General features: G+C 46.3%; 1 protein-coding gene across 1 annotated transcript; it reads right to left on the bottom strand.

The window, feature by feature from the left end:
• Positions 1 to 594: 594 nt before the first annotated feature.
• TSG101 (tumor susceptibility 101) lies at positions 595 to 54,189 on the bottom strand. Its single transcript, XM_077453532.1, has 10 exons — positions 54,049 to 54,189; positions 36,615 to 36,699; positions 31,293 to 31,358; positions 29,120 to 29,283; positions 26,542 to 26,665; positions 22,152 to 22,212; positions 20,449 to 20,552; positions 8,157 to 8,359; positions 4,603 to 4,842; positions 595 to 2,949 (listed from the first exon to the last, which is right to left on the bottom strand). Exons 1-10 carry the CDS (start codon positions 54,088 to 54,090, stop codon positions 2,860 to 2,862), a joined length of 1,179 nt encoding a protein of 392 aa, XP_077309658.1. The 5' UTR covers positions 54,091 to 54,189; the 3' UTR covers positions 595 to 2,859.
• Between the last annotated feature and the right edge of the window lie 4,567 nt (positions 54,190 to 58,756).

The following is a 58,756-nucleotide window of genomic DNA, read 5'->3' as shown; positions in this document are numbered from 1 at the left end:
TTTTTTTATAAAAAAAAAAACAAAACCCTAAGAGCCGGTTCACACAGCGGGCGATGCGAGGCGACACGACTCGCCTCGCTCTCGCAAGTCGCCCCCGTTCTGTACAATGGAACCGTTCTGAGAGGAGCGACTCGAGTCGCTCCGACTCAGAAAAAAGGTTCCTGTACTACTTTTGGGCGACCTCGGGGCGACTTGCATTGACTTCTATACAGAAGTCATTTGCAAGTCGCCGCTGAGGCCGTGGCGAGGCAAGTCGGAGTCGCCTCGCCTGCTGTGTGAACCGGCCCTTACAATCACTTTAAGTGGTTAAAGTGTCACCAATAGAAAATATAGGGCACTAAAATTTGTTGCCATTTCACTGGCGTATGCAAATTTAAGGTTTGATATGTTGGGTATCTATTTATTTGGCGCAACCTCTTTTATATTTTACCAAAAAGTTATGTAATTTATTGTGTTTGTGTGCCCTAAAACGAACTTGAGTGTTTCTGTTTTTTTCCCTGAAATTTTGCGTTTCCTAGACCATTGCGGTAATATGTGACATGAATTATTGGAAACTACCACAATCGAGTCTTCATAATAAAAAAAAACAAGACGTGAGAAAGAATTAGTATTTATTTAATAATACATATTATTCAAATTATTCACATACAGGTGGATGTTATGCTGTGGCAGTTCAGCAAGTCGCTTCTGGTCACACTGTACAGCCGTCTCACATACAAATATAGACATGGGGAGGAAAACGCTTAAATTACAAGCAGGTACATCTCAGTACAGCCTTTCCTGCTAAAGCCCGCAAGGAAAAAACAAAACAAAAAGAAAAAAATATATTATTTTTACAAAAATGGACCAAAATTTTACCAGGTCCTCTATGCAATGATCTATAATAGTGATGGCGAACCTCGGCACCCCAGATGTTTTGGAACTACATTTCCCATGATGCTCATGCACTCTGCAGTGTAGTGGAGCATCATGGGAAATGTGGTTCCAAAACATCCGGGGTGCCAAGGTTCGCCATCACTGATCTATAATGTTACCAAAAAAAAAAAGCTAGTGATCTACATAGTAGTAGTAGTAGCAGGCACTATTGTAGCACAGCGTGCAAGCCCCTCCCCCTTTGTACAAGCGATCGCCCCAAGCGGAACCTTTCCAAGCAGACAGCAGCAAAACACATTTAGCAAATGGGGGCAATAGAAACTACATCAGCCAATCAGATCTCAACTTTCATCCTTAAATTGTACTGTTGTAGTGAAAAAATGGACTCTGGTTGGATTTGTTGTGTTTTTTTTTTTTTTTTATCAATTTTACTGCATATTATTATTATTATTTTTTTTTTAAGCAGAATGATGACCTGCACATTTTACCACGAAACTGTTGCAATTTAAATCCTTGCCATTTAATATTCAAACGGCAGTATGCCGCCGTTTTGATCCCTAGTTGTGGTTTTCTCAATGCTGTAGTAATCAGAAAGCTGGTATTTGTTCTCTTTTTATATTTTCAATCACAAATAAAAAAAAAAAAAAAAAAAAAAAAAAAAAAAGGTATTATAAAAATTGAGGGAATTTATAGGCGGGAACAAAACAGATAATAGCATTAAAAGAGAATTAAAGGTGAATAAAAAACTAAAGTAAAAGAATGAGAACTTTTTGTCAATTTTTCTTGTGACAACAGAAACGCCCAATAAGGGTAATAATCCCTTCAGGCGAAGTTTACATCTTTGCTGCCTTTTCATTCACTTTTTTTAATGGAAAGCAGTGCCTGCGTTTTTTTTTATGCAGGAAAAAGGTTCCTGCACCTTTCTCAAAATTGCAGTCGGGGGGGGGGGGGGGGGGGGATCCATGCAATTTACCACAATTGAAAACACGCTACGTTTTCAGTTGCGTGTTCATTAATGGGCCCCATTCACACTAGGACCCGCACAACACTGTGCGATTCACATGCAGGTCCTAGTGTGAACCAGGCATTTAAAGCGATGTTCCAGCCGCAATTTTTTATTATTTTTTTTTTTTTAAGTCAGCAGCTACACAAACTGTAGCTGCTGACTTTTAATAAGAGCACTTACCTGTCCAGTGAGCCCGCTATGTCGGCCCACCCCGCAGGCCGATTCGTCCATCGGATCAGGTGCCGGCACCGCCAACTCAACGAAGGGAAAACAGGCCTTCCGGCTTCACTGGCTGTTTCCTACTGCGCACGTTGCGCGGCGCTTTGTGAATGGCCCTGTTGATTTCTGGGAGACACACATGTCCCAGAAGACAACGGGGCAGCTCACCGAATAGGAGGAAGTGAAAGAACAGCACCGCGGAATAGGAAAAGGCAGATTTGGAAGACTGCCTAGCAACAGGCGTTTCTGGTAAGTAAAAAAAAAAAAAAAGTTTTTTATCACATTTTTTTTTATATATATATTTTTTGAGAATATTAATGCCATTTTTTATTTTAGGGTGGACCTCCGCTTTAAGTGCTGCATACTGGAGTTTGCCTCTGACACTAGGGGGAGCTGTTTACATTGCCAGGGACAGCAGATTTGCTGGCTGTGCTGTATATAGAGAAGGAAAGCAGCGGGACCGATGACGTAACAATAGGGTCACATCGCCAGGGCCTATCACACTACAGACAATCAATACTGCCTGCTACCATTCACCCCTCTCCAAGGGCTCAATCTAAACCAAAGACAAAAGTGCATCGATCCGAGATAGCGCCTTATACCAAGAAAACAAAACTTTGATTTTTTTTTTATATTTTTTTTTTTACAGTAAGAATAATTTAACCAAAATCTCTAAATTTGAAAAAAACGGAGAAAACAAAAATATGATATGAAAAAAAAAAAAAAAAAAAAAATGAGTGGGGGAGGGATGATGATGAATGTTAATAAAGGTCACTAAGCCCCGCCGTCTTCCTGGCTTTCTGCATCAATGCTCGGAGCTGGAACTGCTTGCGGGACAACAGTCGGACGTGCTGGAATGACAAACAAAAAAACATTCACTTACAAGGTTCATATGCAAAACCACGTACAGCCACCGGCCACTTTATTAGGTACACCTTGCTAGTCCCGGGTTGGACCCCCTTTACCTTCATTCTTGGTGGCATAGATACAACAAGGTGTTGGAAACGTTCCTCAGAGATTTTGCTCCATAGTGACATGATAACATCACACAGTTGCTGCAGATTTGTCAGCTGCACATCCATGATGCCAATCTTCCGTTCCACCACATCCCAGAGGTGCTCTATTGGATGAGATCTGGTGAGTGTGGAGGACATTGGATGAGATGTGGTGAGTGTGGAGACCATTGGAGTACAGTGACCTCATTGTCCAGTGGTGAGATGATTGGAGCTTTGTGACATGGGGCATTATCCTGCTGGAAGAAGCCATCAGAAGATGGGGACACTGTAGTCATAAAGGGATGGACATGGTCAGCACCAATACTCAGGTAGGTCGTGGTGTTTAAACCATGCTCAATTGGTACTAAGGGGCCCAAAGTGTGCCAAGAAAATCTCCCCCCACCACCTGCCTGAACCGGTGATACAAGGCAGGATGGATCCATGCGCCAAATTCTGACCCCACCATCCATGTTGCGGCTGAAATCCAGACTCATCAGACCAGGCAACGTTTTTCCAATCTTGGTGATCCTGTGCCAGGATTGTAGCCTGAGATTTATGTTCTTGGCTGACAGGAGTGGCACCCGGTGTGGACTTCTGCTGCTGTAGCCCATCTGCTTCAAGGATTCGTGTGTTGTGCATTCAGAGATGGTATTCTGCATACTTTGGATATAACGAATGATAATTTGAGTTACTGTTGCCTTTCTATCATCTGGAACCAGTCTGCCCATTCTCCTCTGACCTCAACAAGGCATTTTCCTCCACACAACTGCCGCTCACTGGATATTTTCTCTTTTTCCCACCATTCTCTGTAAACCTGAGAGATGTCTGTGTGTGCAAATCCCAGTAGATCAGCAGTTTTTGAAATACTCAGACCAGCCCGTCTTACACCAACAATCACGCCACGTTCAAAGTCACTTAAATCCCCTTTCTTCCCCATTCCGATACTTGCTTTGAACTTCAGCAAGTGATCTTCACCACATCTAGAAGCCTAAATACATTAAGTTGCTGCCATGTGATTGGCCGATTAGAAATTTGTGTTGGTAAGAAATTGAACAGGTGTACCTAATAAGGTGGCCGGTGAGGGTATATTGATTCAAATGCCAAAACATGAACACTTAATAGGAAATCTTTTTGCTCCTCCCATTTTCCAATGAAGCCGTGTGCACTAGAAGGGCTCAGCCCTGAGCACTTCTGGTTCAGGAGCGGTCACAAGCCCCCTTGTGATAGCAATATAGTTAAAAAAAAAAATAAAAAAAAAAAAAAGGAAAAAAATAAAATTAAATACAATAAAATCTTTTAAAAATTAAAACCAACTCCGCTCTTTATACTGTGCACACCGGCAAATGTAGCATCAAATCCTGTTAGCAGTGCTTGCTTTGGGTATAGGGATATAAAAAGTCCAGACACTCCACACCCACTGCAACGACTGGTTAAAAAGCTGGATGGGTGCTACAAGTGCCCGTGTACAAGGCTTGGGTGAACCTCATTCAACCACACCATGTGACCCACCTTCAGGAACACATCCAAATCAATGACGCCTCTTCGGAGAGCCTCCCCCAGGTAGAAGATGGTGTCCTCTATGGCGTTCTCCTCCGCATACAGGTTCAGGATCTGCTTGTAGAGGGGGGCGGTTGGCACAATGACCTCGTCAATGTCTCTGTATTCTGATTGGCTCTCCATTTTCTCCACCACGGCGCCCAGTTCCTCGTCTTTCTTCCTCAGGGTCTCAATGTTTTTGTCTACTTCCGTCTGGTGGGCATTGCAAGAAAAAGAAAAGTAATGAAATGTCACTTACGGTTAAGATTTATTATACAAGTATGCGTTTTACAGCGTGCCCAATCGATCTGCACACCTCCATATTGAAAATCGTTCACATCTTATGTGCTGCAGTCATGCAGAGGAACAATACACTGAACAGCAGAGCTATAGGAAGCAAATGCAACCTCCGAATTATTTTACATTTTTGGTTGTCCTTTTTTTTACCGTATTTATCGGCGTATAACAATTTTAAGAGAGGTTTCAGGAAAAAAACAAAAACGTAAATTTAGGAATAAAGAATTTTAAAACAAAATAAGGGTCAATGCCCATCAATACAGCCTTATCAGTGCCCATCTGCAGCCTTGCCATTGCCCATTAATGAAGCCTGACCAGTGTCCAACTGCAGCCTCGCCATTGCCCATTAATGAAGCCTTATCAGTGCCCATCTGCAGCTTCACCACTGCTCATCATTGCAGCCTGATCAGTACCCATCTGCAGCCTCACCACTGCTCATCATTGCAGCCTGATCAGTGTCCATCTGCAGCCTCGCCATTGCCCATTAATGAAGCTTTATCAGTGCCCATCTGCAGCCACGCCATTGCTATTAATGAAGCCTGATCAGTGTCCATTTGCAGCCTCGCCATTGCCCATTAATGAAACCTTATCAGTGCCCATCTTCAGCCTCGCCATTGCCCATTAATTAAGCCTGACCAGTGCCCATCTGCAGCCTCGCCATTGCCCATTAATGAAGCCTGACCAGTGTCCATCTGCAGCCTCGTCATTGCCCATTAATGAAGCCTGACCAGTGTCCAACTGCAGCCTCGCCATTGCCCATTAATGAAGCCTGACCAGTGTCCAACTGCAGCCTCGCCATTGCCCATTAATGAAGCCTGACCAGTGTCCAACTGCAGCCTCGCCATTGCCCATTAATGAAGCCTTATCAGTGCCCATCTGCAGCCTCACCACTGCTCATCATTGCAGCCTGATCAGTACCAATCTGCAGCCTTGCCCATCATTGCCTATCTGCAGCCTTTCTCCTCACTGCAGCCTGATCACTCTCCATCTGCAGCCTTGCCATTGCTGAAATAGGCAGAGCCGGATCTCCTGTGTACTCAGCTCTGTGTCAGGCCCAGTCCCGCCCCTTGGCCCAGATCATATGATGGACATAACGCCGGTCCAATGCTGGGACATCAATGCTAGGAGCCATCCAGGGGGTGGGACTGGGCGTGCCTGTGAGTCGACGCAAGCCGAGCCAAGTACACAGGAGATCCGCCTCTATTTTGGTGGCGCTTGTCCCCTCGGTGGCAGACTAGATCGGCGTATAACACTCGCACATGATTTCCCCCCTCTATTAAGGCAAATGCATGCGGACTAAACCCCTGTTTTTAACGTACTGTTAGACAGGTGCGTGTTATACGATTATAAATACGGTATTTATTTTTTCCACTTTTTTGGTGGATGCTGGAGAGTTAATCCCCGGCAGTCTCTTCTATAGGTGAAATCTATAGCTGGCCATAGATGGTTCGAAAGGTGCTATTGACATGACATGTTCCTCACATGTCAGTAACAACCCATACAATCCATACATACAAAGACACCAAAAGTTCAGAAATGAAGCTCTGTGTAATAAAATGGAAGGTCACAGGGAAAAAAAGTATTGGAACCCGCTAACTGAAATGTATTTAATACTTGGTACAAAATCCTTTGTTGGTAATGACGGCTTCAAGACGCCTCCTGTATGGAGAAACGAGTCGCCTGTGTTGCTCAGGTGTGATTTTGGCCCGTTCTTCCACACAAAGTCTTCAAATCTTGAAGGTTCTGTGAGCCTCTTCTATGAACTCTGATCTTTAGTTCTTTCCATAGATTTTCTATTGAATTCAAGTCAGGTGATTGGCTGATTTGTGTCATCATTCATCCTTCCTTCAATGATATGAAGTTTGCCAGTACCGTATCCTGAAAAACAGCCCCGCCCCCACCATGATGTTCCCACCTCCAAACCTCACTGTTGGTATGGGGGGTATTTTGGGGTGATGCGCCATTTGACCTCCAAACATGGTGTGTATTATTGCATCCAAACAGTTCCAATTTTGGTCCCATCTGACCAGATTATATTCTCCCCGTATTTCACAGGCTTTTCTTAATGTTGCTTTTTCTTCAGCGATGGAGTCTTGCGTGGTGAGCGTACATACAGGCCATGGCTGGTGAGTGCATTACTTATTGTTTTCTTGGAACTACCTGCTAATTCCAGGTCTTTCTGAAGCTCTCCACATGTGGTCCTTGGCTCTTGGATAATTCTTCTGATAATTCTTTTCACTTTTCTTGGGAGGAGCACCTGGTCATGGCCAGTTTATGGTTAAATTAAGTTCTTTCCACTTCCGGATTATGGCCCCAACAGTGCTCACTGGAACATTCAGAAGTTTAGAAATCCTTTTGTAACCAATGCCAGCAGTATGTTTTACAAACAATAAGGTTGCAAAGGTTTTGAGAGAGCTCTTTGCTTTTACACATCATGAGATGTTTCTAGTGGGGCACCTCGGTAATGAGACACCTTTTCATAGGCCATCAGCTGAGATTGAATCGGCTGATATTAATTTGCAGGATTGCTTTCTAATTACTGAGAGATTTCAGCTGGTGTCTTGGCTTTCCATGCCTTTTTGCACCTCCTTTTCTCCATGTGTTTAATACTGATTCCCTGTGTCATTCCATTTTTATTACACAGAACTTCATTTCTGAACTTATTTGTTTTGGTGTCTTTGTATGTATGGATGGCACGGGTGGTTACGGACATGGTGAACATTTCATGTGAATAGCACCTTTACAAATACATTTACCTAAAAAGATGGCGACGTGTTCAATACCTATTTTACCCGCTGGATTTGCAAATACACCCGTGTGCATGAGGCCTTAAGGCCCATACACATGATCGGACTTTTTGACAATAAACATGCAAATTAGCTGTTTTAAGGCAACATCCGACCGTGTGTACGCTCCATCAGACAAACTTTTTCGGTTTTCATCGGACAAACTTTCCGGCAACAAAAGTCTGATCGTGTGTACAGAAAACCATAGGACTTTTGTACAAAGTAAAAACACGCATGCTCAGAACCAATGAAAAAGATCAGACAACAATACAGAAGTTGACCAAAGGTGGCGGTAAAGAGCAGAAAAACCATGATACAAGTTCACGGCCAACACCCTTTGTACAAAAATGGACGGGAAATTTTGTACAAAGTCCGATAGTGTGTATGAGCCCTTACACACCAGTTTCATGTTTATTTCAATAGTGCCATGAAAAGCTGCCTCACCACTTCCTGGTCTAGCCGAGTGACCATCTCCTCCAACTTCTGGTGTCCTTTCTTCAGATCTTCTTCTGTGCGTTTCAATGCGTTAAGCTCCGCCTGTGCGCGATCCATCTCCTCCTTCATCCGCCATCTTAACTTGTCACTAACGGCTGAAATGAGGGAGGCTCTAATGGTGTCCTCGCCAATGGTGCCATCCCTGGCTGGACCTGCAGGAAAGTAGAAAGAAGGCTTACAGGGGAACTAAATGCTCTCAGCCAACTGTTTTTAATCCTTAGTAAATAGATAGGAACTTTTATTACAATTACTGGCTTTTAAAGTTGTTATTTTTTTTTTTTTTTTACATTTTTTCAGTGTCTTCCTGGTTTCCGGCCTAGGCCAAAACGTCGTCATACATCCCAGGAGTCTTCATGGGAGGAGAGGTTTTCTCAGCTAAGCACACCCTCCTGCCTGCATGCCTGAGCTAAGGTCAGGTGGATTCCAGGAAGTAAATTCTAGATGAATCATCTGCCCTTACTCAAGATGGCCACGACCAGAAATGCTAGGGGGGCATTTTTCAAAGTGATTTCTCAGCAAAATAAAGCATGGAGACATGGATGGATGGGGAGGACGACATTGAATATTAGGAATGGATAAAGTAGCATTTTCAGTTTGTGGAGCTCGGATACAGGTTAGTTTTTCTATAACCACTTGCCGACCGCCGCGCGCTGATATACGTCGGCACAATGGCAGCAGTGGGCAAATGGGCGTACCTGCACGTCCCCTTTAAGAAGTGGGGCTAGCAGGCGTGTGCCCGTCGTGTACAGCCTGACTCCCGGCGATCGTATCACGGAGCCGCAGAACGGGTTGTAAACAAGGCATTTCCCCGTTCTGCCTTGTGTTACAACAGAGATCACTGCTCCCTGTCATTGGAAGCAGTAATCGCTGTCATGTGACTGGAAGCCCCCCGTCCCAGTTAGAATCACTCCCTAGGACACACTTAACCCCTTTATCGGCCCCTAGTGGTTAACCCCTTTCTTGCCAGTGTCAGCTGAACTCCCACGATTTCATTCCCGCATGTCAGTCCCGACTTTCGGGGGGAGATTTCAGAGACATCTGCGTGGGTTACTGCTCAGATAGAAATCGCCAAAAGTAGTACAGAAATGACTTTTGGGAATCCGTGCGGTACAACAAATGTGGCGCTGCGTCGATTTGGATGGCGTGAATGGCGCCATGTCAAATCGCATGCCAAATTGCTCCAAGGTGAACCAGGGCTAAATAGAATCTCACAGAGAGAAATGGAAAGACTAATGTTACACAATCTTTCTAATCTCTGATAGAAGAGAGGTGTTTTATGACCGGGTGTAAATAATAATTACACCAGCCACAGAAGCCGTTGCCTATCATGTAAATCATTCTGTCTGAATATTACGAAATGTAATCAATAATTGTGTCTACACAAAGGTCTCCGGAGCCACGTGAAGATAGTACAGCTACATGCATGCAGCATGCGGAGGGTGGATGGCAGGAGGGTTAGATCGCATTATATGATGTCAGTAAAGCAGGTGATACAGTTCATTCCAAAAGTATTCACAGCGCTTCAATTTTTCCACATTTTGTTATAATTCACACCATAGAAACGCAGTTGGGATGAGTTCCAGATGCTTTTTTGCATGCGTGTTTTTGACGCATTTTTGATGCATTCCAGTGCATTCCCCCCCCCCCCTTTTTTTTCTTAAAGCGGGCGCAAACCCACTGACTTTATTTTTACACCTGTAAGGGAAAAGGCATAATGAGCTAGTATGCACCGCATACTAGCTCATTATGAAATACTTACCTTAGAATGAGGCGCCAGCATCTCACACGGTCCACACCGAGGGAGCTGACATGTTCCCTCTGCGTGTCTTCTGGGTATCGCGGCTCTGGCGCTGTGAGTGGCTGGAGCCGCGATGACATCACTCCTGCGCATGCGTGCGGGAGTTTTCTTCCCTGCAGGGTCCGATGTCTGCTGGACTTTCAGAGAAGAATCCCTGGTGCGCATGCGCCGCTGAAGTCAGCGGCTCATTGCGAGGGGAATATCTCCTAAACCGTACAGGTTTAGGGGATATTCTTTTTACCTACAGGTAAGCCTTATTATAGGCCTTATTATAGGCTTACCTGTAGGTCAAAGTTAAAAATGTAACTATACAACCGCTTTAACCTTAAATAAGGACATCTGTCGCAGTGTGTTTTTGGTGCGTTTTACAGCGTTCCAGTACAGTCCGGTGCAGGAGAAATGCAGCAGGTTCTACTTTTTTTTTCTGGAACACACTGACTGCAAACACTGGTATGAACTATGCCATTGAAAACCATATAACCTACTATCCATGCGCTTTGATGCAGAAACTGGCCCTAAATTCATTATTTTCCTCAAAATTCTACATACAATACCCCATAATGACAACGTGAAAGAAGTTTGTTTGAAATATTTGCAAATTTATTAAAAATAAAAAATCCCATGTACAGAAGTATTAACAGCTTTGCCATGACACTCAGAATTGATCTCAGGTGCCTCCTGGTTCCAGTGATCATCCTGGAGATGTTTCTACAACTTGATTGGAGTCACCTGTGGTCATTTCAGTTGATTGGACATGATTTGGAAAGGAACACACCTGTCTATAGAAGGTCCCACAGGTAACAGTGCATGTCGGAGCACAAACCAAGCCATGAAGTCCAAGGAATTGTCTGTGGACCTCCGAGACCAGGATTGTATGGAGGTACAGATCGGGGGAAGGGTGCAGAAATATTTCCGCAGCATTGAAGGTCCCAGTGAGCACAGTGGCCTCCATCATCTGTAAATGGAAGAAGTTTGGAACCACCGGGACTCTTCCTAGAGCGGGCTGCCCGACCAAACAGTGATCGGGGAGAAGGGCCTTAGTCTTAGGGAGGTGACCAAGAACCCGATGGCCACTATGACAGAGCTCCAGTGTTTCTCTGTGGAGAGAGGAGAACCTTCCAGAAGAACAACCATCTCTGCATCTCTCCACCAATCAGACCTGTATGGTAGAGTGGCTAGACAGAAGCCACTCCTCAGTAAAAGGCACATGACAGCCCGCCTGGAGTTTGCACCTAAAGGACTCTCAGACAATGAGAAGCACAATTCTCTGGTCTGACGAAACAAGGATTAAACTCTTTGGCCTTGTTGGGAAGCGTCATGTCAGGAGGAAACCAGACACCACTCATCACCTGGCCAATACCATCCCTACAGTGAAGCATGGTGGTGGCAGCATCATGCTGTGGGGATGTTTTTCAGCGGCAGGAACTGGGAGACTAGTCAGGATCGAGGGAAAGATGAATGCAGCAATGTACAGAGACCTTGATGAAAACCTGCTCAAGAGTGCTCTGGACCTCAGACTGGGGCGAAGGTTCATCTTTCAACAGAACAACGACCCTAAGCACACAGCCAAGATAACAAAGGAGCGGCTATGGGATAGCTCTGAATGTCCTTGAGTGGCTCAGCCAGAGACGAGACTTGAACCCGATTGAACATCTCTGGAAAGATCTGAAAATGGCTGTGCATTGACACTCACCATCCAACCTGATGGAGCTTGAGAGGTCCTGCAAAGAAGAAAGGGAGAAACTGCCCGAAAATAAGTGTGTCAAGCTTGTAGCATCATACTCAGCAAGACTTGAGGCTGTAATTGGTGCCAAAGGTGCTTCACCAAAGTATTGAGCAAAGGCTGTGATACTTGTGTAGATGGGATTTTTTTCATTTTGTATTTTTAATAAATTTGCAAAGATTTCAAACAAACTTCTTTCATGTTGCCATTATGGGGAATTGTTTGTAGAATTTTGAGAAAAATAATGAATTTAATTGATTTTGGAATAAGACTGTAACATAACAAAATGTGGAAATAGTGAAACGCTTTGAATACTTTCTGGATGCACTGTACATTAAGCGGGAGGTTTCACAGTGGTTGAATGTTTGAGAAGTTTTTTTCTAACACCCTAGAGAATAAAATGGCGGTCGTTGCAATACTTTGTCACACCGTATTTGCGCAGCGGTCTTATAAGCGCACTTTTTTTGGGAAAAAATACACTTTTTTTTTGAAAAAATACACTTTTTTGAATTAAAAAATAAGACAACAGTAAAGTTAGCCCAATTTTTTTTTATATAGTGAAAGATAATGTTACGCCGAGTAAACGGATACCCAACAAGTCACGCTTCAAAATTGCACCCGCTCGTGGAATGGCGACGAACTTTTACCCTTGAAAATCTCCATAGGCGATGTTTAAAATATTCTACAGGTTGCATGTTTTAAGTTACACCCGGCGAATTTGCCGCAGAGACCACTATTATCGGAAACTGGACTGCCGGCCGAACAAGAGGATACCGGGGTTATGGCAGCTAGCTTCTACCATAACAACGATATTCTTCTTCAAAGTAAGGACATATATCGACGTGCGGTGGTCTGGAAGTGGTTAAAAGGGATGCCGGAGCTGGGCGGGAAGGGGTTAACAAACATAAAGTAACAAAGTAGCAAAGGAACATCGTGTTTAAATACCTTCTGTACTTCAAACTGTGACCCCCCCTGGAATGTGAAATGATCAAAGTCTACAAAGAATTCAACTGAACAAAGTAAATGTCCCAAAAAAATCACCCAATAAAAAAAATGTGTAGAAACAGCCGTCGTGTCCTTTTTTTTTAGGGATCATTCAAACGGATGAAGAGACCCGCCCTACCCGCTCAGCCACTTTTCCCTGCGTTTGCATCCACCTCGGAGCTGCACACAGGAAGCCAATAGAAGAGGATGCAGAAGCTGCGGTTGCGCGGACACCGTCATGCAGGCGCGGATCTGAACACACGCGGTCTGCGTTTGGGTCCGTGCATCCAATCCTGCCTGCATGTCAAATTTTGACTGTGTCCATGCAGCCGCAGCTTCTGCAATTGGCTGCCTGCGTGCAGTTCCGAGGTGGATGCAGACGCAGCAGACAGCGGGTCAGCACAGACGACGGGTCTCAGCTCCGGTCTCAATGAGCTCTAAAACTTTACAATCTCAGACGGCTGATTGTACACATCTGGAGGCTCCTGTTCTTTTTTTGGACATTTATTTTTGCATGCAATAGCTGATGCAGTGGTGCATTTCATTTTTCCTATTAGAGTTTATTAGGTGTTTTTGGCTTTTATAATAAAATCAGCATCTGGTTGATACTTCAGTGTAGGGATCGACCGGTTATCGGAGCGGCAGATATTCACTTTTTTAGAAGTATCGGTCAAATAAACTGACCGATATTACCAATATTGCATCAAGGGGTTGTACCGGGTGATGCGTGCAGCCGCATGTAACACCCGGGTAGCGTTCTTTAGAGCGGACGGTCGGCTTTATTGTAATAACAACTGATGGGGCTCAGCAGCCGCTCTGCTGTTATTACAAGCAGTGGGAAGGGACGTCCCCCCCCCGCCTTCCGCCGCTCGCCTGGGCTCCCTCATCCCATCGGGAGGCCCGAGCAACCAGGCGGCACATGCGCCGGCTGGCCGAAGACCCAAACAAAGCCGATGCTTCAATCGGATCTCAGATCTAGTAGTCCAAAAGAGAGGTCATGACATCACTTCCCAGATTACTGCCATCTTAACCGCTTCAGCCCCCCGGAAGATTTGGCTGCTGAATGACCAAACCATTTTTAGCGATTCGGCACTGCGTCGCTTTAACTGACAATTGCGCGGTCGTGCAACGCTGTACCCAAACTAAATTGTCGTCCTTTTTTTCCCACAAATAGAGCTTTCTTTTGGTGGTATTTGATCGCCTCTACGGTTTTTATTTTTTGTGTTATAAAAAAAAAGAGTGACAATTTTGAAAAAATACAATATTTTGTACTTTTTGCTATAATAAATATCCCCATTTTTTTTTTTTTTTTTTAAAAGCAAATTTTTTCTCAGTTTAGCCCGATATGTATTCTTCTACATATTTTTGGTAATAAAAAAAATTGCAAAAAGCGTATATTGATTGGTTTGCGCAAAAGTTATAACGTCTACAAAATAGGGGATAGATTTATGGCATTTTTATTATTATTATTATTTTTTTTTACTAGTAATGGCGGCGATCTGCAACTTTTATCGTGACTGCGACATTATGGGGACACTTTGGACAATTTCGACACATTTTTGGGACCATTGGCATTTATACACCGATCAGTGCTATAAAAGTGCATTGATTACTGTAAAAATGTCACTGGCCATGAAGGGGTTAACACTAGGGGGCGATCAAGAGGTTAACTGTGTTCCCTAATGTGTGTTCTAACTGTAGGGGGGGGGGGGAGGGGACTTGCTAGGGGAAGATATAGATCGGTGTTCATACTTTGTATGAATACATGATCGGTCTCTTCTCCCCTCAGAGAAGCGATCGCGGGAGACCGGTGGTCATCGAGCAGCGGGCGCGCCCCTAGTGGCCACAAATAGAAGCGTTTTAACATGATGGCGATTCGCGCAGCCAAGCCATGTTGCAGCAGCACAACTGCGGCGGCTGGTCGGCAAGCCCTTAAAGGCACCAGTTTTAAAAAAATAAAGCATTCAAAGAAGCAGATCTTGACGTTTTGAATACCTTGAAGTGCAGAGGAGCAGATTGGGGTTTTATAGACCCCCAGATCCCTCCATAAACAGTACCTGCCACTACCTATTACTGTCACAAGGGATGTTTACATTCCTTGTGACAGCAATAACTAATTAAAAAAAAAAGTAAAATGACTGTGTAAACATTTTTTTTTTATATATGTACAAAATATTGGAAAAAAATATTGGCCATCGGCAGGAGAGGTTGCCGAAATATCGGTATCGTATTGGCACCGAAAAGACGATAACGAGATCCCTACTTCAATGTTTTGGCTAGTGCCCAAAAAAGTGTAATGTTACTTTACTACTGGACATAGAAATGGGTTAAAGGAGGGAACTAGCGATCGTCTATGTTACGGGGCAGCTGTGGGTCTCAGTGACCCCTAACATTTGCCTCTTGTATTTTTAGCTCAGTGGTGGGATCTCTGCTGAACAAAATCCTAACCTTTCCATCCCCAGAGTCCTGTTACAGGAAGACGTCTCACAGCGACACCCGAATACAACACAGAGCTGTGAATGGAGGAACGGGGCTGAGCATCAAAAGACTCCGGAGTACTGGTCCCCACCATACACTGTCACTGGTGCCCCCCCCCCCCCCCCCATAGTAAACATACTATGGGGTAATAGAATACTTGTATTACAAGCAATAATGTTAAATAAAAGTACTTAACCACTTAAGCCCCGGACCATTTTGCAACTAAAAGGACCAAGCCCCTTTTTGTGATTCGGCACTGCGTCGCTTTAACTGACAATTGCGCGGTCGTGCGACGTGGCTCCCAAACAAAATTGGTCCTTTTTTCCCCCCACAAATAGAGATTTCTTTTGGTGGTATTTGATCACCTCTGCGGTTTTTATTTTTTGCGCTATAAACAAAAATAGAGCGACAATTTTGAAAAAAAAAAACACAATATTTTTTACTTTTTGTTATAATAAATATCCCCCCCCAAAAAAAAAAAAAAAAAAATTTTTATATATATATATATATATATATATATATATATATATATATATATATATATATATATATATATATATATATATATATATATATATATATATAAAAACACCATTTTTTTTTTCCCTCAGTTTAGGTCGATACGTATTCTTCTACATATTTTTGGTAAAAAAAAAAAAAAAAAAAAAAAAAAAAATCGCAATAAGCGTTTATTTATTGGTTTGCGCATAAGTTATAGCTTCTACAAAATAGGGGATAGTTTTATGGCATTTTTATTAATATTTTAATTTTTTTTTAACTAGTAATGGCGGCGATCAACGATTTTTATTGTGACTGCGACATTATGGTGGAGACGTTGGACAATTTTGACACATTTTTGAGACCATTGGCATTTATACAGCGATCAATGTGATTAAAAATGCATCGATTACTGTAAAAATGTCACTGGCAGTGAAGGGATTAACACTAGGAGGCAGTGTAGGGGTTAAGTGTGACCTAATGTGTGTTTTTTTTTACTGTAGGGGGCGTGGCTTGGCGTGTGACATCACTAATCGTCGTTCCCTATGACAGGGAACACACGATCAGTGACAAGCTCACTAGGAAGCACGGGGGAGAGGTTTGTTTACACTTACCTCTCCCCGTTCTTCAGCTCTGTGACCCGATTGCGGGACACCGGCGGCGATCTGGTCCGCCGGTCCCACGGACACGGAGCTCAGGACCGGGTTGCGAGTGCGCTGCCAGCGGCGCGCGCGACCCACGGCTGGGCTCTTAAAGGGCAACATACCTGTATGTGCTTGTGCCCAGCCGTGCCATTCTGCTGACGTATATCGGCGTGAGGGCGGTCCTTAAGTGGTTGTAAACCTCAGATATGAAATATGAACAAAGCATATCCCTCTAGAGCAATGATTTCCAAACTACGGCTCTCCAGCTGTTGGGGAACAACATCTCCCATGAGGCACTCTGACATTCACAGACATGATTAGGAATGATGGGAATTGTAGTTCCTGAACAACTCATGTGACCCCCTCCCCTCTCCAGGGGAAGCAAGGCCAATAGAGCTTTGGCCCTACTTCTCCTTTAATAAGACCTTAGAGATGAGATCTCCCTGGAAGGAACTGGTGACAGTATTAACGAGCCTTCGGCATCCTTCAGCCCGCAGGGATCATCAGCATCAATCCATTATCTCCCAGGAGACCACTTCACAGGTTAATTAGCAAGATCAGCCGTTGAGGAAATGCATCCAGTAATCAGCCTCAAGGGTCACCAATACGGGTTCCATCTATAAATACCTACCCGAGTCCTGATAGAAAGCAACATACACATAGGACCTTACCAACGAGGACCAATATCACAGGTCAGCAGATTTCCCTTAGGGGATGGTGGAAGTTATTCACCTGCAGCCACACATTCACTTATTATGAAAAAAGATTTTGGACTATTTTGATTGATTCGGACTTTGCACGGGAGTTTTTCTTTTACGCATAATCTTCTTTGGCGCTGAGCATATCTTATCTGTTTGATGATTTTGAATTTGTTTTATGCAATGCTCGGCACACATTCACAAATATTTTTGCAGAACATATTTTATCACATTGTCCTTGAAGCTTTATTTTGAACTGATTTGCAAAACTTTCCTGCACACAATTTAGCAGGAAGTATCAGCCGCAGGCTCTGTACCTTGTACTGCAGTGTAGTCACCGGTTTGTGTAGAGCACTTCAGCGGCGCCCTCTACTGGGAGTAATATTGCAGCAGATGCGACTGCTTAACATAACAAAGATCGACATCTACTTAGCTTCATCTAGAGCCCAGGGGTCTGCAAACTTTACAAACAAAGGGGCAGTTTACAGTCCTTCAGATTTTAGGGGGCTGCACTGTGCCCAGTGGGGAAAAAAAAAAAAAACTCCCCAGTGGAAATGGAGGGTCAGTGGAAGTAAAAAAAAAAAAAAAAAAAGGATATAGCATCTGTGGTCATTAGGAGGACAAATAGCGCCCCGCCCTCGGTGTCGGCGGGAGGAATAGCGCCCCGCCCTCGGTGTCGGCGGGAGGAATAGCGCCCCATCCTCGGTGTCAGTGGGAGGAATAGCGCCCCGTCCTCGGTGTCAGTGGGAGGAATAGCGCCCCGTCATTGGTGTCAGTGGGAGGAATAGCGCCCCATCATTGGTGTCAGTGGGAGGAATGGCGCCCCATCATTGGTGTCAGTGGGAGAAATAGTGTCCCATCATTGGTGTCAGTGGGAGGAATAGTGCCTCACTGCTAGTGTCAGTGCAGGGAATAATGCCCCATATTTGGTGTCAGTAAGAGGAATAGTACCCGATCGTTGGTGTCAGTGGGAAGAATAGTGCCCCATCATTGATGTCAGTGGGCGGAATAATGTGTAGTTGCTGATATCAGTGGGAAGAATAGTACTCAATTGTTGGCATCAGTGGGAGGACTAATACCCTATTGCTGGTGTCAGAAGAAGGAATGCTGCCCCATTATTATTTGTATTAGTGGGAAGGAATAAATGTCCCAGTGCTAGTATAAATGGGTGGAACCACAGTCACAGTTTTGAGGCCAATCATGTTGAGCAATGAAAGCCAACCAGAAGAAATCTCTGTCAGGTCATCACTGCTTTTGAGGCAAGAGGATTTCTCAGCATTAAAAAGCTGCACCACACGCGGTACTGAACCTCTCAATAGTAGGAATAAACATGAACCTAAATTCAGACACAAACTTGTATTTAGGGATTACCATAAGAAGGCCTAGAGAAGAGAGGGCGAGATGAGAAGAGAGGAGAGAGAGGGCGAGATGAGAAGAGAGGAGAGAGAGGGCGAGATGAGAAGAGAGGAGAGAGAGGGCGAGATGAGAAGAGAGGGGGCGAGATGAGAAGAGAGGGGGCGAGATGAGAAGAGAGGGGGCGAGATGAGAAGAGAGGGGGCGAGATGAGAAGAGAGGGGGCGAGATGAGAAGAGAGGACGAGAGGGCGAGATGAGAAGAGAGGACGAGAGGAGAGGAGAGGGCGAGAGGAGAGGAGAGGAGAGGAGAGAGGGCGAGAGGAGAGGAGAGGAGAGGAGAGAGGGCGAGAGGAGAGGAGAGAGGGCGAGAGGAGAGGAGAGGAGAGAGGGCGAGAGGAGAGGAGAGAGGGCGAGAGGAGAGGAGAGAGGGCGAGAGGAGAGGAGAGAGGGCGAGAGGAGAGGAGAGAGGGCGAGAGGAGAGGAGAGAGGGCGAGAGGAGAGGAGAGAGGGCGAGAGGAGATGAGAGGAGAGGGGGCGAGAGGAGATGAGAGGAGAGGGGGCGAGATGAGATGAGAGGAGAGGGGGCGAGATGAGAAGAGAGGAGAGGGGGCGAGATGAGAAGAGAGGAGAGGGGGCGAGATGAGAAGAGAGGAGAGGGGGCGAGATGAGAAGAGAGGAGAGAGGGCGAGATGAGAAGAGAGGAGAGAGGGCGAGATGAGAAGAGAGGAGAGAGGGCGAGATGAGAAGAGAGGAGAGAGGGCGAGATGAGAAGAGAGGAGAGAGGGCGAGATGAGAAGAGAGGAGAGAGGGCGAGATGAGAAGAGAGGAGAGAGGGCGAGATGAGAAGAGAGGAGAGAGGGCGAGATGAGAAGAGAGGAGAGAGGGCGAGATGAGAAGAGAGGAGAGAGGGCGAGATGAGAAGAGAGGAGAGAGGGCGAGATGAGAAGAGAGGAGAGAGGGCGAGATGAGAAGAGAGGAGAGAGGGCGAGATGAGAAGAGAGGAGAGAGGGCGAGATGAGAAGAGAGGAGAGAGGGCGAGATGAGAAGAGAGGAGAGAGGGCGAGATGAGAAGAGAGGAGAGAGGGCGAGATGAGAAGAGAGGAGAGAGGGCGAGATGAGAAGAGAGGAGAGAGGGCGAGATGAGAAGAGAGGAGAGAGGGCGAGATGAGAAGAGAGGAGAGAGGGCGAGATGAGAAGAGAGGGCAAGAGAAAATTTAAACTCTGGCTCCCCTTTGAGAACTATACAAACACCGCCCACCTCTTCATGACACCACTACTAACTCCACCCACCTGATGATGCTACTACTAACTCTGCTTACCCACTGATGACAGCACTAATATCTCTGCCCACCTAGTGATGTTAGCTTCCCCCAAGAAAAAATCTATTTAAAGCCCAATTAAAATTTCAGTTTTAAACAGCTGAATGCATTCCAGGTGCATCAAAGTAGAAGTAGAAACGCCCATCACCTGCCAGCATGCTGCAGAGGATGACTCTTATCTGTATGGAAGCAGTGGTCTCTCTGCAGAAATATGACCAACTGATGAACTCTGCCAGCTATGCCCACCTAGTGATGATGCCACTACTAACTCCACCCACCCATTGATGTCACTAGTAACTCTGCCCACCTATGGATGATGCCACTACTAACTCCGCCCCCCTAGTGGTGACATCAATACTAACTCCACTTTCCTCTTGATGACGCCACTACTAACTCCGCCCACCCACTGATGGCAACACTACTAACTCTGCCCCCTAGTGATGAGGCTACTGCTAAATCTGCCCACCCACTTATGACAACATTACTAACTCTGCCCCCTTAGTCTGTATAGAAGCAGTGGTCTCTGTAGAGATCTAGCCACCGCCACGAGTCTGAGCTAGAGCATTCCAATCCGCAGGGGGCATTACATTTGCAAAGCAATTTCAGTACAGGGGAGGCACCTGTACACCAGTGCACGACCAGTAAGATTTAAAGATTCCAAAAATGTATTTTTTGGCAGCTTGGCGTACCGGACCTAAAATCATCTCAAGAAATAAAACTCCAATGAAAAAAACATAAACTCACCAGAGCTGGTGACCTGAGGGTGAGGTGCAGGGGGCTGGGGAAACATCCCAGGGCCAGAAGTTGGTGGGTATTGTCCACCAGCGGGGTAAAAACCAGGATAGCCACTGCAAGCAGAAACATTTGGGATAAGAGGTGAAAATGCATGAAACTTAAAATTTACATAAAAGTAAAACTCTCTCTTTTAGTATTGAGTGGAGTAGGGAAGGCTTAGACCCTCTGTCAGGCTTTTATTGCTGGCTGGGGAGATTCGCCCTAATTGGTGTCACCAAGAGAACAAGTGATGGGAATCCAAAAATGTAGAGTTGTCACCAAGAGAAGAAGGTAACTCATTCAGTATGGACACCAGATGCAAGCACAACTGTCTAAAAATGGAATTCCCTTCATTTGTGGGAGATTTCCTTTCACTTCTTGTTGCATCTCTGAGAGGAGGAACTGAAGGGAAATTTCCTCAACAGGTCAGCCTGAATGCCCGCCCTGCCGTGGTGACGTCACTTTCGTGTTCCAGACTGGTCAGCGTGGAGCTTCCCGTCAAGTGGGTACTGCACAGAAGCCTGTGATGGAATTCAACACCCCCACCGCCGAGGGATCGATACCGGAGCCCGCAGAGTGGCATCAGAGCACCCCAGGACGATTTTATCATTGATGGGCATCTCCACCCCATGGACCTGTAAGTTTTACACCTTACACAAAATATACTAAAACCAGTAGGATTCTTTCAGTTGGTGCCTCCCCCCTCTCCACCTTTCATACAGTACTCACTGGCCACACCTACACCTATCCATACAGTACCCACTGACCACACGTACCCCCGTCTATACAGTACTCCCTAGACACACCTACCCCTGTCCATAAAGTTCTCCCTAGACACACCTACACACGTCCATACAGTACCCACTGCCCACACCTACCCCCGTCCATACAGTACTCATTGGCCACACCTTCCCCGTCCATACAGTACTCATTGGCCACACCTTCCCCGTCCATACAGTACTCATTGGCCACACCTACACCCGTTCATACAGTACCCACTGGCCACACCTACCCCCGTCCATACAGTACTCATTGGCCACACCTTCCCCGTCCATACAGTACTCATTGGCCACACCTACACCCGTCCATACAGTACCCACTGGCAACACCTACCCCCGTCCATACAGTACTCATTGGCCACACCTTCCCCGTCCATACAGTACTCATTGGCCACACCTACACCCGTTCATACAGTACCCACTGGCCACACCTACCACAGTCCATACAGTACTCACTGCCACACCTACGCTGTTCATACAGTACTCACTGGCCACACCTACCACCATTCATACAGTACTCCCTAGTCACACCTACACCCGCCCATACAGTACTCACTGGCCACACCTACACCCGCCCATACAGTACTCACTGGCCACACCTACACCCGTCCATACAGTATTCACTGGCCACACCTACACCCGTCCATACAGTATTCACTGGCCACACCTACACCTGCCCATATAGTACTCCCTAGATACACCTACACCAGTCCATACAGCATTCATCTTGGTGATTGTTGTTACCAAGAGAGAAAGCGATAGGAATCCAAGATTTGTTTTGGGGGTTGATACAATTTTCAACTCTCACGGATAGCAGCAATTCTTGCAGCAGACATCGGTGTGTTTTGTGGAGTTCAGCATACACAGAAAGCATTACTATGCATATTACTATACCTGGGGTTGGACGGATGACCAGCTGCCGGATATGGGGGCATAGAACCAGGTATGTATGAGGCTGGAGGAGATAAAGAATTATTATTTTTTTAAAACATTACAAACATAAATCTGAAAATTAGAAAAAGTAAATCGTTCCAAAAAAAGGACAGAATATACATGTCACAATAAAGGGATCCAAATCCATGAAAATAGGAGAATATAAATGTGAACATCATGGACATATTCATGAGTTTTACTTACTGAATGACGCCAGTACAATTTTGGTAAAAAAAAAAAAAAAAAAAAACGAAACCACCATCTCCAGAACAGAGAGGCAGTCTGTACTACCTGCGATCACACAAGGTTTTTAAGTGATTCTAAAGGCTCAAGGTTTTTTACCTTTATGTATTCTATGCAGCCCCCCCCCTCCCCCAATACTTACCTGAGCTCCCTCTCGACCACCCCCCCCCCCACAATACTTACCTGAGCTCCCTCTCGACCACCCCCCCCACAATACTTACCTGAGCTCCCTCTCGACCACCCCCCCCCCCCACAATACTTACCTGAGCTCCCTCTCAATCCAACCCCCCATTACTTACCTGAGCTCCCACTCGATGCACCCCCCCCCCCATACCTACCTGAGCTCCCTCTTGATCCACTGATGTGCACAAGATCTTCTTTACGGGTCTCTCTTTCCTCATTGGCTGCTGAGAGAGCAAAGGGAGGCACTGGCTGTCAAACACAGCCAGTGAGTCAATGAGGAGAGAGTAGGGTGGGGGTGTCTTTTAGACGCATAGAGGGGGGCTCAGGAGCGAGCATGCACCAGTGGCCCCGGAGCAGAGAAAGTGAAGGAAAAGCCACATCATGAACACAGACAGAAATAAAAAGCTGGCAGGGGCTCTAGCCTTCGCTTACTCTAATTATTTCTATGTCCCGGTTACAGATTTTTCCTGACTTCCTGTGTGATGGAACTGTTGTCAGCAGGATAGGAAGTGGAAATCTCTTTAACCACCTGCCAACCTGGTACCGTACAAATACTGGAGTGGCGCAATCATGGTCATGTACATCAGTGTGCCTGCTCAACGTGCTCCCCCTGCGACCTCTGTGTCAACCGCACAAAGCGGATTGGCGCTCACGCTACCGGGCCACTTAAAGCGCCTCAGGGATCTATGTGATCACATGATTACAATGTCAATAAAGCTGTAATGAATGAATTTAATTCATAACAGCTCAGCTTCCTATACTAGTAAGCTGCGATTGGCCCACAGCTATCACATGTTATATGGGCCAATCACAACTTACTAGTATAAGAAGCAGAGCTGTCATTTATTATAATTTTTCTGTTAGGTTAGAGTTAGGATTAGAGGTTGGGTTTTTTTTTTTCTTATTTTTGTTAGGGTGTTACTACTAAAAGTAAAATAAATACACAATAAATAATATGCAAGGATAAATAATTAACCCCTAACCTTAAAGAGGAAGTAAACCCTTACAAACCACTTTGACCTACAGGTAAGCCTAGATTAAGGCTTACCTGTAGGTCCAAGAAATATCTCCTAAACCTATATGGTTTAGGAGATATTTGCCCGAAAACGGGCACCGCTGTCTACGGCGCATGCGCCGTAGATAGCGGCGCGCAGGCGCACTAAACGCGGCAGTTCCAAGAATGGAGCTGCCGCATTTGTCGACTCCCGTGCGCATGCGCGGGAGTGACGTCATCGCGGCTTTGCCGAATAACAGCGGCGGAGCTGCGAGACGCCACAAGCAAGATGGATGCGGCGGACTACAGGGAACAGCGGCGACTTCGCTGGCTCCTGTGTCAGGTAAGTGACACATAATGGACTACTATGCGATGCATTGTAGTCCATTATGCTTTACCTTTGCAGGGAAAAAAAGAGGAAGTAAATTCATCAGGGTTTACTTCCTCTTTAACCACTTGCTTACTGGGCACTTAAACCCCCCTCAGTCCCAGACCAATTTTCAGCTTTCAGCGCTGATGCACTTTGAATGACAATTGCGCGGGCATACAATACTGTACCCAAATGAAATTTTTATCATTTTTTTCCCACAAATAGAGCTTTCTTTTGGTGGTATTTAGTTACAGCTCGGAGTTTTATTTTTTGCTAAACAAACAAAAAAAGATGCAAAAAAAAAAAAAATCATGTTTTAATAGTTTGTTATAAAATTTTGCAAACGGGTCATTTTTCTCCTTCATTGAAGTGCGCTGATTAGGCGGCACTGATAGGCTGCATTGGTGGGCACTGATGGGCTGCATTGGTGGGCACTGATGGGCTGCATTGGTGGGCACTGATGGGCTGCACTGGTGGGCACTGATAGGCAAAGTTAAGGCGGCACTAATAGGCACAGATAAGGCGGCACCGATGGGCACAGATAAGGCGGCACTGATGGGCACAGATGGGCACAGATAAGATGGCACGGATGGGTGGCACGGATAAGTGGCACGGATGGGTGGCACGGATGGGCACTGATAGGTACCACAGATAGATGGGACTGATGGGCACTGATAGGTGGCACTGATAGGTGGCTCTGATAGGTGGCACTGCTGGGCACTGATGGGCGGCACTGCTGGGCACTGATGGGCGGCACTGCTGGGCACTGATGGGCAGCACTGGGGTGCAGCACCTTTGAGGCAGATTTTGGGTGGCACTGTGGGTGGCACTGCTGGGTGGCACTGTGGGCACTGCTGGGTGGCACTGTGGGCACTGCTGGGTGGCACTGTGGGCACTATGGGCACTGCTGGGTGGCACTGACAGGGGGGCACTTACTTTATTTCAGGATGGCACTGCGGGTGGCAGGTGGGCACTGGCAGGGGGCAGGTGTCCGTTTAAATTGCTGGCCGTGATCGGGACTGATGTCCCGAACACGGCCGCCGGCGATCGGCTTTTTTTTTTTCTCCTCGCGCTGTCAGCGCGAGGAGGAATACTAGCCGATTACCGGCTCCGTTTTATCACATGATCAGCTGTCATTGGCTGACAGCTGATCACGTGATAAGGGGTCGGGATCGACCCCTTACACGGATCGGTGATCAGGCGAGTCTCACGGACTCACCGATCACAGAGCGCGCCGCGCGCGCCCCTCAGGGGGCGCGCAGGCCGCTCGTAACCGGGACTACGTCAATAGACGTAGTCCCGAAAATGTGGGTCCGCGCTATTGCCGTCATTTTGCAATAGCGCGGTACCCAAGTGGTTAAAGTGCTTATTAACCCCCCCAAAAAAAAAATTCCTGGCCCCTTAAAGCCGATTATGAGGGCCTCCCATGTGCACGCTGTGATCACCGAGTCACTGAGACCCGGGTGATCACTGATCTGAGTAAGGGGCCGGTCCCGGTCCCTTACCATGTGATCAGCTGTCAGCCAATGACAGCTGATCACATGATCAAAACAAAAGCTCAGTGATCTTTTTTTTTTCCTCCTCACACAGCAGAGGAGGAAAAAAAAAAAGCCAGTCACTGGCTCAGCCTAAAGGGTCATCGGTCCCGAAACGGAAGAGGCAATTATGCCTCATAATTTGAACCTGAAAGTGCCAATAAGTGCCACCTATCAATGCCCACAAGTGCCACCTATCAATGCCACATAGAAGTGCTGCCTTTCTGTGTAACCGATCGGTGCCCATCACTGACACCCATCGGTGCCCATCACTGCCGCCTCATCAGCGTACATCAATGACGGACAAAGATTACCTGTTTTAAAATTTTATAACAAAATAAAAAAAATATATTTTTTTTAACAAAAAAAAAAAATAATAATAAATAAATCGCACAGGTGATCAAATACCCCCAAAAGAAAGCTATTTGGGGGAAAAAAATTATAAAAATTTCATTTGGGTACAGTGTTGTATGACCGCGCAATTGTCATTCAAAGTGCATCAGCGCTCAACGCTGAAAATTGGTCTGGGCAGGAGGGGGGGGGGGGGGGGGGGTTTAAGTGTCCAATAAGCAAGTGGTTAAACAGAAGAGAGCTTGTGCTGTGTAATTGTGAAGATAGTTGATTTTATTGGATAACAGAGAAAAAAAAATATAAAAAAAAATTTCTCCAAATGTTCATGCTTTTACCATTCATATCACCCCCCCCCCCCCCCCCCGTCCCCAATGGTGATCAAATGGCACCAAGAGAAAGCTGTATCTGTGTGAAAAAAAACAAAATGTCCTTTGTGTACAGTGTTGCATAACCGTGCAATTGCCAAGTTAAATTAGCACAATGAATAGCAAACTAAAGCTCTGGTCATGAAGGGGGTAAAACCTTCCGGAGTAGAGGTGGTCAATGGAGTCCTAGATATCAGTAAAATCCAGATTGGTGGGGGGGGGAGTTGCTTTCTCCCCCACACTAAACAAAATGACTGGGCATACACGTTGACACAAGTTAAATATTTACAAAAAAAAAAAAAAAACTCACTGTTAGGGGGTCCCTGTGCTGGATACATGTACGGAGCTGGTGCAGATGATCGAGAGAACACTGGAGGCTCCTCACCGAACACAACAATCAGGATCTGGATTAAGCCGAGGAGGTCTGATGGAGGCTGTGGAGAGGAAGGGCCAGTGAGGACACAATACCATACTGGAGGGTCTCTACTATTCTCATGCAGCTACCCTGATTACTCCAGAACATTCTCATTCAGTCGGGTCACATGGCTTGGTTTCCAGCCAAATGGATCAAACCACTCTAACAACACTGACCTGGATTTTGGCTGCATTCACACCTGAGCGTAGCGTCTGAGCGTTTTTATGCAAGATTTTAGCATTTTTATACAGAGTTTTTGAGCTTTTTTTTTTTATTATTATTATTATTAGCCAATACAGGAAACTATCATCTGTTCCATCATTTGTTACTAGGTTTTTCAGCTTTATTAGCTTCAGCTTTTCAATCAGCTTTTTTTTTTTCATTATTATTTTTATTTATATATAAATATATATATTATATAATTATTATTCATTTATTCAAATTTTTTTGTTAGGTTAGAGATAGGATTAGAGGTTGGGTTTTTTTCTTATTTATTTTTGTTAGGGTGTTACTACTACTAAATGTAAAATAAATACACAAAAAAAAAAAAAAAACGTAATCACAAATAAATAATAAATACCCATGTAAGGACAAATAAATGAACCCCTTTTCTTTTTTTTTAAATAAAAAAAAAACCTTTTCTTAAATTGTTTGTTAAAGTGGGGTGCCCCCTAAAAAAAAAAAAAAAAAAAAAAAAATTAAAAGTCAGCAGCTACAAATACTGCAGCTGCTGACTTTTAATAATCGGACACTTACCTGCCCCAGGGTCCAGCGATGCGGGGGAACGAAGCCCCCCCCTCGTTCCCTGCTCGCGGCACTGTCATTCGTACTGTGGGCACCCGGCTGTGGCTTCACAGGGCGGCGTGATACGCCGCGCAGTCACCTGGGACACGTGACAGGTCCCAGATGACTGTGCGGCGCGAGGGGAAGTGAAGTCACCAGCCCGGGCAAGGAAGAAGGCAGACTACGAGGGACCCCCTAGCAACAGGTATTTAGAGGTAAGTAAAAAATATTTTTTCTCTCAATTAATTTTTTTTTTTTTTAAAGAATTTTAAACGTTTTTTGATTTTTTGGTGGCACCACCACTTTAACCTCAAAAAAAGAAAAAAAAAAATAGGTTTTCTGGTCCCTTAAAGCAGATTAAACAGCACAGTGTTTGTGTTGTGTAATATCCCCCCCCGCTAAACTGTAAAAAAAAAAATAAAAAAGATTTTTGTGGTCATTAGGGGACCTGCCACTTCCTGTATCCCCCTTTTCTATACTGACCACGAAAATCAGGGCTGTTGAGCCCTGACCACCGTGGTCAGAGTGCGTCCCTCCGTCATATGCAGCCTGCTCTCAGCTCCCCACTCTCCTCCTCACTCCCCCCCCCCCGCCTGTCATCTCTGTGTCTGTGCGTCTCCATTTCCACCCCCCCCCCACCGCTATTAGTAAAATAAAAAATTCTAAATGGTTCCCACCAGCCACTCTCTTATAGCCTGGCATTGCACACTGCATTAGTCTTTTACCTATTTAGAATGATCTAAATAATAATAATGTTTTTTTGTTCAGGTTTGGGTATTATATCATTCATAAAAATATAAAATTTATCTAAAGTGGAGGGCCACCCAAAAAAAAAAAAAAAAAAAAAAAAAAAAACGGCATTAATATTCTTTAAAAAATGTAATTTTTAACTTACCAGAAACCCCTGTTGCTAGGCAGTCTTCCTAATCTGCCTCTCCCTACTCTGTGGTGATCTTCAGTCTTCTCTCCTCTTCGCGCTGTCTTCTGGGGAAGGTGGCGTGCAGTGTTCTGGGAACGGTGTGTGTCCCAGAACACTCACGAAGTGTCGCGCATGCGCAGTAGGAAAGGCTCCACTGCCTGTTTCCTTTAGTGAGGATGGCGGCGCTGGGACACGATACGTTCCTCGGGGGGGGGGGGGCGGAAAGTGGACGGTGACATCGCGGGCGCCCTGGACAGGTAAGGGTCCTTAATAAAATTCAGCAGCTACAGTGTTTATAGCTGCTGACTTTAAAAAAAAAAAAATAATATATATATATATATATATATATATATATGTTTTCCGCCTCTTTAATATATTTTTTTCAAGTTAGGGGTTATTATTATGTAATATTCATTTATTTTATGATGATTTTTAATTATTTGTGCATTCATTTTACATTTATTTTTTATGCATATATTATTACTATTTTTTTTCTTTTTAAAATTTTTGCATTTGAACAGAAAATTGTGAAAAAGAGCATGAAAACGCGCATTTTCATTAATTTCTATGGACGTAAAAACGTGCCAAAATGCGTATATTTGCCCAATTTGACCTACAAAAAAAAGCTCCAGAACTTTTTTTTTTTTTTTTTTGAGCTTCAGGCGACTTGTAGTGGAGATGTGAACCATCTCCATAGAGAATAATTGGTTTTCTTTTCTCCTCCGGCGTTTTGAAGGTGTGAATGGGGCCTCAGTGACCTCCAGTACTTACATGCTTCCACTCATGCAGATATGGGAGGTAGATTTTGCCATTGGCATCCACGTGCTTCCCGGTTTTGATGGTCATCGTGCTGGTGGGTTTCACAAAGCAGATGGGAGGGTTGTAGGGGTAGGTGTCCAGCAGCCATAGGCATATTGGAATATTGTATGTGTTACCTAAAAATAAAACAATTTAGTTACAAAATATTTCCTGAGAAGGAATTTCCGATTGTTCAGACTGTTTGCCAAAGTTAGTAAATTAAACAAAAGTTCTAGTGTAAAAAATCTTCTCTATTAGCTAAAGATTTACACCTCTAAATGTGACCCAGTAACAATTACCGTATTTATCGGCGTATAACACGCACTTTTCTCCCCTTAAAATCAGGGGGAAATCGCCGGTGTGTGTTATACACCGATCCTCCGCGATTTCTGAGCGATTTTGAGCCTCTGGGCGGCTTTCGGCCGCCTTCGGCTCTTCTTGTGGCTTTCTGCCGCATTCGGGGCATTCTCGGCGGCTTTCGGAAAACCGCCGAGAATGGCCGAGAGCAGCCGAAAGCCGCCGAGAATGGCCGAAGGTGGCCGCGAGAAGAGCCGAAGGCGGCCGCAAGCCGTGAGAAGAGCCGAAGAACTACCGGGCCCCGCCGAGATACACAGGACATCTCGGCGGCGCCATTTTTAAAAATAAAACAAGGCTGCAATGATGGACAGGCTGCAAATGACACTGACAAGGCTTCAGATGGACACTGATAAGGCTGCATTGATGGGCATTTAAATGTAAGTTTTTTTTCCTTAAATTTCCCTCCTAAACTTGGGGTGAGTGTTATATGCCGGCGCGTGTTATACGCCAATAAATACGGTATTCCCTCTGCAAAAAAAAAAAAAGACAGCTCTGTGTAAGGCTCGCTTTACAACGCCGCAACCTTAAAGTCGTGAGACTTTGCCAGGCGTCTTTGGCGTGTCATTTTGAGCAACTTCAGGGAATGCCTAATCTTCCTGTAATATGTCAGGTCCAAATCACAACAATTAACCACTTTAATACCGGGCCTATTCTGGCACTCCTCTCCTACATGTAAAAATCATAATTTTTTAGCTAGAAAATAACTCAGAACCCCCCAATTTTATAATATATATATATTTTTTTTAGCAGGGAATAAAATGGCGGTCATTGCAACTTTTTATCCACACTGAAGTTTTTTTACCTTCATGCATTCAATAACCTTCAGGCTTTAGAGAGAGAGATTATATATATACTATATATATATATATATATAATATATATATATATATATAATATATAAAAACCACAAAGCTTTACAGCCCCTTTAAGCCGAATTCCAGAATATAACAAACGATCTCAGGTAAGTAATTCATAATGAGCTAGTATGCTATGCATACTAGCTCATTATGCCTTTGCCTTGCAGGGTGTATTTTTTTATTTTATTTATTTTTTTAAGAGGCTTTACTTCCTCTTTAAGATGCCAGTAATCCAGGAAGTGACGCCATGACATTGCTTCCATATTACTAGATCCAAGACCCGAATGAAGCATCGGCTTTGTTCGGGTCTTTGGCCAGCCGCCGGATGTGCCGGCTGGTTGCTCAGGGCTCCCGGCGGGACGGGAGAACCCAGGGGAGAGGCGGAAGGGGGGAGGTGGGGGAAGGACATCCCCTCCCACTGCTTGTAATAACAGCTGAACAGCATCGGTTGTTAATACAATAAAGCCGACTATCCACTCTAAAGAAGAGTACCAGGGCGATGCCTGCAGCTGCATGCATTACCCCGGTAAAACCCCTTAAAGCAATATTGGTAATTTTCGGTACATTTGTGCCGATACTTAAAAAAAAAAAAAAAATGAATATTGGCCACCGATAATCGGTCGATCACTAGTCCCTTCCCTCCAATCAGCTCTCACAGCTCTCTTCACTGAGCTCTACAGTGTGCAAGTTTAGCTCTCTGCCCCCTACTTTCTGACAGCTCAGACAAGCTGTGAAAAATTCTGCACTTTGAACAGATGTAGAGAGGAGAATACTGCAGATAAACAGGTACAGCTTCTGTAGGAGGATTTGCTTCAGCTCTGTGTATCACCTGAGGCCAGTCACTGGGCATATGTAAGGGTTTAAAAACCACTTTAAGCAGAGGCATTCTTGTGCGGTGCTATAGCCATGATCTTTAAATTCACAGCACTTACCTTTGTATGGGACAGGAATGGTCCCAGCGAGGCTCAGCAGTTCTCTGGAGGTGCCGTCGTTAAACACTGCAAGACAAAAAAAATAAATTAAAGAAAGATCTGCTTTACTTTAGGATAAAAATAAAAAAGTTTTCTGCATTTTCAGCTTCCCATGTATCCAGGACATGGTATATCCAGCAGAAGTTAATCGCATTCAACTGGACTTGTTCTGTAATGTTGAAGATGTTTTATAGCTTCTCCAAGTTACTTCTTTAGTTCTAATGAGCGTCAAGAATATCCCCCAACATTTACCTCCACATTGGTGACACCGACACCTTAATAGGACTCGTTACAAATAACTGCATCTTAAAGGTAACCGACACTGCAAATTGCTGTAAGCCTTTGCCTTTAAAACGGAGTCATCTGAATGTACAGGTCTTCTGTACAAGGAGTACGAGTACCGATACTGATTTTTTTTTAGTACTCGCCAATAACAATTGCCGATACCTACCGCAACTGTTGTTTTAACTTCAGCTGTCAGCAATGGTACAAACCACAGTTTTTTTGTTTTTTTTTAATTTAGCGCTTTTTCAATGTGAAATGTGAAATGTGTAAATATATGTTAATATATATGTGTAAAAATATTCATTAACAAAGCCAACAAAAAAAAGTTTTAATTGTTTATAAAATAGACGTGAACAAAAGAAAAAAAAAGAAAAATCAGGAAATAATAATTAAATGGAGGAGAATAGGGAGTTAATTAAGGCTGATTAGAGTAAATTAAGGGTTTATAAGGGCTTAAACAGAGGAACATTTGTTCATTCCTTTGATCTGCAGATGAAGAAACAGAAAGGTACAAAAAGAAACAATGTTTCTTTTTATTTTAGGTGTTTCAGGGCTGAGCAATGTTGGTAATAAAGATTTTTTCTGCCGAGAAAGTTGCCCCCGGTGGATAATGAGCCCCCTGTACTCGCCACGCTTCGGGCACGGCCTCGCTCCGCTCGCCACCCTTCGGGCACGGCCTCGCTCCGCTCGCCACCCTTCGGGGTAGGCCTCGCTCCGCTCGCCACCCTTCGGGGTAGGCCTCGCTCCGCTCGCCACCCTTCGGGGACGGCCTCGCTCCGCTCGCCACCCTTCGGGGACGGCCTCGCTCCGCTCGCCACCCTTCGGGGACGGCCTCGCTCCGCTCGCCACCCTTCGGGCACGGCCTCGCTCCGCTCGCCACGCTTTGGGCACGGCCTCGCTCCGCTCGCCACGCTTCGGGGCACGGCCTCGCTCCGCTCGCCACGCTTCGGGGCACGGCCTCGCTCCGCTCGCCACGCTTCGGGGACGGCCACGCTCCGCTCGCCACGCTTCGGGGACGGCCACGCTCCGCTCGCCACGCTTCGGGGACGGCCACGCTCCGCTCGCCACGCTTCGGGGATGGCCACGCTCCGCTCGCCACGCTTCGGGGACGGCCACGCTTCCCTTGCCAAGCTTCGGGCACGGCCACTCGTCGCTCGCCATGCTTCAGGCGCGGCCACGCATCGCTCGCCACTCGCTGCTCGGCATATTTATTATGACGATCAGCTGTTCATCTTCGGAGACTTTTGGCGGCTCCGTAGTCGCAAGAGCTGCACCTGCGCAGTACAGGGGGGGGGTTCTTATCCGGCGGAGGACTTTTTTCGGCAAGACACCGGCTGCCTTCTCACTAAATTGTGATCATTTCTTCCCATGTGCCAACGTGTAGACAGGGCCATGAGATGATGAAAGCTCCATATACTGTATCATAGGACAGGACAAACCTCCCAGTGTGCTGGAGCAATACGTGAATTTTACACACAACTAATTGAATGAGGAATCACAAGGAAGCCGAGTGTCACCGGGTACGCTAATGATCAGCGTCAGGGAATAGGATACAGTGACTGCTCTGTTCTCTCATAGAACAGGTTTTCCCAGCTTGTCCCTTCCCCCCCCCCCCCCCCCCCTCCTCGGTCAGTGTGCCGACATCTGCTACTATGGCAGGGGAGATCACCTTACACACCAATGTCATTTTATACCATTCCCATCAGATTTGCTTTGTTGTGACATTCCTGTTTAAAAAAGAAAATCTTACATTTTAGGCCGACTTTCAGGTACCACAATGAAAAAGTGACATATAATGCACCCCTGGCCATGAATGGTGAATAAAAGTTTAATACAGACAGTTTCTAAAAGGCAGATGCTGCTTCATTGTTATTTATGTGAGAATTGTTATTTTCAACAGTTTTACCTGAACTTTTTCAGCTTTCGCTATTTTGTAACAAAAGGTGTAAGTCAGGCAAAATCTATCCTGGCATCCATTAGATGAGGACAAAGTGTTCATACCCCTTGAAATTTTCCACATTTTGTCATGTTACAACCAAAAACATAAATGTATTTTATTGGGATTTTATGTGATAGACCAACACAAAGTGGCGCATAATTGTGAAGTGGAAGGAAAATAATAAATGGTTTTCAACATTTTTTTTTACAAATAAATATGTGAAAAGTATGGGGGGGTACATTTGTATGGCGCCCCCCGAAGTCAAAATTTTGTAGAACCGCCTTTCACTGCAAATGCAGCCGCAAGTCTTTTTGGGGATGTCTCTACCGGCTTTGGACATCTAGAGAGGGACATTTTTGCCCATTCTTCTTTGTAAAATATCTCAAGCTCTGTCAGATTAGATGGAGAGCGTCTGTGAACAGCAATTTCCAAGTCTTGTCACAGATTCTCGATAGGATTTAGGTCTGGACTGTGACTGGGCCATTCTAACACATGAATATGCTTTGATCTAAACCATTCCATTGTAGCTCTGGCTGTATGTTTTGGGTCGTTGTCCTGCTGGAAGGTGACCCTCCGTCCCAGTCTCAAGTCTTTTGCAGACTAATGCCCTGTACACACGGTCGGACTTTCCGGCGGAAATGTGCGATCGGATCTTGTTGTCGGAAAATCCGATCGTGTGTGGGTTCCACCGGACTTTTTCTGTCGGAATTTCTGACACACAAAGTTTGAGAGCTGGACCTAAAATTTTCCAACAACAAAATCCGATCGTTTAAATTCCGATTGTGTGTAGACAATTCCAACGGACAGAGTGCCACGCATGCTCAGAATGAATTACGAGACGAAAGCTATTGGCCACTTATAGTCCCGTCGTACGTGATTTATGTCACCTTGTTCTGAACGATCGGATTTTCCAACAATTTTGTGCGACCGCGTGTATGCAAGACAAGTTTGGGCCAAAATCCGTCGGAAAAAATCCTAAATGTGCACCGCTTAGACCAGGGATATGCAATTAGCGGACCTCCAGCTTTTGCAGAGCTACGAGTCCCATGAGGCATAGCAAGACTCCGACAGCCACAAGCATGACACCCAAAGGCAGAGGCATGAAGGGACTTGTAGTTTTGCAACAGCTGAAGGTCCACTAATTGCAGATCCCCGGCATAAGAGATATTCTAGTGAGCAGTAGCCTGTGGTGTCACCGGTGTATTGTCAAATAGCGTCCTCCATCAGATAGTGTCCCCTGCGTACTGCGCATGCGCAGTACACAGGAACACAGATTCCGAAAATTGCCGAGGATGAACGGCGCCTGCACCGTGAGTCCAGGTTCTATCCCCACTATCCAAGTGGACATAGAGTTAGAATAAAAAAGAGCCGAGCGCAGCGAGGCCGAGCCCGAAGCGTGGCGAGCGAAGCTCGCCCGCGAGGGGCCCTCTAAAATTCACAACCCTATGTCCGCTTGGATGGTGGGGCTACCACCTCCACTCACGGCGCAGGCGCCGTTCAGCTTCGGAGATTTTCCGAAGCTTCGTCTGCTCCGTACTGCGCATGCGCAGTACGGAGTGGACACTATGTGATGCCCGGACTCTATACGCCAGAACACCGGCACATGCGCGTACCGTTCCTTCAGAGCTCCGTGCCGCAGCTTGGCCAGTCAAGCGGCCGCAACTCACAAACCCAGAACGAAAACCGGGTGAAGATGGATGCAGTCGAAAAAAAACGATCCGCACTCTGGTCGTTGCTCTTAAAACTTCTTCATTTTATTGAATAGCCACAGTGAACACAACGCAGATTAACCACTTTCAGACCGGACCAATTTGCTGGTCAAAGACCAGACCACTTTTTGCGATTCGGCACTGCGTCGCTTTAACTGACAATTGCGCGGTCGTGCGACGTGGCTCCCAAACAAAATTGACGTCCTTTTTTTCCCCACAAATAGAGCTTTCTTTTGGTGGCATTTGATCACCCCTGCGGTTTTTATTTTTTGCGCTATAAACAAAAATAGAGCGACAATTTTGAAAAAAAACGCATTATTTTTTACTTTTTGTTATAATAAATATCCCCCAAAAATATATAAAAAAACATTTTTTGCCCTCAGTTTAGGCCGATACGTATTCTTCTACATATTTTTGGTAAAAAAAATCGCAATAAGCGATTATTGATTGGTTTGCGCAAAAGTTATAGCGTTTACAAAATAGGGATAGTTTTATAGCATTTTTATTAATAATTTTTTATTATTATTTTTTTTACTAGTAATGGCGGCGATCTGCGATTTTTATTGTGACTGCGACATTGTGGGGGACCCATCGGACATTTTTGACACATTTTTGGGACCATTGTCATTTATACAGTAATCACTGCTATATAAATGCAGTGATTCCTGTGTAAATGACACTGGCAGTGAAAGGGTTAACCAGTGGGTGGCAGTGTAGGGGTTAAGTGTTCCTAGGGGTGTGTGTTACTAACTGTGGGGGGGTTGGGCTTTCATTTAGTGAACACTGATCTCTGCTCCAATCACATGGAGCAGAGATCAGCGTCACTAGTTGCTAGGCAGAATGGAGAAATGTTGTTTACAACGGCACTTCTCCATTCGGCCGCTCCGTGAGACGATCGCGGGTATGCCCGCGGCGATCGAGTCCGCGGGTCCCGCGACCGGACTCACGGGGGTCCCGACCAGCGCGGGAGCGTGCCGCCGGCGGCGCGCTCCCGATGGCAGGGCGGCATTGAATATTGGACGTACCTGTACGCCAATATGCCTGCCCGTGCCATTCTGTCGACGTACATCGTCGTGCGCTGGTCGGGAAGTGGTTAAGTCAGTTGACGCGTTTCAGCCTAAGAGAAAATGGATGCCTCTACAGCCGTGACAGCGCGCCGCTGGAGGGCTTTGTTTCATAATGTGCTAGTATGTGATGCATACGAGCACATTATGCCTTTACCTTGCATGAAGACTTTTTTTTGTTGTTTAGCTTTACTACCGCTTTAACTTTTACACCGCACATATAAAAAGGCAACATGCTAAACACGGTTAGGGATGCTTTAAAAGGCCATCAGGTGAGTGCACGTACCATAAGAGTCAAGCGTTGGTTTGAGATCTCTGTACAGTCCGGTGACATTTAGGATTTCTCGTACTGATAAGTCTCTGTATTTGTACTGAAAAAAATAAATAAAAAAATGTATCAATAATTAAAATTTATTGCTAAACAGAAAAAAACTTGCAACTGTAAAATTCCTAAATGGAATCTTTAGATTACGGATATTACACAAGCATTAATTATGCCCAATAAAAACCTGCATTGGACTTTATTTGGCCATACATATACATCACCATGCGGGGGGGCTGGCGTGGGGGGTGGGGGTGCAAGAGGAAAAAAAAAAGGAAGGAAGAGTGACAAATGAAAAAGGTAAAGCGGGGAAGAGAACAGAAAATAAGGAATGTGAGAGTGATAGAAGAGAGAAGGAGAAGGAGACAGCGAAGGTGGGAGACTAAAGCCTCTTACGCACGATCGGATTTTCCGCAGACAAAACGTCAGACTTTTGTCCGAAGGGCGTGTGACAGGATCTTGTCTTGCATACAAACGCCACACAGTTGTTGACCAACAAACACGAACGTACTACATGTTTTTTTTTCAGCTCTTTAGCGCCACCCTTTGGGCGCCTTCTGCTAATGTCGCGTTTGGTGAGAACTGATTCTGAGCATGAGTGTTTGTACACTGGACTTTTGTCTGACGAACTTGTGTACAGACGATCGGAAAATCTGACAACAGACATTTGTCCGCAGAAAATTTATAAACCTGCCATCCAGCATTTGCCCGAGGAAAATCCGACAATTGTCTGATGGAGCGTACAAACGGTCGGACTTTAGGCCAACAGTCTGCCATCACACAATTCCCGGCGGAAAATCCGATCGTGTGTATGAGGCTTAAGACCTGGTGTACAAACAGCGTTTTGGGTCCAGTTCAGGAGATCGATGCGTTTAGGTGCGAGTAGAAGGCACAGGCGCTTCATCCGGCAGCCTGATAAACTCTATGAGGGGCTGAAATCCGCTGTGGCTGGATGGTGCACCGAGTGGTATTAATGCTCAGGGCAGTATGCTCCCCGAATTATAATAAACCAACTTGGGGTACACCGGATAATATAAATAATCTGCGTACCCCAAGCTGGGTTATTATGATTCCAGATAATGGAACGTCTAAAAACAGATCCAAGACCGGGTTTCTCTGAGCAACATAAAAAAAAAAAACTAAATTGGGTAATCTAAGTTATGGGTACTAGGGTTTGCACTGATACCTTTTTTTTTTTTTTTACTCAACGACAAACGAAAACCAATGATTTTTTTATTTTTTATTTTTTATTTTTTTTAAATAATCTGATTTTCTTTTGATTTTTATCAAATTTATTTTCATAAAATGCTTTTAGAGTAAAGAAAGTTTTCTATGTAAGAAACCTGAATGATTTCATTTATTCAGCATGGAATGGAGCTTCGTTATGTAGCATGAGGCTGTATATTCTGCAATATTTGCATTTTTGGTAAACTCATTCAATGAATGCAAGCTGAGATAACATGCACTGCATTGATGCATTCACACTACTTCACAGTGGCCATGAGATAAAACAAAGTTTAGGAATATGCCTTTATCCCATTGTTTTGCAAAAATCTATGTACACTACAAACTGTATGATTGGATCGGTTCTGATATCGCTGTTTTACTGACCTGACAGCTTATTATTCGAAATAGGAAATATTCCTTTTGTTTGCAAAATATTAAAGATTCCAACTACCAGCAAGAATAAGTCCTTACATTTCAAGAGCACCTGTCATTTCAGATCCATCATGGCAGCGCCTGTTAGCGGGCATCCACTCACCCGCTGCCGCCACGTCCCCCACCTTGTTGTGTCACTGCCCAATCACCAGCCGTCCCATTAAAGTGAATGGGACTGTCGGGGAGTCAACAACGGGACAGAGATGACAGTTGCTCTTTAACCACCTCAATACTGGGCACCTACACCCCCTTCCTGCCCAGGCCATTTTTCAGCTTTCAGAGCTGTCACACTTTGAACGACAATTGTGCAGTCATGCTACACTGTAACCGTGTGAAATTGTTATCATTTTATTCACACAAATAGAGCTTTCTTTTGGTGGTATTTAAAGTGGGGTTCAATCCTAAAGTGGAACTTCCGCTCATCGGAACCCTTCCCTCCCTCCGGTGTCACAGTTGCCACCTTTCAGGGGGGAGGGGGGTGCAGATACCTGTCTAAGACAGGTATTTGCACCCACTTCTGGGCATAGACTCCCATGGGAGTCTATGCTGTTTCCTGTCCCGCTGCGCTGTCTGCTGGGACACACACGGGTCCCAGAGACAGCGCGAACCATTCCTAGTGCACTGCGCGACTCGTGCATGTTCAGTAGGGAACCAGGAAGTGAAGCCGCAAAGCTTCACTTCCCGATTCCCTCACCTAGAATGGCGGCGGCAGCAGCCGAGCTAAAGATTGGCCTCGGCTGCTGACATCGCTGGACAGCTGCTGTAATATTTATAGCTGCTGGCTTTTAATATTTTTTTGTAGGTGGAATCCCTCTTTAATCACTCCTGGAGTTTATTTTTTTCCCCCCAAAAAAAAAAAAAAAACAGACCAAAATTTTGAAAAAAATACGTTTTTCTTAGTTTCTGTCAGTAAATTTAGTAAATAAGTACATTTTTCTCCTTCACTGATGGGCGCTGATGAGGAGGCACGAATACACCGCACTTATGGGCACTGATATGCACAGATAGGCGGCACTAGTGGGCACAGATAGGCAGCACGGATAGGCGGCAATGATGGGCAGCACTGACTGGCATCACTAATGGCCACTGATTGCTGGCACTTGTGGGCACTGATTGGCGGTAATTGTTGGCACTGATTGCTGGTAGTGGTGGGCACTTAATTGTAATCAGGGCACTGATGATCAGTGCCCTGATTACATGTTTTGTTGTCGTCAGTGAGGAGATGCCGCTGATCGGCGCTCCTCTCCTCACACTTTGTCAGTGTAAGGCGAGGAGCGCCGATTACCGGCACTTCCATGTTTGCATGGACGCTGCCGATCACATGGTAAAAGAGCCGCAGCTCTTTACACAGATCAGTGTCACACCATGTCCTATCAACACGGCGCAGCCACGATCGCCGCACCCCCCCAGAGCAGTCGTTCTGGGAAGCCGTCAATGATGTCCACCCAGAACAAGAAGCGTTGCACCGCCCAGCCATCATATGACTGTGAGAGGGCGCCAAGTGGTTAAAAATGAGGATTTAAATGGGCACTTCGTTCTAAGGCAAGTATTTCATAATAGGCTAGTATGCAGTGCTCCTAGTGCTTATTGTGCCGATACCAATTATATCTCCTGAAGAAGCCAATTATCAAGGCGAAACATGTAGAGATGAAATCAGTCAGCACACGTATTAGTACTGTAGTATCAAGATTTACTCTTTGCATGTCTGCTTCTACTGTCTGAATACATTTTTATCTTTATAAAATGATTTTGTTCTAATTTGGCACCTTAAAAATCCCATACACCTTCTTTAAAATGTCTTAAATACTTTGTAAGGGATGTGGTGCTATATTTTATAGATGATGGGCAAAATACCCTTTCTGCCTGTAAAAGCAATCCAGCAGCTAATCAGCTACTAGGATGGCTTTTACACTGCAGGGAATCGAGGCTGAAAAAAAAAAAAAAAAAGAAGGATGTGTGGATGATGACTGTAGCTGCGCCCATCACCCAGTTATCTCCACGCCAAGTCCAGGACGTCATGATGTCATGCCGGAGGGAAGCGTTTACTAACCAGTGACACATCTTCTATAAGACGACAACACACACCTGGCTGCTCAGTACCCCCCCCCCCCGGGGGGGCAATGGCAGTCAGGGCATGCTGTGCTTAGTAGTTCTCCGAGGCTGCTGAGTCTTAGGTGCCCAGCACTGGATAACAAACACATCCTGACAAATGTCCTCCGGAATAACCAGCCATTGATGTGCTGCCGGTATTATCACTTCCCTAAGCAGACTCATGGGCTCCTCCCGTGTTCTCGGCTTATGATGACCTCACCATGACTCAGGAGCTGAGCCATCCGGATTCCAGCATGAGACTTCCCTGCAACACATGACAATGACAGCACCTCACCCCTCCCCCGAGCACACTCCACACTCAGCAATCACCACTTCTACGTGGAAACGTAACCATTAAACCCAAAAGCAAAACATTTCTTATATAGTGCAGCTTACCAATTTCTTAAATGTGATGTCTGCATTCGTTTTTTTCCTTTTTCCTTCTATTTTCATCTGGTGATCCAAACAGTAAATCTGTTGCTTTTCAATAGAAAAGCTTGCTTGCAGTTACAAGGACAAAACCCATTTACCACTGGCATTGGTGCTTACACTGATCAGCTTTTATTTACTCACTCATAGTTACATAGTAGGTGAGGTTGAAAAAAGATACAAGTCCATGCTATGTGTGCGATTATATGTCAATATTACATTGTATATCCCTGAATTTTGCGGTTGTTCAGCTGCTTATCTAATAGTTTCTTGAAACTATCGATGCCCCACAGGGGGTGGTCTCAGCGGGGGGGGGGGGGGGCATCTTAAACTTTTACCCCAAAAGAAGAAAAAGTTTGCTGTACCTGGTTATAAAGTGTGAGCTGGAGTTTGGCTTCAGCTTGTTAGTGTATTTAATTCTGCTAATACATTTAACACTAACCCCACCCCGACTGACAATACTGATGTGGCTCCTGTGCTCAGTCCTCCAGTGTGGGGGGGGGGGGGGCACTCTAATACAGAAAGTGCGCTACTGGCCAGATCACCAGGTGACAACAGATGGAGGAAAGCCTAAAAAGTACCAGTTACTTACCGGTAACTGTCTTTCTGGGAAATCTTCCAGGACGGCACACCTGAGAGATGAGAGGCTCCTCCCTACAGGAAACACAATCAATCGACAGCTGTTTTAAGTCCCCACCCTTCCCCTTGATCCTCAGTTTGTAGAGAAGTAACTCCTGAACCAGGTTCACAAGGGAAATCATTCCTCATAGGTACTCACCTTCTAGTGTTCTAGAATTTTCCCTCCTCCAACGGGCGGGAAGTAGGCCTGCCGTCCTGGAAGATTTCCCAGAAAGACAGTTACCGGTAAGTAACTGGTACTTTTCTCAAGTCATCTTCCAGGACGGCACACCTGAGAGGATAAACAAGTACCTCAGGCCTACCTTAGGGTGGGGCCACTGCAAAACCCTCTTGGCGAACATTGGCTCTGCAGTGAGCTTTACCTCCACTCCATACGCTCATATGCTTGATGGAGGCATCTTAGCTGGATCATGCGGCTGATCTGCAGGTCTGCTCCACAGATGTTCCTGCCTTTTCCGCTTCAGATGCAGTATCTAGGTGAAATGGGCTCTTAAAAATGGAATCAGAAAACATGTTAAACTTGTAGGTTAGCAATGTTGCCTATCTCACACATCTAACAACCATGGCCTATTATGCCTGTAGGTGCTACTTAGAACCACTAAAAAGATAAATAAGAGACCTGTGTAAGACAAGGACACTACATTAATCAATAAGAGGGCCTGTCTTAACACTATCCTGTTGAGGGAAATAAAACTGCTTCCTTTTTATCTTTATGTCAGCAAAAGACTAAAGGGAAGCCTACTTAAGGGAAATAGATTAACAGAAGCTTGAACCCTGGGTTTAAGGCACGCCCAATCTATGTCCTTACTTACGCCTGAGAGCCTTCTTCAGGAGATTAAAGTCCCTAGCAGGAGTAGACTACCCATATTGCTATGTCTAGTTTTGCTAAAAGGGCAAAATGAAGGCCATGCACCAAGCCGAAACCTATTCGATCGGGTATACATCTTTATACTTCATCCTCAGGCCCTAATACTCCTCTGAACAGAGCTCTCCAAGTTCTTACTAAAAGGGGGATTCATTATCCCCTTCCTCCAGTGTCCCATAACCCTACAGGGCTTCAACCCTAGGAAATGGTTCTGGCATCCCTGAATGCAAGTGGTCAAGGTTTTCTGACATGTGGCAGCTGCAGCCCGAACTCCTGGCCCCTCCATGGAAAAGAAGGCTGAAATACAAAAGGTGATACATGCATTATTAATATCACAAATAAAATGATCATAGATTGTGGGCACGGCACAATAGATTTAGACAGAAAGGACACAAGCATAGACAACAATGTTGTGTGCCTGAGTGTGACTATCTAAACCAATATATCAAATATGGGAAGAGACCCAAATCTGAACCTCAATGTTGACAAACAGTCCTCATAGTCTGGTTTTCTGATGTGCTGCCAAGACGTAAAAACATTGAGACTCAAGCAAACCCTAAATGCTGCGTATTTCTTTAGTGCAGCTAGCTAGGTCATAACTGATATATAAATACGGAAAGGACAGGAACCCCCTTTACTGTTGTGCTTTACCCATGTACAGCAAAACAAGGCTATAAAGACAGAAAGACCCAAACTTCTATGTTGTGTATTTCTGACAAACCACCACAGTTATAAGATTAATATGAACACCAACTCCCGTGTTGTGCATTTCTGCTATGCCACAGGGAAAAAATATGGAACACAAGACATTCCTTTCTGTCATGCACTTCTGTAGTGTAGTTCAGATAGAACCAACACTGAGAAAGGACACAAGCAACCTGCAGCATTGTGTTTTTCTGAAACAGAAAGCACCAACATGCTTCAATCTTGAGTATTTCTGCTGTGCAACAACATAAAAGCAAAAACTGAGGAAAAAGACAGACAACCTTTACAGCTGCAATCTTTCTGGTCTGCTGCAAAATAAAACAATAACGTCATGATGAGTATTCCTGCTGTGTAGCAAAACCTCAATCAGAAGGGACAGATAAGTTTAGGGTTCCCACACCCGTGCGACCCAACCTGCGACTTGGGACTGCAAGACGCATGAGAAGTCATATACTATGGCTTCCAATGGGTACCATTTGTGTCTGTGCGACACCAGCAGTCCCTGATTCCTGGATCCACAGACCTCAAGATTACACAGGTCGCAGGGAAAAACAAAAAAACAAATAGCAATTTTCAGGTCGAACAAGTAAGGGGTCCCCAATGCTGTGACTCCCTGGAGGATTGCAGCCAACAAACCCCTGCTGTGTATCCCTAAGATGCAGAAAGGTAGATCCATGAGAAACACTGCTCACTGCTGTGCCTGATATACAAACGATAAGGCAGTAAATATAGGACATACAGGACACAAACATTCAATCTTTGTGTATGTCTGATGTGTAGTAATATACCAATACTGAGCAGAGAGGCCACCATCCTCAATGTGTCTCTCAGCTGAGCAGCAAAAACAAAATCAGAAAAAGACAAGCAACCTTCACTGCTGTGTCCTTTCTGATATGCAGCCAATAAGGCAGTATATGCAAGACATAAAGGACAGACAACCTTCAATCTTGTATATGTCTGATGTGCAACAATATAACAATTCTGAATAGAGATAGCACATCCATATTGAAGCGATTTGGCCTTGCGACTCAACATGTCAAATCGCATGGCTAAAATCAGCACAACACCACTTTGTGGTGCTACATGGATTACCAAAGGCAGTATATGTACTACACCTGGCAGGGGTTCAATTTGTATTTCTACTATGTAGCCCAACAAATTCGAACCATCAATTTTCACTGCTGCCTTTCTGATAAGGCAGTAATACAGGACACAAAACCTCACAGACCTTAATGCTGTATAAATCTGATGTGCAACAATAAAACACTATGAATAGAGATAGCACATCCATATTGAAATGATTTGTCATGCGACTCAACATGTCAAATCGCATGTTTAAACTCGGCAGCCATTGCTGTTAATAGCACTGTCTGAATCAGCACAGCGCCACGCAAATCAGGACCATCAGACTTCACTGCTGCCTTTCTGATAAGTAACCAACAAGGCAGTAAAACAGGACACAAAGCCCCACAGACAGACCTCAATCTTGTGTATGTCTGATGTGCAGCAATATAACCATTATGAGCAGAGATGTCACCTGACTCAACGATGTGCATTTCTGCTGTGCAACACAAAACCAGAAAGTACAGACCACCTTCACTGTTGTATTTTTCTGATCTGTAGCCAAACAAAGCAGTACCTTTAGTATATAAAGGACAGAAAACAAGCTTCAGTGCAGTGCACTTCTGATGTACAGCAATATAGCCCTTATTAAGCAGAGATGTCACAAATCTCAATGTGTATTTCTGCTGTGCCACAAAAACATCCCAGCAAGGACAAACCTTCACTACTGAGGTCTACTGGTGTGCAGCCAATGAGGAGTCATGGTCTATCCCTTTATGAAATAACCAACAGGCAATTTATTTCATAGGCATAGCCTGGGCTGTAGATACTAAACCTTCACCACCAGAGAAGGAACAGATCCTAAAATGGTTGGACACCCTACTATTAGTAGTAGTTGTTGTCCTACCTTACCTCCATAGACTGAGCAAACGCTAGCCAGCACATATCCAGGTGGTGCTGATTAGCAACTAAAGTCTTAATGAGCCCAGCCCTAGAGACTAATTTAAGACCTCTCTAGAAGAGGTGGTTACCAGTTTAGCCTGGGAGGTAAATAGCTATTTGCAGGCTTCAAACAATCAATTATGTAGCTCTTGCATAGGTTTGCACAGAAAATCCTCAATTAAAAGGATGTAGGGAGCGATCTATGGTGAATCGCCTTTAGATCTGCCACTGAGTGGATTGTAGCCCAAACCAATAAAAAAAGTTTCTTCTTACCTCCTACACTATAATATAAACACAGTGTAAAGGTGGAGTGGGAGGTTGGAGCTTATGAAAGTTAACTATAGCAGGCAACCTCCAAAAGGAGGATCTGTGACAAGGGAACCCCTACTGTGCCACACAGTAGCTTGGTCTCTGCCCATCCTTGAATGTTAGGTCAGCTTTTAAACATTGTGAAGCAACTTCAGATTCCTAGCAGCTGGGCTAATAGGGCCGGTAACCTAGTGCACCTGCTGACCAGGGGAGCTTCTGAATCCACCAACCACTGCCCAATTAATAACCTGTTCAGTGGTATACCTGGCCTGTAAGTAACTTTGTATCTACCAGGTCCCCTCTGTACGCTATATTCATCCCTACTAAATGTACCACAACTGGGCATGTAGGGAGAGGCTGGCAACCTACTGCTGCGATAACCACAGTGTCTCTGCTGTAAGAGGGAGCTGTGGCTGGTGGTTTTAGCAGTGGCGTCTGCGCTATTTGTATCCCGACCCCAGGTTCTGCACTGCACTAGTCAGTATATTATACACGGGGAAGGGGGAGCAATGGCCTACCTACCTCTTTCTCATCTGAGGTGGTTTAGGCACACTCGTTCCTCTGCACCACCTGTCCACCATACAGCTTCTCTGATGTAAGAGGGGCTGCAGCTGGTGTTTTTAGCAGAAGCTTAAGGGCTATTTGAATCCAGACCCCAGGTGAGATCTCAAATGCCTAGAAACCCTCTGGCTGGAATTGGGGATTTTGCAGCTAAATTCCCACGGCAAAAGGAAAGTAAAGTACTCACCGTTGTCGTCTTCCTCTTTTTGCCACAGCCAGCGGGCTTGCTTTTCCATCCTTATGGTCCACACGCAAGGAGGATAGCCGCCAAAGTGCTCCCCCCCCCCCCCCAACTGCTGTCCCCATAGGGAGGTGCCAGGTTAGGCTGTGTCCTGCACTGTACCAGTCAGTCTATATACATGGGGGGGGGCAATGCCTTCCATTCCTCATTCCCATCTTCATATCTGAGGTGGTTAAGGCAGACATCCACCGTAGTAAACTGGTGCCTCCTCGCTCTAGAGAAAGGAGGATGTGGGCGCCTGCTCCTACTGACTCTCAGCCTTCCCTCCTGGGTAAGAACGCCGCTGCCATTTTCCCGAAGTTTGAAAATGACGCGGGTGCTTGTTGCCACGCCCTCTCCGGCAGCCCACGCGAGCTACCGGGGACCCAGGAGTCGGGGACAAGCCCCCTGGAAAGAACCGATGGCCAGCACCCCCGTCTGAACAGCCACCTGTACAGGTAAGGAGGGGGAGACAGGATAATGGCCCCTGAAGTTCTGGGTACACCACTGTACCCAGGGTCCTTCAGCTCTCAGGGGGGCTCTTCCAATTTCTGCTGCCCGCCCTGAGGAAAAGATAGGGGAACCCCCCAGGAAGGACAAGAATATCCTACCAGACCCAGAGGCTTCCCAGGCTTGTGGTCCGGCTCCCAGGGGGAGACCACCAGCCCCAGGCTTCGGGTCATTTGGAAAAAAACAAACAGTTTCGCTGTGTAGGGAGAAACACAATCAAAAACTGAGGATCAAGGGGAAGGGTGGGGACTTAAAACAGCTGTCGATTGATTGTGTTTCCTGTAGGGAGGAGCCTCTCATCTCTCAGGTGTGCCGTCCTGGAAGATGACTTGAGAAAAAGAAAACTAATGGCGCCACTACATGTAATGATTAGTAAGCTGCAATTTTTGGTTTTTAATTTAAGGTGGCATTAACCCCTTAATGCCAGCGCCTTTCGGCCCTTTAAGGCGTTTCTGATGCTGGGACGCGGGGCGGGGTTTGTGGTCATGCGACTGCTGTGATTGTCAGTCACATGATCGGAAAGCTCCCAATCACAAGAAGCGATTGGGAGTGGTTAGGAGTTGGGAGCGTGCAAGGCGGGCGCTCTTGGCACAAGTTTGTATACAGTTCAGTACGCAAATATACAGCTGCTCAGTACCAAGGCCCACCCACTGAGAACGCACATATTTGTGTTCTGTCAGCGCAAAAAGGTTAAAGGTTTAAACAAACAGGTCTTACTTACTTGCTCTAATGAATGTGTAATGATTTTGCACAGAGCAGCCCCGATCCTCCTCTTCCAGGGTCCCATGCTGGCTCTCCTGGCTCCTCCCCCTTGACCAGTGCCCCCAATAGCAAGCGGCTTGCTATGGGGGCACTGCCGCATGCTTGCTCCTGTGCCCTGCTCTATGCATCCATAAGTCACATTGAGCTGCTCTAATTCATCCCAAATGTGTTCTGTCGGGTTGAGGTCAGGATTCTGTGCAGGCCAGTCAAGTTCCTCCACCCCAAACTCGCTCATCCATGTCTTTATGGACTTTGCTTTGTGCACTGGTGCTCAGTCATGTTGGAACAGGAAGGGGCCGTCCCCAAACTGTTCCCACAGAGTTGGGGGCATGAAATTGTCCAAAATATCTTGGTATGCTGACGCCTTCAAGTGGTTGTAAACTCTCCCTCCTGACTGGTGGAAATATCTCTAAGTCTAAACGTGCGCCGTTTAGGGAGATGTTTCACTTGTAGTGCACCGATGATGTAATTGGCAGATGCGCTGTGAAGAAATTGGACCTCCGTACCTTTTCTTCCCTCAGTGTTTGCCGTAACTTGCGGCTCCCGTGCGCATGCGTGGCAGTGACGTCACGTGGCTCTGGCCAGTCACAGAGCCGGAGTTAACTGAACTAAGTTACACTGGAACTAAGGGGCCAAGCCCAACCGCTGAAACACAAACCCCCACACCATAATCCCCCCTCTCCACCAAATTATTTGGACCAGTGCACAAAGCAAGGCCCATAAAGACATGGATGAGGGAGTTTGGGGTGGAGGAACTTGACTGACCTGCAGAGTGCTGCTCTCAACCTGATAGAACACCTTTGGGGTGAATTAGAGCGGAGACTGCGGGCCAGGCCTTCTCGTCCAACATCAGTGCCTGACCTCACAAATGCTCTTCTGGAAGAATGGGGAAACATTCCCATAGACACACTCCTAAACCTTGTGGACGGCCTTCCCAGAAGAGTTGAAGCTGTCATAGCTGCAAAGGGCGGGCCAACTCAATATTGAACCCTACGGACCAAGACTGGGATGCCATTAAAGTTCATGTACACCCATTCATTTTGTATAGACACAAATTGCACTGCAAAGTATCGGTTTCGGGTACTGGGAGCACTATCTCGAGTACTCATGAACTCGGTATTGGCGTCCATACCGGTATCTGTGCATCCCTCACTTTAACAATAAATACCTTTTCTTTGTTTTTCTTTTCTGACTTTTGTATGGTTTCACCTATCGACTCTTCACCTTGACAAGCATGACGTAGGCCCCCGTGCGGCGAGCAGGACGTAGGCCCTGTATTCAGTATGAGATCCCGGGGCTTGTGCAGGCACGACACGGATTCATGGGGCCAGGCAGGGATCTGTGGCATTTTCCCCTAGCACAGGTCTTTGGCCCTTTCACACGGGGCAGATCAGTAATGATCCACCCCGTGATGATCCGCTCGCTCATCGGGGATCGCTCCGTTGTCCCCGCTGAGCCGGCGGCGGATAGGGCGATCTCCGCACACTGTGCAGGGACCGCCCTGTCAGCTCTCCATTCTCCTCTATGGGGATCGGATGAGCACGGACCGTCTGTCCGTGTTCATCCGATCCGCTCTGCAGACGGATAGAAAAATAGGATTTCCTCCGTCTGCAGAATCGGACAGTAGCGGAGGCGGACGATAGCGGGTGTCTGCGGATGTTCATCCGCAGACACCCGCTATCCCATAGGGATGAATGTATGTCCGTATTTCATACACAAACGGATAGATGAAATACGGACATAATGTCCGCATGTGTGAAAGGGGCCTTAGTCTGTCTACAGGGCCTGACAGACACACGTGGCATATGTCTGTGTGCAGGTGAAGGGTGTGGGGGGTGTCATAGAAATGCACAGCCACACTGCATGTCTCTGCCCAGTCCTATAGACTGGCAGAGACCCAAAGCCTGTCTGCACGTCCCGTTCCAAGACAGCAGAAAGAGAAAAAAAAAAAAACCTAGAACAATGAAATGAGGATAGGAACAGTAGACAGATGGGGGTGATGGGTGACAGAAGAGGACAGACCAGTAGAGGGAAGTAGGTGGGAAAGTGACAGATGATGGGCCATAGAGTGTAATAACAGTAAGAGGGATAGAGGGGCGACAGAAGGTGGAGGGAGTAGTAACGGGCGGGGGCGGGGAGGGGTGATAATAGAAGAGGGAAAGGGGAAAAAGTGAAGGAGAGACTAAAAGAAGAAAAGAGAGAACAGGAGAAGACGGGGCGACAGATGATGGGGCATATACTGGGGTGATAGTCAGGGAGACAGATGAGGGGGACATACAGCGAGGGGAAAAAGTATTTGATCCCCTTGCAGGGAAACAAAATCCAGCACATCCCCCACCGACAGGACGGAGCTCTGCCTGGTTTACATATACAGAGCTCTGTCTAGTCTGTCTCCTCACTGATCAGCGGGTGCCGGAGGTCATCCATTGGCTGGCAGCCGCCGATTGGCTTCTGCTGTGACTAATCACAGCAGACGTGACGCACCCCCTACCGGGAGAAGTAGAATCATGTCTATATATACAGTGAGGGGGAAAAAGTATTTGATCGGCTGCTGATTTTGTACGTTTGCCCCACTGACCAAGAAACGTTCCGTCTATCATTTTAATGGTCTGTTCATTTTAACAATGAGAGACAGAATAACAAAAATATCCAGAAAAACGCATTTCAGAAAAGTTATAAATTGATTTGCATTTTAATAAGTGAAATAAGTATTTGATCCCCTTATCAATCAGCAAGATTTGTGGCTTCCAGGTGTCTTCTATACAGGTAACGAGCTGAGATTAGGAGCACTCTCTCTTAAAGGGAGTGCTCCTAATCTCAGCTTGTTACCTGTATGAAAGACACCTGTCCACAGAAGCAATCAGATTCCAATCTCTCCACCATGGCCAAGACCAAAGAGCTGTCCAAGGATGTCGGGGACAAGATTGTAGACCTACACAAGGCTGGAATGGGCTACAAGACCATCGCCAAGCAGCTTGGTGAGAGGGTGACAACAGTTGGTGCGATTATTCCCAAATGGAAGAAACACAAAATAACGGTCAATCTCCCTCGGTTTGGGGCTCCATGGAAGATCTCACCTCGTGGAGTTTCAATGATCATGAGAACGGTGAGGAATCAGCCCAGAACTACACGGGAGAATCTTCTCAATGATCTCAAGGCAGCTGGGACCATAGTCACCAAGAAAACAATTGGTAACACACTACACTGTGAAGGACTGAAATCCTGCAGCGCCTGCAAGGTCCCCCTGCTGAAGAAATCACATGTACAGCTCTGTATGAAGTTTGCTAATGAACATCTGAATGATTCAGAGGAGAACTGGGGGAAAGTGTTGTGGTCAGAGGAGACCAAAACTGAGCTTGGCATCAACTCAACCCGGCGTGTTTGGAGGAGGAATTCTGCCTGTGACCCCAAGAACACCATCCCCCACCGTCATACATGGAGGGGGAAACATGCTTTGGGGCTGTTTTTCTGGTAAGGGGACAGGACAACGTCACTGCATCAAAGGGACGATGGACGGGGCTGTGTACCGCCAAATCTTGGGTGAGAACCTCCTTCCCTCAGCCAGGGCACTGAAGATGGGTCATGGATGTGTATTCCAGCATGACAATGACCAAAACACACAGCCAAGGCAACAAAGGAGTGGTTCAGGAAGAAGCACATTAAGGTCCTGGAATGGCCTAGCCAGTATCCAGACCTTAATCCCATAGAAAATATGTGGAGGGAGCTGAAGGTTCCAGTTACCAAACGTCAGTCATGAAACCTTAAAGACTTGGAGAGGATCTGCAAAGAGGACAAAATCCCTCCTGAGATGTGCGAACCTGGAGGCCAACTCCACCAAACGTCTGACCTCTGTGATCACCAACAAGGGTTCCTCCCCCGAGGACCGAGTCATGTTTTGTGAAGGGGTCAAATACTTATTTCACTCATTAAAATGCAAATCAAATGTATAACTTTTCTGAAATGAGATTTTCTGGATATTTGTGTTGTTATTCCGTCTCTCGCTGTATAATAAACCGACCAATAAAATAATAAACTGATCATTTCTGTGTCAGAGGGGCAAATGTACAAAATCAGCAGGAGATCAAATACCTTTTCCCCTCACTGTATAATGGAGTGACGGGGTGATAGTAGGGTGACAGATGATAGGACATATAATGGGGTGGGAGGGGGGATAGTAGGGTGACAGATGATAGGAAATATAATGGAGTGACGGGGGGATAGTAGGGTGACAGATGATAGGACATATAATGAAGTGACGGGGGGGGGAGTAGGGTGACAGATGATAGGACATATAATGGAGTGACGGGGGGGGTAGTAGGGTGACAGATGATAGGACATATAATGGGGTGGGAGGGGGGATAGTAGGGTGACAGATGATAGGACATATAATGGAGTGACGGGGGGATAGTAGGGTGACAGATGATAGGACATATAATGAAGTGACGGGGTGGGGGTAGGGTGACAGATGATAGGACATATAATGGAGTGACGGGGGGATAGTAGGGTGACAGATGATAGGACATATAATGAAGTGACGGGGGGGGGGGGGGGAGTAGGGTGACAGATGATAGGACATATAATGGAGTGACGGGGGGGGAGTAGGGTGACAAATGATAGGACATATAATGGAGTGACGGGGGGGGGGGAGTAGGGTGACAAATGATAGGACATATAATGGAGTGACGGGGGGGGAGTAGGGTGACAAATGATAGGACATATAATGGAGTGACGGGGGGGGGGGAGTAGGGTGACAAATGATAGGACATATAATGGAGTGACGGGGGGGGGGGGAGTAGGGTGACAGATGATAGGACATATAATGGAGTGACGGGGGGTAGTAGGGTGACAGATGATAGGACATATAATGGAGTGACGGGGGGTAGTAGGGTGACAGATGATAGGACATATAATGAAGTGACGGGGGGTAATAGGGTGACAGATGATAGGGACATATAATGGAGTGATGGGGGTAGTAGGGTGACAGATGATAGGACATATAATGGAGTGACAGGGGGGGGGAGTAGGGTGACAGATGATAGGACATATAATGGGGTGAGAGGGGGGGGATAGTAGGACATATAATGGAGTGACGGGGGGATAGTAGGGTGACAGATGATAGGACATATAATGGGGTGGGAGGGGGGATAGTAGGGTGACAGATGATAGGACATATAATGGGGTGGGAGGGGGGATAGTAGGGTGACAGATGATAGGACATATAATGGGGTGGGAGGGGGATAGTAGGGTGACAGATGATAGGACATATAATGGAGTAACGAGGGGGATAGTAGGGTGACAGATGATAGGACATATAATGGAGTAACGAGGGGGATAGTAGGGTGACAGATGATAGGACATATAATGGAGTGACGGGGGGATAGTAGAGTGACAGATGATAGGACATATAATGGAGAGACGGGGGGGGGGGGGAATAGTAGGGTGACAGATGATAGGACATATAATGAAGTGACGGGGGGGGGAATAGTAGGGTGACAAATGATAGGACATATAATGGAGTGACGGGGGGATAGAAGGGTGACAGATGATAGGACATATAATGGGGTGGGAGGGGGGATAGAAGGGTGACAGATGATAGGACATATAATGGAGTGACGGGGTGGGGGTAGGGTGACAGATGATAGGACATATAATGGGGTGGGAGGGGGGGACAGTAGGGTGACAGATGATAGGACATATAATGGAGTAACGAGGGGGATAGTAGGGTGACAGATGATAGGACATATAATGGAGTGACGGGGATAGTAGGGTGACAGATGATAGGACATATAATGGAGTGACGGGGATAGTAGGGTGACAGATGATAGGACATATAATGAAGTGACGGGGGGGGGGATAGTAGGGTGACAGATGATAGGACATATAATGAAGTGACGGGGTGGGGGTAGGGTGACAGATGATAGGACATATAATGAAGTGACGGGGGGTAGTAGGGTGACAGATGATAGGACATATAATGGGGTGGGAGGGGGGATAGAAGGGTGACAGATGATAGGACATATAATGGAGTGACGAGGGGGATAGTAGGGTGACAGATGATAGGACATATAATGGGGTGGGAGGGGGGGATAGTAGGGTGACAGATGATAGGACATATAATGGAGTAACGAGGGGGATAGTAGGGTGACAGATGATAGGACATATAATGGAGTGACGGGGTGATAGTAGAGTGACAGATGATAGGACATATAATGGAGTGACGGGGGGGGATAGTAGGGTGACAGATGATAGGACATATAATGGAGTGACGGGGTGATAGTAAGGTGACGGATGATAGGACATGATACTGGGTGAAAGATGACAGGGTGTATACTGGAATGACAGGGGGTGACAGATGATATATTGGAGTGACAGTCATGGGGTGTAATGGGGGTGATGGGAGGGGGCAGTGGGGTGATAGAAGAGAGCAGTGATGGGGTAGGGGGCAGTAGAAGGGGTGACAGATGATATAATGGGGTGATATGTGGGGGAGGGGAATGAAGGAAGATATAAGGAGGGAGCAGTGGGGTGATGAGGGAAGGGCACAAGGTGACAGATGATGGGTATCACAGACTGGAGTCCAGTGAAGGAGATTTGGGGTGAGAGGGGGCTGTCAGGTGACCCGGCGGTGGGCGTGTCTCTCTCACCTTGGTCAGCATCTTCTTGAGCTGGGCCTCGGACACCGCCATGGTGATGGGGGGGTCCTCCGTCCGCTCCGCTCACTCCCCGGACCAAACCCAACCAAGCCGGAAACACAGCTGTCCGCACCGCCACTTCCGCTTCTGGCGGCTGCGTCACTTCCCTGGATACAGGCCTCTGTCACCGTGGTGACCGCAGCCGGGACCGCCGCCGCCATCTTGGAGAAGGGCAGGAAGAGACCTTTTCCCTCCCTTCTCCTCATCTCTGATACTCCTATGTAAAATATTACAGCCCCTCCTCCCTTGTCTGTACCCCCAATACCTTTCATTGTCTGCCACCCCCTATGCTTGTCATCCAGCTCGTATCCCTTCCATTACTTGCCACCCCCCCCCCCCCCCCCAATAACTCTCATCCCTGTCATCCCATTCTCCCCTCTTCCCATGTATGGAACTTCAATACACCTCATTGCCTCCCATCCCCCCCATCCCTGTATGTAACCACCTTGCCTGCCACCCCACTGTCCTTCCCTTCCACCCTCTACCTCCCAATACCCCAACCCATCACCCCACTGTCCTTCCCTTCCACCCCTCTACCTCCCAATACCCCCAACCCGTCACCCCACTGTCCTTCCCTTCCACCCCACTACCTCCCAATACCCCCAACCCGTCACCCCACTGTCCTTCCCTTCCACCCCACTACCTCCCAATACCCCCAACCCGTCACCCCACTGTCCTTCCCTTCCACCCCTCTACCTCCCAATACCCCAACCCATCACCCCACTGTCCTTCCCTTCCACCCCTCTACCTCCCAATACCCCCAACCCATCACCCCACTGTCCTTCCCTTCCACCCCACTACCTCCCAATACCCCCAACCCGTCACCCCACTGTCCTTCCCTTCCACCCCACTACCTCCCAATACCCCCAACCCGTCACCCCACTGTCCTTCCCTTCCCCCCCTCTACCTCCCAATACCCCAACCCATCACCCCACTGTCCTTCCCTTCCACCCCTCTACCTCCCAATACCCCCAACCCGTCACCCCACTGTCCTTCCCTTCCACCCCTCTACCTCCCAATACCCCCAACCCGTCACCCCACTGTCCTTCCCTTTCACCTCTCTACCTCCCAATACCCCCAACCCATCACCCCACTGTCCTTCCCTTCCACCCCTCTACCTCCCAATACCCCAACCCATCACCCCACTGTACTTCCCTTCCACCCCTCTACCTCCCAATACCCCCAACCCATCACCCCACTGTCCTTTCCTTCCACCCCACTACCTCCCAATACCCCCAACCCGTCACCCCACTGTCCTTCCCTTCCACCCCACTACCTCCCAATACACCCAACCCATCACCCCACTGTCCTTCCCTTCCACCCCTCTACCTCCCAATACCCCAACCCATCACCCCACTGTCCTTCCCTTCCACCCCTCTACCTCCCAATACCCCCAACCCATCACCCCACTGTCCTTCCCTTCCACCCCTCTACCTCCCAATACCCCCAACCCGTCACCCCACTGTCCTTCCCTTCCACCTCTCTACCTCCCAAAACCCCCAACCCGTCACCCCACTGCCCTTCCCTTCCCAATACCCCAACCCATCACCCCACTGTCCTTCCCTTCCACCCCTCTACCTCCCAATACCCCAACCCATCACCCCACTGTCCTTCCCTTCCACCCCTCTACCTCCCAATACCCCCAACCCGTCACCCCACTGCCCTTCCCTTCCCAATAGCCCAACCCATCACAGAAAGAGAACATTTTATAATCACAAATGCTAATGTATGTAAGCTCATCAATGGATCCCAAAATCAAAGACATCTGATCCAGAGCAAGTATTGTCATACATGGAAGGAATCCACTCAAGTCTGTTATGGCTGATGTGTTTCAAGGGGAGTTCTCTCTTCATCAGAACCCAAGGGAGCCCTCTCTTTGTTTTCGTTTCCTCATTCATGTAAATTGGGGCATACCCCTACCTCACAAACCCGTCACCCCATTGTCCCCTCCTTCCCCTGTATGTAATGCCAGTATCCCCAACCAATCACCCCAATGTCTCCTCCTTTCCCTGTATGTAATCCCAGTACCCCCAACCAATCACCCCAATGTCTCCTCCTTTCCCTGTAAGTAACTTTAACTGTCCCCTGTCTGCCATCCCTCTACCTCCCAACCCCCAGTCACCCCACTGTCCCCTTCATATTACCCCAATACCTTCCATTGCCTGCCATATTCTACCATCCAACCCCATCACCCTCCTTCCCCTGTATGTAACCCCTATGCCTCTTATTGCTTGCCATCTACCTATCCTGCCACCAGCGGCCCCCTCCCTCCAATGCTCCAACCTCACAACCCTGTCACCCCATTGTCTCCTCCTTCCCCTGCGTGTAACTAAATAGCCCCAACTGTGCCACTCCACTGCCCCCTTCATATTAACCCAATACCTTCCATTGCCTGCCATATTCTACCATCCAACCCTTCTTCCCCCTATATACAGTGGTGTGAAAAAGTGTTTGCCCCCTTCCTCATTTCCTGTTCCTTTGCATGTTTGTCACACTTAAGTGTTTCGGAACATCAAACCAGTTTAAACAATAGTCAAGGACAACACAAGTAAAACACAAAATGCAATTTGTAAATGAAGGTGTTTATTATTAAAGGTGAAAAAAAATCCAAACCATCATGGCCCTGTGTGAAAAAGTGATTGCCCCCTAACCTAATAACTGGTTGGGCCACCCTTAGCAGCAACAACTGCAACCAAGCGTTTGCGATAACGTGCAATGAGGCTTTTACAGCGTCCTGGAGGAATTTTGGCCCACTCATCTTTGCAGAATTGTCCTAATTCAGTTACATTAGAGGGTTTTCGAGCATGAACGGCCTTTTTAAGGTCATACCACAACATCTCAATAGGATTCAGGTCAGGACTTTGGCTAGGCCACTCCAAAGTCTTCATTTTGTTTTTCTTCAGCCATTCGGTGGTGGACTTGCTGGTGTGTTTAGGATCATTGTCCTGCTGCAGAACCCAAGTTCGTTTCAGCTTGAGTACACGAACAGATGGTCGGACATTCTCCTTCAGGATCTCTTGGTAGACAGCAGAATTCATAGTTCCTTTTATCACGGCAAGTCTTCCAGGTCCTGAAGCAGCAAAACAGCCCCAGACCATCACACTACCACCACCATATTTTACTGTTGGTATAATGTTCTTTTTATGAAATGCAGTGTTCCTTCTACGCCAGATATACTTGGACACACACCTTCCAAAGAGTTCCACTTTTGTCTCATCGGTCCACAGAATGTTGTCCCAAAAGTCTTGGGGATCATCAAGATGTGTTGTGGAGAAATTGAGACGAGCTTTGATGTTCTTTTTGCTCAGCAGTGGTTTTCTCCTTGGAACTCTGACATGCAGGCCATTTTTGCCCAGTCTTTTCCTGATGGTGGAGGCATGAACGCTGACCTTAACTGAGGCAAGTGAGGCCTGCAGTTCCTTGGACGTTGTTGTGGGGTCTTTTGTGACCTCTTGGATGAGTCGTCGCTGCGCTCTTGGGGTAATTTTGGGCGGCCGGCCACTCCTGGGAAGGTTCACCACTGTTCCATGTCTTCGCCATTTGTGGATAATGGCTCTCACTGTGGTTCGCTGGATTTCCAAAGCTTTGGAAATGGCTTTATAACCCTTTCCAGACTGATAGATCTCAATTACTTTCTTTCTCAATTGTTCCTGAATTTCTTTGGGTCTCGGCATGATGTGTAGCTTTTAAGGATCTTCTGGTGGACCTTACTGTGTCAAGCAGCTCCTATTTAAGTGATGCCTTGATTGTGAACAGGTGTGGCAATAATCAGGCCTGGGTGTGGCTAGAGAAATTGAACTCAGGCGTGGACAACCACAGTTATAGTATGTTTTAACAAGGGGGGCAATCACTTTTTCACACAGGGCCATGATGGTTTGGATTTTTTTTCACCTTTAATAATAAACACCTTCATTTACAAATTGCATTTTGTGTTTACTTGTGTTGTCCTTGACTATTGTTTAAATTGGTTTGATGTTCCGAAACACTTAAGTGTGACAAACATGCAAAGGAACAGGAAATGAGGAAGGGGGCAAACACTTTTTCACACCACTGTATAACCTCTTATTACTTGCCATCTCCCTATCCTGTCACCAGCGCCCCCTTCCTTCCAATGCCTGCCATACCCCAACCTCACAACCATGTCACCCCATTGTCCCCTCCCTCCCCTGCATGCAATCCTAATACCCCCAACCCAGTCAACCCACATTCCCCATCATATTACCCCAATACCTTACATTGTCTGCCAGCCCCCTACCACCCAACCCTATCACCCTCCTTTCCTTATATGCAACCCCCAATACCTCTCAGTGCTCGCCGTCTCCCAACCCTGTCACCCAACTCTCCCCTCCCTTCAATGCCTGCCATACTTCAACCTCACAACCCCGTCACCCCATTGTCCCCTCCTTCCCCTGCGTGTAATCTTAATACCCCCAACTCTGTCACCCCACTGCCCCCTTCATATTACCCCAATACCTTCCATTGCCTGCCATATTCTACCATCCAACCCGATCATCCTCCTTTCCTTATATATAACCTCTTATTACTTGCCTCCCTATCCTGTCACCAGCACCCCCTTCCCGCCAATGCCTGTCATGCGCCAACCTCACAACCATGTCACCCCATTGTCCCCTCCCTCCCCTGCATGCAATCCTAACACCCC

This window comes from Lithobates pipiens, unplaced genomic scaffold (assembly GCF_037356315.1).
Source record: "Lithobates pipiens isolate NorthernLeopardFrog02 unplaced genomic scaffold, aLitPip1_a1.2 Scaffold_24, whole genome shotgun sequence".
In the NCBI taxonomy this organism is placed as follows: domain Eukaryota; kingdom Metazoa; phylum Chordata; class Amphibia; order Anura; family Ranidae; genus Lithobates; species Lithobates pipiens.
Note: the sequence above shows the minus strand (reverse complement) of the source record. Positions and strands in the feature narration are given on the sequence as shown.

What these genes read in the sequence shown, in the direction of transcription:
- TSG101 (XM_077453532.1), bottom strand. Translation starts at nt 54,090, where the DNA reads ATGGCGGTGTCCGAGGCCCAGCTCAAGAAGATGCTGACCAAG. An exon ending in ATCTGCATGAGTGGAAGCAT is followed by an intron (nt 26,666 to 29,119) that starts GTAAGTACTGGA and finishes TCCTCTCCACAG; the next exon opens with CCTCCATCAGACCTCCTCGG. An exon ending in CTCGGCTAGACCAGGAAGTG is followed by an intron (nt 4,843 to 8,156) that starts GTGAGGCAGCTT and finishes AATGCCCACCAG; the next exon opens with ACGGAAGTAGACAAAAACAT.